Genomic DNA, 72,089 nt, shown 5'->3' on the forward strand with positions numbered 1-72,089 from the left:
TCTTCAACTTCTTGGCCGGCTCTCTCTCTAGGAAAAGAAAGAAAACTTCTCCAATTTTCAAGCTTCCATCTAGTGCAAATCATCCAAACCAATTGCTTAAATTTGTTTCTACTCCATAAAATTCCTCCATTTGGTGCTAGTAAGTGATTTTGTGGAAGTGTTCAAGGAAGCTAAGGTGTCCTACAACTCTCCCTCTCTTGTTTACTAGGTGAGTGGTGATTGAACTTCCTCCTACACTTAATGAAGCTTAAGTTGTGCTTAGGGGTAGCTAAAGTGCTGAAATTTGTGGTTTATTTCTTGGTTTGAGATGAATTGGTGAAGTTTTCAATTTATTGATGAATTTTCTGGTTTAATATGCATGTGATGTTGTGGCTATCTTTGATGATGGGAATTGATGTTTAAGGACTCTAGTCGGTGTCTATGATAGATAATTGTAATCAATTTTGGGTTTGGAAGGAATTTGAGAAAGTTAGGGTTTTATATCCCCAATTCTGTCCGGTTTTGTATCTCATGGTTAGGGGCCGAATTGGCCTTGGATCAAAACATGAAAGTTGTAGGTATTGATGTTTTAAGGGTGCCTATAAAATTTTAGGTCAATTGGAGTAGTGTAGAATGAGATAATCCGAAATTACTATTGCTGTTCTGGGTTCATCAGGATGTTAGAACTGTGTCTGAAATGGGTTGTTTTGACAGGAATTGTTTTGGATTTGGGTGTTGATGTCTTCCGATGAAATGTAGCTTGATGTCCTAGCTACCATATGCCTTTGGAATTTCTGCATTTGGACCTGTTTAGACTGAGTTGTACTGATTACAGCATAGTGTAATTTGTAAACCTGCAATTACGGTTCTGGTTTGGTATTTGGCATATATGACTTAGTTGTGCTGGGATTTGGACTGAGTGACCTTCTACATTGTTGTAGCCCTGGTTCTTAGCTTCGAAATGGTGGGTCTTGCACCTTCATCCGACTATCGTAGCGCCTTTGGTACCATTACCGCAAAATGACGTCAAAACTATTTTTCTGGTTTTGAGCTTAATTTTCATTTCCGGACTTTTCCCTAGCTTGACTTGTACTAGTACTACTTGGAGCTTGCTGAATGGTTATTGGATGAACTTGTTGTTGTGTGTGTACCTTTGGGTTGGAATGAGGAAATAATGAAGCCGTGATGGCCGGAAAAGTTAGCAAATTCCGGGGAAGTGCTGTCCGAACTTTTAAAGGACTTGTTTGCCTTGAGTTTGTGATCTAAGACTTGGATTTGAGCAAGGCAATGATATATGATGGATGGTTTCTGAGCCATGGAGGTGAGTGACCCTAAACTATTTCCAAAGTACTTGTGAAACGTTTCTTGCATTATTTACTTTTGAACTGTTTCAAAGTTACTTCTGAACTGTTTCCAAAGTTACTTTTGAACTGTTTTCTTGCATATCATGCGTGCTTATATGAGAGCGTTCCTTGTTTGATATATTTCCTTGACTAATTGGCTTGTTATTATGGATTGATAATGTATTAAGTGCTTTCAATGATTGTTAAAACGAGTTTTCTGGGCGAGTGTGTACTTTATCGCACTCAACCTAAATAAATGTGAAATTTTCATGATTAATGATTAAATGCTACTTGCGCATGAATGTAAGCCTTTTTGGGCTGAACTGGCCATTGCCCCTTGTTACCGGTCGTCTCGAGCCAGAAGCGGACTCGGTCGGGCGATTAGGGACCTGGGTGAACGTTTGGTATACTCGAGTATTACCTTTGTAGGTTGGTGGAGGTTGGTGGAAAATGATGCAATTTCAAATGAGAAAAAGAAAAGGAAATGACAGGAGAACGAACGTATCTTTTTCATGAATGTTACTATCGCTTTCCATTGTACATGTTTCTTGAATTATTGATACTCCATATTTAATGTTTTGTAAATGTCGTAATTGTTTCTGGACTTATCATTTGATTTATGACATCATTGAAATGAACTATTGTGAAACCGATTTGACTACTATTTTTTTCTGGTTACTCGCTGAGCTTCTAGCTCACCCCAAAAATATTTTATTCCCCTCCACAGGGCTCAAGGCGAAGGAAGGGCTTGTAGTACTTGTGCACGTGATTGGATGGCCTATGTTTTGTACAATTTGGATTTGGAATCATTTTATGTATAGTTGGGAATTGTTTCCGCTTCGCTTATGACATGTAATTTTTGGAGAATTTGATGTATATTGGAGATTTATATTGTAATACTTGAGGTTTATTCTTGTAATTCATTTGAGGATTGTAGTGAACGACTGAGTCCCGGCGAGAGTTGGGCAGGCGGTCCGCCGAACCCTCTGGTTCGCCTTAGGGGGAGGTGGGGCTGTCACACTATCTATTACACTTGGAGAGGTCCTACTACAATCTAAGGGGGAAAAGAAATAAATAAATAAAATAATAACCTAACTATTACAACCTTGGCATTAAATTGCCTTTCAAATAATCAAATTGAACTAAAATAAATATACAAAGCCAAGAAAGCAATTAAATAAATAAATGAAATGAATAAAAAACATTCAAGAGGCATACAATCAAACATGTAAAGTCACATAGGGCACGTAGAGTCAAATAAAGTAAGAATTAAGAGATCAGGGTGTACCTCCCTTGAATTGGGGCCCTAATGAAATGAAATCACTTATTTGCCCTCCAAAAAAACAAAGAAAGGGTCAAGGCATCACTTTAGTCAACAAATAATCACAAAAGATAAAAATAAACATGAAATTGAATTAGTTAAATCATGTAGACAACCCACATTTAAGAAGTTAAAAGAAGAAGGGACTTAATTGCAAAGATTAACAAACTTTTGGGGTCAAAATTAAAGAAAAATAAAGTTTAGGGACCTATTTGCAATTAATTAAGGACCCAATTGAAAGAAATTGAAAGTTTTGTAAGGCCATAGTAAAATTAAAGAAAAGTATAAGGGCCATTTCCCAAATTCGCTTCTGGTCTTGACAACCCAACAGGCCACTTGGACCATTTTGCATCTTATTTGGGCCAGAAGCCCCCTAAGCCCAACTGAAAACCCTAAGAAAGCAAGCAGGCCAGCCTATCACTTTCCAACAAAACAAACCCAACCAAAAGAGTTGACTTTTACCTTCTAAACCCAAACCAGAAACCAGAATAATAAACTCAAACCCACTCCCCTAAAACCCAAGTAAAATAACCTCCCAACCCAAATTACCTTTTTCATAAGAACCCAACATGATAAATGTGAGAACCCTCATTTTTAAAATACAATTTCCCCAAACTACATGCCTTGCACCGAGATTTAAACCACCTCTTATATTTCACAATGTGTTACAACAAATCCCTTGTATTGACCCTCACTTTAAAACACAATTTTCTTACTTACATGCTTTATTATAAAATCTAGACCATTTAATATATGCCCTTACAAATTATTTTCTATGTGTTATAATAATTTCCATGCATTTCATTTCAATTCATTTTACTTGAAGTAAAATATTTCCTTGAGCTAGGTTGTAAATAATTCACCACTTGTAATTGTCCAAGTGTTCTTTTATTAGTGGTAGAGACTTTATGTGAGAGATTAGAGGTGTTGAATAATTATTGGTGCATTTGGAAAGGTAAGAATGGCATTAGTCAAAGGTTAAGAAAGGTTAGGACAATAATGGAGCCATGTGGCAAAACCCTAGCCATGTATCTTGTTTGACCAAAGGATTAGAGGAATTTTAAACCAACTTTGCTTCATTTTCCTCCAAAATTTCGTCCACCTTAAGGGCTTCCAAGGGAAGGAAGAAAACTCCATCTTCTTGCTATGACAACCTTAGTTTGATCTTGAACAAAAACCAAAAGAGAAAGATCTAGAATTTGTGAGAAAATTTCCTTCAATCTTTGAGGTTGTTTCAAGCCTAAAGCTTCTATTGTGGTGGTTTGTTTGGTGACCAAAGCAACTTGTAAGTAAGGTATGTAATCTTTAAAATTTGGGTTTATGATGTTATATCATCTACTTGAGGTTGAAATGGTGAAAACAACTTGTTATGGTTGAATTTGGGGTTAGTTTCTTGAGTTAATCAAGTAATGGTTAGGTTTACTAATATGCATACCAAGTGTTTGATGAAATGTCTAACCCTTATTCATGTGTGTTTATGAAGTATTGATATGTTTTAAACCCCTATTTAGTTGGATCTAATACTTGTTATGTGCAAGGAATGAAAATAACAAGAAGAGTAGAAGTTAGAAATTTTTAAAGTGTGCTGACCGAAACTTTTTAAGCTTGCTGCCCGGTTTTTCCTTGATATTTTCATGCACATTTTGGCTACAAATGTGAGTATTATATGTTGGGTTATGTGTGTGGAGGTTGTCTACAAAAAAATTAGCCAATTTGGTTGAATAAATTTTGAGTTATAAACAAAGGAGGAAAACTGGACTAGGTCCAGAAATTTTCTGTCCAGCAATCTTGTTAAGGTCATAACGTGTTACTCACTGATCGGAATTGAGTGCCGTTTGTGGCAATTGAAAGTAGACTCTTAGAGCTTTAAAACGGTACAAAGCTCATTTTCTGGTTCATCCCGAGCGATCCGTGGCGAGTCTGGAAAGTTGGCTGTCCGGGAAGTACTGTTCATCCGAGACAGTCCAGAAAGTTCATTTGGTTTCTTAATTTTGAGCCACTTATGTTGGGATTTTGGAAATGGTTTCTTCTAGACAAATTTATCCTTATGAACCTAGTTTCCAATGCAACTGACGGAACCTAATTCTGACTTTCCCACAATGAGCAATGACCGTTTTCCCGAGGCTGGCCGGGCGAGACAGTTTAACCCGTAATGAAGCCTTTGAGCTGTAGTGAAACTTTTCTTTTGCCAAACTTTCATGTACATACTAGACTTGTTTTCCATGAACTTTCACCGTGGTTTAGACCCTATTTGCATGCCGGATTAAGTAGCTTAAGCTACTCACTTGGCCTCTTAATGAACCTATACTTTAGTAGGGAACGAATCCAATTATTAATGTTTTCACTCGTTGACCCAGGTTTGGGCAACGACGGTGATCGTAACCGAGACGTTTGACGTTGATTATTAGTTTTGCTTGACAGGTGAGTGTTCCACTACCTGCTACTTGTTATGTGAAATATTTGTGTACTTGAAAGTATTGAATTGTTATTGTTTGAGCCAAACACTGTTTTAATTAAAATTGAGGCGAGTGTGTACTTTATCGCACTCGACCTTCCTTGTTTTTTTTTTCTTTTCACTGAGGCTCTACTTACTGAATGAATTAACATGAAATGAGATATTGCTATATGTGAGAACCCGTAATTTTTCCATTTTTAGGTTTTATTCTGGTTAATGGCTTGTTTTCTGCACTTTCTGTATCCGGAAAATTTTCTAGATAATTTTTATGAGCAGATATAGTTTTTAGATGATTTTTCTAGTATCAAATAGTTTTTGAGAAATTAAGAGCGTATACCGGATGTGGGACCCACTAGTGCGAAAAGTTCGGAAAAATTCGGCCAACTAGGTTAAGTTTTGGATACTGGAATTAATTTACCGGGTGTTAAGAGATAAGTAGAGGTTGCAATTTGGATTGGTGTGAGAGGAAACAAAGTGATAGACTTGCATTAATGGAGGTGACAAGTGTCACCATTGGATTGGTCCTTAAGTAAGACTACTATTCCTTTTCTTACCATTGACCAAATAAATCAAAAAAATAACCAAAAATTCACCATTTTCTCTTCATCTTGGCCGAGCTCCTTGAGCAACAAAAGAAAGAAAACTCTTCAAGATTTTGGCTTCAATCTTGCTTCAATCAACTTACTCAACCATCCAACCTTGATTTTGCTCCATAAAACCACTTAAGGGAGTGATAGTGAAGTGTTGTGTGGAGTTATTTGGGAAGCTAAGAGGACTTGTTGCTCTCCCTCTCTTGTTTCTAAGTGAGTTGTGAAGAACCACTCTCCTCCCTTTATTGATGCTTAAATCATGCTTAGTGGTAGTATGCGATGCAGTATTATGGATTATTTCTTGATTTGTGGTTGAATTGTTGAAGTTTTATAATTTTTGGGGATTTTTCTGTTTTAATATGAACATGATTGTGTGGCTATATATGATGATTGGAAATGATGTTTAAGGACTCTATGAGGTGAAAAAAGTGGTTAATTGCAAACAATTTCTGTTTTGGAAGAAATCTTGGAAAGTTAGGGTTTATGATGATATCATTCTGCCTGATTTTGTATATCCTAGTTAGAAGCCGAATTGGCCTTGTCTTAAAACATGAAAGTTGTAGGGAATGATATTTTAGAGGTACCTACAAAATTTCAGGTCAATCGGAGTAGCGTAGCTTGAGAAAAGTCGAAATTACCCTTGCTGTTCTGGTTTTACCAGAATTGGAGAATTGCTTCTGTAATTGGTTATTTTGGTTAGGAATGCTTCCGAATTGGTTGTTGAGGTCTTCTGATGAAATGTAGCCCTGTTTCTTAGTTTTCAGCTGGTTTTGGAATTTCTGGATTTGGACTTGGATAGCCTGATTTATGATGTTTCCGCTAGAATGCGTTCTGTGAATCTCTTTTTGTGATTCTGGTGTAGTATCTTGCATTTTTTACCTAGTTACACTCGAAACTGGGCTGAGTGACCTTCTACAATATTGTAGCCCTATCTCTTAGCTTCGAAACGGTGGGTCTTGGACCTTCATCCGATAATCGTAGTGCCTTTCGTTCCATTACCGTAAAATGACGTCAAAAACTATTTTTTCAGGGTTACAACTAGTTGCATTTCCGGATTTTCTGGTTTTCCCTAATGCTTGTATATGTTTATGGAACCCTCTTGGAGTTGTATTTGGCATTGGTTTATGACTCGTAATCGAGTCTCATTGTACTTGTTTGCATGTTTTAGGGCATGGCGGTGGTTCACGACGTTCTTTTGACGGTAGTGCATGAAACACCATTTGCAAGCTTGGTGAGTGTACTACTCACTTGTGTGTTACTATATGGCTTTGATACTTGAACTTGATGAGTTAAATGTTATTGTACCATCGATATTAATTGAAGTAAGGGTGTACTTTATCACTCTCACTTATTTCTCATGTTAGTGGAATGTCACATGAAATGTTACATGAAATGAAAAGTACTTGACTTGGCGTCGTTTGGAAGCTTGTATCCAACGACCTTTCTGTGACCTCTGAGCTCAACACCTGTGGCCAGTTACTCGAGTCGGGCCGGCAAGGGCCTGGTCGATTAGATAACGAACCACGGTAGTCTGTTTTGGGATCTTTGGGTATTGAGACCCTCGATTCCGGTATACTCGAGTAAATACCACAATGCAAGTGTTTGGAGTTCGAGTCCGGTAGGGGGATGTTAGGTGGAAGGAAAGTGAAGTCTACGGTTGGTTACTTGTAAACATTGACGGAGAGTCAATGAGATCCGATCAAGAATGCAAACGAGGAAAAAGGGCTCTTGAGAGCCGCCCGTATCCTTTTATCACCACCATTAATGTGTGCCTTTGTTTACTTTTGATGTATTGAAATGAAAAGCTTGATACTTATATGAACTTGGTTGCTTGAGTAGTATTATCTCACTGGGCAATTAGCTCACTCTATTCCTTTTGTTTTCCTTACAGGAAAATAAATACTTTTGGACTGCAATTGATAATTGGTTGCCGAAATGAGCTAGTTGGACATATCTTTTGTATAGCTCATTTATTGAAACCCTAAATGTACTCTTGGGACCGTTTCTCTTTTGATTTGGCAAACCAGACATGTATCCACTTTTGAATACTTTTGTATGCCACTTTGGCTTGTAAATGCTAAGTTTCAAGATGTGAATGTTTGCTTGATATTTGGTTGGGTTCTGACGGGTCGGTTACTATTCATAGCCGACTTCAGTTTCATTTTTTTTTATTTTGCCATTTTGACTTGTTTACGCGCGTTCGTAAGTTCCGGAACGCAATAGATCGCTCTATACCGAACCGTTAGTCCTGGCGAGAGTTGGGCAGGCAGTCCGCTAACCCCTTTGGTTCGCCTTAGGGGAAGGTGGGGCTGTCACAGGTGGTATCAGAGCCTGCTTCGCTTGTTCTCTGCGCGAAGTGAGCTTGGGCTGAGTGGTGAATGGGTATGAAGGATTAAGTGCTCGTTCGAGCATAAGCTATGAACCCTGAAGTGTTATAAGTCTTCAATCTTTCTCATGGTATTTAAGGACCATAGATAGGTATGTCTGGTAGGAAGTTCGATTTGTAGATGGTTTACTCTTGGGACTGGCCAGCTCGTGATGTGAACTATCTTATTTCGGATTCTTGTGCCCGAGTACTCCAGAATTGAGGCGATGCAAGCTACTAGGTACTTGAGACTTGTATTTTGGAAACAGGAACAGGCTTTGTCTGATTAGAATGAGCACAAGAGGTCAATGGACATCTAGTTTGGATAGTAAGTGATGTGAGAGACCAGACGGGCTGATACTGGGACGACTTCACCTTTTCCTTTTGGTTCGCCCGTATATTACTACCACCTGACGTTAGTATATGTGTTTGTGTACATGGTTATCTGTCCAACTTGATATGTATTTGTGTACTTGCTTATCCGTCTTTTGATATGGAGTGTTATGTGCGATATGTTATTTATGTAATTGGTATGATGGATTTTATTATTTTAGTCAATTTACTGCATTCATTCATTCAAGTACCCATTTGGAAAGAAAAGAGAGAGGGAGGAAAAAAAAACTATATATATATGGAGGGAAGACGTAGTCGCAGACATGGTCATAGCTATGGAACGAAACGAGACCAAGAGTCAAGAGAAGAAAAGGGAACAACCGCTGAACAAAGACAAGGACCGAGAGTGTCACATGTACTTAAGAATTTATTATGACCCATTGATTCACCTGGTAGGCTGTCATTTGAGTTTCAGCGACTCCGTGAGATGGCACATTGGGTTGATATATATAAAGAAATCGCGGTTCTTCGAGACGAAATAGAGGTCCAAAGGAGACTAGCCGAATACTGGGAAAGGTGATGGAAGCACGAGTATTCAGAAAAGATTGAGCTTTTGCACCAGAACTTAGAGCTAAAAAGGAAATACGAAGGGATTTCTGAGGAGGCCTTATCAATGGCACAAAGTACTCCTGCTATGGGGATTCCAGGGGAAGCTCAAAGGACAGGAATTGTAAGGCCACAAATGAAGATCTTCTATGCGCAGAAAAAGGGTAAAGCTCTTGAAAATCAAAGGCCAGAACGGGGTGAGCGAGGTAGGCCATTTGCTAAGAGGGGTCGTGGAGTGGGTGGTGTGAGAATTTTGGAGGCACTTAGGGAAGATACTCTGGAAGGACCATTGAGAGGTACCTCACAAGGAGACCAAACCTCTACCCCTCTCCCATTTTGTGGCTATTGTAGAAAATCCAATCATTTTGAAGAGAATTGTTGGAAAAGGGGGGGGAGATGTCTGTGCTGTGGGAGCGCCGAGCATAGAATTGCTCATTGCCCGATTAAAGCGCGTGAAAAGAAAGGAACCCAGCAACCAACCAAGACCGACCCTGGACTGTCAAGTGGAAAAGGGACTGGAATGAAGAACCTCGTTTCTTCTGACTCTGAAGACGGAGAAGGTACAGGCCATTGGTTACTTGAAATTTTGAAGGTAAAATTTCGAGGGCGAAATTCTTTTAAGGGGGAGAGAGTGTGAGAACCCGTAATTTTTTCATTTTTAGGTTTTATTCGGGTTAATAGCTTGTTTTCTGCACTTTCTGTATCCGAAAAATTTTCTAGATAATTTTTATGAGCAGATATAGTTTTTAGATGATTTTTCTAGTATCAAATAGTTTTTGAGAAATTATGAGCGTATACCGGATGTAGGACCCACTAGTGCGAAAAGTTCGGAAAAATTCGGCCAACTAGGTTAAGTTTTGGATACTGGAATTAATTTACCGGGTGTTAAGAGATAAGTAGAGGTTGCAATTTGGATTGGTGTGAGAGGAAACAAAGTGATAGATTTGCATTAATGGAGGTGACAAGTGTCACCATTGGATTGGTCATTAAGTAAGACTACTATTCCTTTTCCTACCATTGACCAAATAAATCAAAAAAATAACCAAAAATCACCATTTTCTCTTCATCTTGGCCGAGCTCCTTGAGCAACAAAAGAAAGAAAACTCTTCAAGATTTTGGCTTCAATCTTGCTTCAATCAACTTACTCAACCATCCAACCTTGATTTTGCTCCATAAAACCACTTAAGGGAGTGATAGTGAAGTGTTGTGTGGAGTTATTTGGGAAGCTAAGAGGACTTGTTGCTCTCTATCTCTCTCGTTTCTAAGGTGAGTTGTGAAGAACCACTCTCCTCCCTTTATTTATGCTTAAATCATGCTTAGTGGTAGTATGAGATGCAATATTATTGATTATTTCTTGATTTGTGGTTGAATTGATGAAGTTTTATAATTTTTGGGGATTTTTCTGTTTTAATATGAACATGATTGTGTGGCTATATATGATGATTGGAAATGATGTTTAAGGACTCTATGAGGTGGAAAAAGTGGTTAATTGCAAACAATTTCTGTTTTGGAAGAAATCTTGGAAAGTTAGGGTTTATGATGATAACATTCTGCCCGGTTTTTTAGCTCCTAGTTATAGGCCGAATTGTCCTTGGATTAAAACATGAAAGTTGTAGGGAATTGTATTTTAGAGGTACCTACAAAATTTCAGGTCAATCGGAGTAGCGTAGCTTGAGAAAAGTCGAAATTACCCTTGCTGTTCTGGTTTTACCCGAATTGGAGAATTGCTTCTGTAATTGGTTATTTTGGTTAGGAATGCTTCCGAATTGGTTGTTGAGGTCTTCTGATGAAATGTAGCCCTGTTTCTTAGTTTTCAGCTGGTTTTGGAATTTCTGGATTTGGACTTGGATAGCCTGATTTATGATGTTTCCGCTAGAATGCGTTCTGTGAATCTCTTTTTGTGATTCTGGTGTAGTATCTTGCATTTTTTACCTAGTTACACTCGAAACTGGGCTGAGTGACCTTCTACAATATTGTAGCCCTATCTCTTAGCTTCGAAACGGTGGGTCTTGGACCTTCATCCGATAATCGTAGTGCCTTTCGTTCCATTACCGTAAAATGACGTCAAAAACTATTTTTTCAGGGTTACAACTAGTTGCATTTCCGGATTTTCTGGTTTTCCCTAATGCTTGTATATGTTTATGGAACCCTCTTGGAGTTGTATTTGGCATTGGTTTATGACTCGTAATCGAGTCTCATTGTACTTGTTTGCATGTTTTAGGGCATGGCGGTGGTTCACGACGTTCTTTTGACGGTAGTGCATGAAACACCATTTGCAAGCTTGGTGAGTGTACTACTCACTTGTGTGTTACTATATGGCTTTGATACTTGAACTTGATGAGTTAAATGTTATTGTACCATCGATATTAATTGAAGTAAGGGTGTACTTTATCACTCTCACTTATTTCTCATGTTATTGGAATGTCACATGAAATGTTACATGAAATGAAAAGTACTTGACTTGGCGTCGTTTGGAAGCTTGTATCCAACGACCTTTCTGTGACCTCTGAGCTCAACACCTGTGGCCAGTTACTCGAGTCGGGCCGGCAAGGGCCTGGTCGATTAGATAACGAACCACGGTAGTCTGTTTTGGGATCTTTGGGTATTGAGATCCTCGATTCCGGTATACTCGAGTAATACCACAATGCAAGTGTTTGGAGTTCGGGTCCGGTAGGGGGATGTTAGGTGGAAGGAAAGTGAAGTCTACGGTTGGTTACTTGTAAACATTGACGGAGAGTCAATGAGATCCGATCAAGAATGCAAACGAGGAAAAAGGGCTCTTGAGAGCCGCCCGTATCCTTTTATCACTACCATTAATGTGTGCCTTTGTTTACTTTTGATGCATTGAAATGAAAAGCTTGATGCTTATATGAACTTGGTTGCTTGAGTAGTATTATCTCACTGGGCAATTAGTTCACTCTATTCCTTTTGTTTTCCTTACAGGAAAATAAATACTTTTGGACTGCAATTGATAATTGGTTGCCGAAATGAGCTAGTTGGACATATCTTTTGTATAGCTCATTTATTGAAACCCTAAATGTACTCTTGGGACCGTTTCTCTTTTGATTTGGCAAACCAGACATGTATCCACTTTTGAATACTTTTGTATGCCACTTTGGCTTGTAAATGCTAAGTTTCAAGATGTGAATGTTTGCTTGATATTTGGTTGGGTTCTGAATGGTCGGTTACTATTCATAGCCGACTTCGGTTTCGTTTTTTTTTATTTTGCCATTTTGACTTGTTTACGCGCGTTCGTAAGTTCCGGAACGCAATAGATCGCTCTATACCAAACCGTTAGTCCTGGCGAGAGTTGGGCAGGTAGTCCGCTAACCCCTTCGGTTCGCCTTAGGGGAAGGTGGGGCTGTCACACTATACATGACTGTGCTTAAGTTGCGTGGATGACATTCCACCAACTACTGTTACTGTTTGGGTACCCAACCTCATAGGTGAGTCGGTTGTATCGAGTTAGCAAGGGCTTGGTCAAGAAGGCCGATAAACCTTGAGGACTGTTTACTGTTCACTAGAAATCGAATCTTGCTTGGAGGTCCCTGGTGAAGCATAGCCGTTGTGCTTGCTTGTTGTGTTGTCCAGCACCACCAGTCATAAAATCCTCGGCTTGATACTGTTTCATTGGAATCCTTGAGCATTGGAAACTCGGATTCCTGGTATACTCGAATATTACCAAACTACTGTTTATGGAGTGCGGGTCCGGTGGGGGGTTGTTTGGTGGACGGAGACTGGTGAAAGTGGTGTTCTACGGACCTATATACTGTTACAAGTGTTGACGGAGTGTCAACAGGAGGCAATTATGATCAAGCTCAAGTGGACCTTTGGCTTTTGAAAGCCACCCGTATCCTTGAATTGAACTGTGATTAAACTGTTATTTTACTGTACGGTGTTTAGTTGGCTATTTTGTGATTTTATGTGGCTATGTGTTTACTTGTTTACCTGGAACCTCACTGGGCTTTAGCTCACCCCATTCCCTTTGTTTTCCTTAACAGATCGGGAAGGGATTTGATCGAGGGCTTTCTTAGCTTTATTTTGCCGTTCTTGCGTTTGGAGGTTGTAACTTTCGTTTAAGCAGACTTGTAAGCTTAAATTCTTAAGGGTGATTTATATTATGTAATTTTGAGTGAAGCGTGGTAAGTTGGCATGCGATGATATATGTACTAAGCTGAATTGTTGAACTAGTGATTATGTTTGAGTTAGTGTTTCAATCCCCTGCATTGTCAAATGTTACATTCGTTTCATTGATGATATTAGTACTTTGAACGATTGAGTCCTGGCGAGAGCTGGGCAGGCAGTCCGCTGATACCCTAGGGTTTGCCCTAGGGAGAGGTGGGGCTGTCACAGTTGGTATCAGAGTTTAGGTTTCCGATCTCTGTAGTGTATCCTAGGCTTCAAGTTTAGGATGCTGGACTGTGGGATTGGTTTGAAAGTTGAGTGACCGCTGGTAGGGATAAAAATTAGAGCCTTGGTTTGAATTGGCTTGAGTGAATTAGAAATTTTTGACTTGAGGATTATATTTGACTATTTTCCTTTAAGAGTGCTTAAGTTACCTCTACGTCTTGTGTATGATGGACGGATCTAGTGGCCCTAGCAATAGACCAGTTGGTGAGTTGTTCCATGGGGATTTACAGATGATTAAGTATCAAATCAGGCTCGAAAACGATAGAGGCTATTAAAGCCGATCTAACCGCTACAGGCATTTCGAGTGCCATTATACTTATACCTACCCTAATGAAGTAGTTCTGGCCATAGTGAAGGAGTGGAAGGTCCTAGCGAGGGATAATACTAGGCTTGGATTTGAAATGAGTTACCTGAAGAAAACTATTGAAATGCAAGCGGAGCGGATTAAGGAACTTGAGTATGATGTGGTTAAGAGCCAGGAAAGTGAGGATTAGAGCAGAGTCCATTCGGAATATTTGTGATGATCTGCTGGGAGAAGTGAGTGACGAGGTTTCTTACATAGGAGGCGAGATTAGAGACGAACCCGCCCAGTTTGGGAGAGGGTCAACTAGTCCTACAACGGATTAAGCCTCTACTCCTAGGCTACTACCTTGGATGATTTTGACTATTGCACATAGAAAGGATAGGAGAGGTTGTGGCTCGGTGGTTGTACAGTTTTCTTTTGACACTTGTGCTAGGTTTTGTTTGATATGACTGTACGACTATATCTGTACTCTTGAGGCTCGTACTTGCTACTTTTGGTCATGTTATTTTATAAATGACTGTTAGGAGCCTTTATGTACAGTGTTTTGACTGTTAACTTGGATCTTTGACTTTTGACTTTGACCTTATTTCGGCATTGGCCTTTAACTGCTTTTCAATTTCACTCGTTTATCGTGACTCCGATTCCATTTCTTATATGACCTTTAAATATGAATAAGCATATTGTATACCCCTATTTGCTTACCTTGTCAGTTATAATACTTGGGCCTCAGACTAGTGAGTAATCATGGAGACTAGACGATAATATGGTTGGGGCCATGGGTGTGGATCTAGGTAGGTCCAAGACTAAGAGGAGGAATAAAGGTCTGTAGTCAATTAGAACCAAGGACCCGAATGTGGAGAAGGAGACCAGGTAGCTACAGCTATCAATCGTATGACTGATCTATTGTTTACTGGCCTGTTTGGTTGACCATCGAGGTCAAGTACCGGGTAACAAGTAAAGGAACCTTGAAATAAGTGAAGATAGGGCCCTAAAATGGTTCCAAAGTTCACTCCCCCTAAATTTCTTAGAGGACCAGATCCCAAAGCCGCCGAGAACTGGTTTGAAAGAATGGAAGATATTTTTGCTGCTTCGCGTGGTCCCTACGCGGAGTGAGTTTGGGGTCAAGTGGTGTTATTGTCCGATTATGTGGGTAAGTGGTAAGGACTAGGTGCTCTTCTGGGGTGTAAGTAATGAATCATGACTGTTATAAGCATAAACCCTTTATCAGGATACTTGGGAGGAATAGATATGTACGTCGGGTAGGAATCTGTAATATGGGTGATTTACTCTTAGGACCGGCCAGCTCGAGTTGTGAATTACCTTATTGTGGATTCTTGTACTTGAGTACCAAAAAGAGGAGAGCACTAGAATAAGGGTCTGTATCTTGATGGTACTTGAGATAAGTTTTAATGGCAAAAGTCAAGGCGCGGAAGATTCTAACACTTGACCTAGTTGTTGGACTGATTGAGGGGATATATCTCGGAAGTTATCATGGATTAATCTTGAAATAGTTTGTTAGCGTTTCTGTAGACGGTGGCTAGACTGTAGTGTACGTTGAGAAATTTGCACTGAAGACCTATTTCCTTCTCCTACGACTGTGAAGATTTGATAAGTGTTTATTTCGAATGTGAGGCGGTTTGATTACAACTACATTGATAATTCTACTCCCCTTGTGACATTCTTTCCTATACTCCCTTGACACCTATCCACTAATATCAAAGTATGGGTTTGTTTTGATTATTATAGTGTTGAGATCAAGAGTTTTGGAATTTTGTATGGGGATTGGAGAAAAGAATTGGGTTCTATACCTGTACGCAAAAGCTTGAGATAAGGTGTGGAACTTTAGATATATAAAATACGCTTTAGCGTTTCACTATGTACATAAGTGGCAATGGTGCTTCTTGTGTTAAGACACCATACTAGAAATAAGTGTCATAGTATCTTGAAGTATTGCCCCACTTGTGTCCTGCTTTCTCGTCTATCTCAATTGAGAATAGCTAAGTTTAATTTCTCGTGGTCGGATTGGAAATGAATGAACTTAAAAGTTATATGACTAGACCTTCTACGAAGCCAATCATAATTAGAGTTGCCTGGCAAGCTACTATCGATAAGTGAATCGGTGAGATGACAAAGGTGATTGATCTGCATGAGAAAATAGAGACTGTTCAAAAAGAAATAGAGTTTCAAAAGAGATGAACTGAGTACTGGGAAAGATGATGGGAACCAAAATACCTAGAGAACATTGAATTATCGTATCAGGACATACAATTGAAAGGAAATATGAAGGGGATTCCAGAAGAGGTACAGAATAAGTTTGCATCAGTACATTTGCCTAGTTGAATAGCCATTAATGAGGTTTTGCCCGGATAAGTTATAATCATTGGACTATGTATAGTGACATTTTTTTTTATATAGCAAGATGTATTCCCTTAGGAACAGTGGACTTGGTACCTACTGTTTTAATAAGTACTATGAAATATTGGTGGTTGTGCAGTATTGGATCCTTAACCCCGAGTTTATTGCCTTACTTTGGTCTTTGAGTTAAAAATTTATTGTTTGTCGCTCGAAGGGAAGAAATGATTTAATATACAGTGCATGGATTAAAGAGCCAGTAAGAATAGTAACCATGTTGTAACTCTTCTTTTATCGAGATTAAGGTTTGCGTCACATTTTTCACCTTGACTAAATCAACAATTTGACTGAATTGTCTTCATCTTCCCTCTTACTTGGCCGAACCAAAAGAGAAGAGAAACCAAAGAGAGACCTCCAACTCCAACCTCAATTTTGTACTTAAATCTGAAGTTACTCCATGGAAATATTAACTAAGAAAGATTTCAAGGTATTGGTGGAGCGATTTTTGAGGAAGAAGCCCTGGATTTCCATCTTTCTTGAGGTTACAAGGTAACTTTAGCTAGCAATTTTCCTCTACTACCAATATAGGTAAACTAGTGGATTAAGGTAGTACTTTTGGCAGCTTTATGAAAAATTTCATGGGTTGAACTAGTTTTGTGGTAATTTATAGTTTTATGGTGAATTTTCTACCACACGTCATGCTTAAGTAATGACCATGGTCTTATAGTTTTGTTATGACTTGTCTAAAGAAAATTCTAGCTTGTGATTAAGAATTTCAGCTTCGAGTTTCATTTTGCTAAACTTGAGTAGAGACGGTTATATGCTTGATGTAGTGATTTGTGGGCTTGATATTTATATGCTTGAGTTGAAGCTATTTCATGGGAAGAATGAAGCCTTGAATGGGCTAGGAAAAGTTAGTAAACACAAGGATGTGCCGCTGAAAATTTTTTCGCAGGGAACCTTGGAAGGTTTTACAGAATTTGTTATATCTTGATGTAGAAAAGTCAAAATTGAGTTTCATTTATTATGTTTGAAACTAGGTTCAGAGTATCAGTATTGTTCTCAATTCCCATGAATATTTATGATTTTTCAATGTTGACTGAAACTGTATACCTGTTCTGTCTGTTACTGGGTGAAGCAGCAACTTTAGGTTGGAATTTTGACCGACTCGTGGATTGGATCTTACAATGGTACCTTCTAGAAAGTTGTAACAATTTGAATCCATATTCCGACGGTATAAAGTTTTTAAGTTTTGGACATAAGAAGCTCGAGATAAGATTTTCAAATGAGATCATGCAAAACTAAAAAAAATTTCTATTTTTCCTAGGATTATTCCTACTTACATTCCCAACTTTAGGATTGGAGTTGGTAAACTATTTTGAGGTTGGTTTATGAGTGGAAATGAGACTCAAATGAAAGGAAAATGAGTTCTTCAAACCACCTTAGGTCGGACAGTTTACAACTTTGCATTTTGAACGTCTTTTCTACTTTCTCTAAACATTTGGCTATAAGTGATACTTTTCTGCTCTAAATGACTTTTGCAACATTGATTAGTAAGGACATAAGGATTATTTTTCGATGGGAACAAGCTAGTATTATATTTCGATAGGTTATACAACTATGAAACTTGTAAATTGATACACGTTCTAAAGAAAGATTTGTAGCTTCAATTCCAACATAATATGGCTTTGCATTGCTGGTCTTACTAAAGCATGCGCTCACAGGACTTGAGAGAGTTAAAAAGGATATTCATCGAAAATATTTTGAACTACTCAGTAATCAAGCTGAGAATTTCGAGGGCGAAATTCTTTAAGGGGGAGAGAGTGTGAGAACCCTCATTTTTAAAATACAATTTCCCCAAACTACATGCCTTGCACCGAGATTTAAATCACCTCTTATATGCCCTAGCATTATATTTCACAATGTGTTACAACAAATCCCTTGTATTGACTCTCACTTTAAAACACAATTTTCTTACTTACATGCCTTATTATAAAATCTAGACCATTTAATATATGCCCTTACAAATTATTTTCTATGTGTTATAATAATTTCCATGCATTTCATTTCAATTCATTTTACTTGAAGTAAAATATTTCCTTGAGCTAGGTTGTAAATAATTCACCACTTGTAATTGTCCAAGTGTTCTTTTATTAGTGGTAGAGACTTTATGTGAGAGATTAGAGGTGTTGAATAATTATTGGTGCATTTGGAAAGGTAAGAATGGCATTAGTCAAAGGTTAAGAAAGGTTAGGACAATAATGGAGCCATGTGGCAAAACCCTAGCCATGTATCTTGTTTGACCAAAGGATTAGAGGAATTTTAAACCAACTTTGCTTCATTTTCCTCCAAAATTTCGTCCACCTTAAGGGCTTCCAAGGGAAGGAAGAAAACTCCATCTTCTTGCTATGACAACCTTAGTTTGATCTTGAACAAAAACCAAAAGAGAAAGATCTAGAGTTTGTGAGAAAATTTCCTTCAATCTTTGAGGTTGTTTCAAGCCTAAAGCTTCTATTGTGGTGGTTTGTTTGGTGACCAAAGCAACTTGTAAGTAAGGTATGTAATCTTTAAAATTTGGGTTTATGATGTTATATCATCTACTTGAGGTTGAAATGGTGAAAACAACTTGTTATGGTTGAATTTGGGGTTAGTTTCTTGAGTTAATCAAGTAATGGTTAGGTTTACTAATATGCATACCAAGTGTTTGATGAAATGTCTAACCCTTATTCATGTGTGTTTATGAAGTATTGATATGTTTTAAACCCCTATTTAGTTGGATCTAATACTTGTTATGTGCAAGGAATGAAAATAACAAGAAGAGTAGAAGTTAGAAATTTTTAAAGTGTGCTGACCGAAACTTTTTAAGCTTGCTGCCCGGTTTTTCCTTGATATTTTCATGCACATTTTGGCTACAAATGTGAGTATTATATGTTGGGTTATGTGTGTGGAGGTTGTCTACATAAAATTAGCCAATTTGGTTGAATAAATTTTGAGTTATAAACAAAGGAGGAAAACTGGACTAGGTCCAGAAATTTTCTGTCCAGCAATCTTGTTAAGGTCATAACGTGTTACTCACCGATTGGAATTGAGTGCCGTTTGTGGCAATTGAAATTAGACTCTTAGAGCTTTAAAACGGTACAAAGCTCATTTTCTGGTTCATCCCGAGCGATCCGTGGCGAGTCTGGAAAGTTGGCCGTCCAGGAAGTACTGTTCATCCGAGACATTCCAGAAAATTCATTTGGTTTCTTAATTTTGAGCCACTTATGTTGGGATTTTGGAAATGGTTTCTTCTAGATAAATTTATCCTTATGAACCTAGTTTCCAATGCAACTGACGGAAGCTAATTCTGACTTTCCCACAATGAGCAATGACCGTTTTCCCGAGGCTGGCTGGGCGAGACAGTTTAACCCGTAATGAAGCCTTTGAGCTTTAGTGAAACTTTTCTTTTGCCAAACTTTCATGTACATACTAGACTTGTTTTCCTTGAACTTTCACCATGGTTTAGACCCTATTTTCATGCCGGATTAAGTAGCTTAAGCTACTCACTTGGCCTCTTAATGAACCTATACTTTAGTAGGGAACGAATCCAATTATTAATGTTTTCACTCGTTGACCCAGGTTTGGGCAACGACGGTGATCATAACCGAGACGTTTGACGTCGATTATTACTTTTGCTTGACAGGTGAGTGTTCCACTACCTGCTACTTGTTATGTGAAATATTTGTGTACTTGAAAATATTGAATTGTTATTGTTTGAGCCAAACACTGTTTTAATTAAAATTGAGGCGAGTGTGCACTTTATCGCACTCGACCTTCCTTGTTTTTTTTTCTTTTCACTGAGGCTCTACTTACTGAATGAATTAACATGAAATGAGATATTGCTATACATGACTGTGCTTAAGTTGCGTGGATGACATTCCACCAACTACTGTTACTAGTTGGGTACCCAACCTTATAGGTGAGTCGGTTGTATCGAGCCAGCAAGGGCTTGGTCGAGAAGGCCGATAAACCTTGAGGACTGTTTACTGTTCACTGGAAATCGAATCTTACTTGGAGGTCCCTGGTGAAGCATAGCCGTTGTGCTTGCTTGTTGTGTTGTCCAGCACCACCAGTGATAAAATCCTCGGCTTGATACTGTTTCATTGGAATCCTTGAGCATTGGAAACTCGGATTCCTGGTATACTCGAGTATTACCAAACTACTGTTTATGGAGTGCGGGTCCGGTGGGGGGTTGTTTGGTGGACGGAGACTTGTGAAAGTGGTGTTCTACGGACCTATATACTGTTACAAGTGTTGACGGAGTGTCAATAGGAGGCAATTATGATCAAGCTCAAGTGGACATTTGGCTTTTGAAAGCCACCCGTATCCTTGAATTGAACTGTGATTAAACTATTATTTTACTGTACGGTGTTTAGTTGGCTATTTTGTGATTTTATGTGGCTATGTGTTTACTTGTTTACCTGGAACCTCACTGGGCTTTAGCTCACCCCATTCCCTTTGTTTTCCTTAACAGATCGGGAAGGGATTTGATCGAGGGCTTTCTTAGCTTTATTTTGCCGTTCTTGCGTTTGGAGGTTGTAACTTTCGTTTAAGCAGACTTGTAAGCTTAAATTCTTAAGGGTGATTTATATTATGTAATTTTGAGTGAAGCGTGGTAAGTTGGCATGCGATGATATATGTACTAAGCTGAATTGTTGAACTAGTGATTATGTTTGAGTTAGTGTTTCAATCCCCTGCATTGTCAAATGTTACATTCGTTTCATTGATGATATTAGTACTTTGAATGACTGAGTCCTGGCGAGAGCTGGGCAGGCAGTCCGCTGATTCCCTAGGTTTGCACTAGGGAGAGGTGGGGCTGTCACAATAAAATCAACTAAAACTATTAAGCCACAATTATGACCTAAAAACAAGAATTAATCTAGCTAAAAGACTACTTATGCATATTAAAAGATGATTAAAATTTAAAAGGGAGAAGTAAGTTCACTTTTCCAATTTTTCGGGTCATATCAGAATAAAGGGGGAACTTGGGGTGTTCAGATATAACAAAATAGGGACATAATTGAACAAGATTTGGAAGTTACGCAGGCTTTAATGTGATTTCACTAAAGGTCTGGGGTCAATTGCAAAATTTTTAGAAATTTATTCATTCAGGCTTCACAGAAGCTTTCTTCCTCTTATGCAAATGAACGTGAAACGTTTCTGCAACTTCTGATGCTTCAAAATTCCATTAGCTTCGCATGGCAAAATGTGAGAACCCGTAATTTTCTCATTTTCTAGGTTTTATTCTCTTTAATGGCATGTTTTCTGCATTTTCTTTATTAGGAAAATTTTCCCGATAATTTTTATGAGTAAATATAGTTGTTAGATGATTTTTCTAGTATCGATTAGATTTTTAGAAAATAAGAAGGTATACCGGACGTGGGACCCGCTAGTGTGGAAAGTTCGGAAAAATTCGGCCAACTGGGTTAAGTTTTGGATACTGGGTTTAAATTATCGGGTGCTAAGAGATAATTAGAGGTTACCCAAGTGGATTGGTGTGAGAGGAAACAAAGTGATAGCTATGCATTTAATGAAGTGACAAGTGTCACTTAGAGATTGGTTGTACTTTATGACAACTATTCACCTTTTACCATTTGACCAAATAAATCAAAAAAATTATCAAAAATTTCCCATTTTCTTCTTCTTCTTGGCCGGCCACTTCAAGCAAAAAGAAAGGGAAAAGCTCTTCAAATACTTGCTTCCATCTTGCTCAAATTCAACAAATCAACCATTTGATCTTGCATTTGTTCCATAAAACCCCTTCACTTAGTGATTGTGAGGTGTTTAGTGTAGTTGTTTGGAAGGCTAAGGTGATTAGTTTCTCTCTCTCTTGTATTACTAAGGTGAGTAGTGAAGGACCCCTCTCCTCCATCTAATGATGTTTAATTCATGATTTGTGGTAGCCTAAGAGGGAATTTGTGGATTATATATTGATTTTGGTTGAATTTGGTGAAGTTTTATAAGTATTGATGATTTTTCTGTTTTAATATGATTGTTATGGTGTGGCTATGTATGATGATTGGAAATGATCTAGAATGAAGCTAGAAGGTGTATATGGTGGTTAATTGCAAGAAATTTCTGCTTTGGAAAGAAATTTGGAAAGTTAGGGTTTCATTATTTTACATTCTGCCTGGCACAGTACCTCATAGGTAGAGGCATAATTGGCCTTGGGTTAAAACATGAAAGTTGTATGGAATGATATTTTAGAGATGCCTACAAAATTTCAGGTCAATCGGAGTAACGTAGCTTGTGAAAATACTGAAATACCCCTGCTGCCCTGTTTCTCCCCGAACTTGGTAATCAGTTCTGGTAATTGGTACATTTGATAGGGAATGCTTCTGATTTGGTTGTTGATGTCTTCTGATGAATTTTAGCCTTGTATCTTAGCTTTTGTATGGCTTTGGAATCACTTTATTTGGACTTAGGTAGCCTGACTTATGATGTTTGAACCAGAATACGGTTTGTGAACCTGTTTTTCCGGTTCTGGTGTAGTATATTGAAATTTTGACCTGGTTACACTCAGAACTGGACAGAGTAGCCTTCTTAAACATTGTATCCCTATTTCTTAGCTTTGAAACGGTGTATATTGCACCTCAATCTGATAATCGTAGTGCCAATGGTGCCAAAACCGCAAAATGATGTCAAAAACTGTTTTTTTTGGATTTGAGCTTAATTCCATTTCCGGATTTTCCTGGTTTACTCTAGTGCTGATACATTCTAGTGGAACCTTATTTTGGTGGTATGTGGATTTGGTTATGACTTGTAATTGAGTCTTATTCCACTTATTTGACTGTTCTAGGACGTGACGGTGGTCCAAGACGCTCTTTGAGCGGAAGTTGATGAAATTTCACTTGCTTGCTTGGTGAGTGTACCACTCACTTGTTGTTTACAATGTGGCTTTGGTATTTGTGAACTTGATGCCTTGAAGGCTTATTTGCTCCGTTGAACTTAATTGAGTGAGGGTGTACTTGATCGCCCTCACCCATTTGGTATCTCATATGACTGTCTACTGTTTTACTGTAATGATTGAATGATACATGAAATACTGAATTGGTTCATGAATTTGGTGTCGCTTGGACGAGTATCCAACGACCATTACTGATACGACTGAGCTCAACCCCATTGGTAGTCGATTGGATCGAGCCGGCGAGGGCTTGGTCGTGAAAATTGACGAGCCATGGGGACTGTTATATGGAATCTTGTAGTAGTGAGACTCTTGATTCCAGTATACTCGAGTATTACCAAATTTCTACTGTTTGGAGTTCGGGCCCGGTAGGGGTATGTTGGGTGGAAGGAATGGAAGTAAAGTGGAGCCTACGGTTGGTTACTCTTAAACATTGACGGAGGGTCAATGAGATTCGATCAAGAATGCAAACGCGGAAAAGGGCTCTTGAGAGCCGCCCGTATCCTTTTATCACCATTATTGATGTGTGCCTTGGCTTACTTTTGATGAATTGGAATGAAAAGCTTTATGCTTATGTGAACTTTGCTGCTTGAGTGGTATTATCTCACTGGGCGTAAGCTCACTCTATTCCCTTTTGTTTTCCTTACAGGAAAATAAATACTTTTGGACTGGATTTGATAGTTGGTTGCCGAATTGAGCTAGATGGACATATCTTTTGTATAGCTCCTTGATTGAAACCCTAAATGTACTTTTGGGTCCGTTTCTCTTTTGATTTGGCAAACCGTACATGTATCCACTTTTGAATAACTTTTGTATGCCACTTTGGATTGTATATGCTTAATTTCAACATGTAAATATTTGCTTGATGTTTGGTTGGGTTTTGACGTGTCGGTTACTATTCATGGCCGACTCCGATTTTATTTTTTTATTTTGACATTTTGACTTGTTTACGCGCGGTTGTATGTTCCGGAACGTATTAGATCGCTCTAAACTGAACCGTTAGTCCTGGCGAGAGTTGGGCAGGCAGTCCGCTAACCCCTTTGGTTCGCCTTAGGGGAAGGTGGGGCTGTCACAGGTGGTATCAGAGCCACTTCGCGTGGTCTCTGCGCGGAGTGAGCTTGGGCCAAGTGGTGTTATGGTCCTGCTTTCGTGAATGCGTCAAAAGGTATAAGTGCTCTTTTGAGCGTAAGCTATGAACTGTGCATGTCATAAGTGTAAGGATCATTATCATGGGACTTGAGGAAGTTAGGTATGTATGTCGGGTAGGAATCTTTAATATGGATGATTTACGCTTGGGACCGGCCGGCTCGAGTTGTGAATCATCTTAGATGGGATTCTTGCGCCCGGATACGAAAGAGATGAGAGCCTAGGTTAGAAAGGATTGGGCGAACTAGAAATGCGATTCTATGGAATTTCGTGTGGTTTGTTCGGGTATGGTTAAGCGTGATCAACCTTGATTAAGATATAAATGGTGTTGTTCTCGTAGATTATGGACGGAGCCCTAGGGGGGGAAAGCCTTTCGTGAGTTCTTTTGTACTCGTGACCTAGTCTGTCTATAGTACTTTTGGAGGACCCCTTTTGTTTCATGGGATGAACTTTGTATGTACTTGACTGACTGTTCTGTATAATTGCTTGATCCGGTTATGTGTTCTATGTATATGTGTTATGTGTTTAAATGCTCTACGAGGTAGTTGTTTTAGTTAATTGTCCTTGTTTAATTGTTCCTGTTTAGTGCTACGAAAAGGAGGGTTAGGTGCCCTTTAACAGTATATTTATTTTGTGACCTAGATCGACTTAGATTGATGGAAGGCACTCGTAGTGGTCGAGGCCGTGGACGCGGGGGTAGGCAACCCACGCCTGAAAGGGGCACTGGGGAAATCTCATCTGGACCTAAACCCTGAACCTAGGGTTGATCCTAACATCCAAATAGCGGCTGCTATGCAGCAAATGACTAATTTACTAGCCCAAGTGGTGCACCAACAGGGTCAAAACCCTAACCCCAATCCTGGGAACCCCGGTAATCACGTGGAGAGCGACGACAGGGCACTTGAAAGATTCCAGAAGTTTGCCCCACCGAACTTCATTGGGGGGCCCGATCCGGATGTCGCCGAAAGGTGGCTCGAGAAAATGGTAGACATTTTCGCTGCCCTGCACTACACCGAAGAACGGCAGGTGACTTTTTCCGTTTTCCAGCTGGAAGGGGCGGCCCGTTCCTGGTGGAACGTTATTCGGCAAAAATGGGAACGAGAACAAACGCCCAGGACCTGGGTGAATTTTATGCGGGAATTCAATGCTAAATTCTTCCCTCCTCTAGTTCAGGAGCGGAAGGAAGATGAATTTATTCGGCTTCGTCAGGGGGCCCAATCTGTAGCGGAGTACGAGAGCCAATTCACCCGCCTATCCAAATTTGCGCCCGAACTCATCATGACCGAGCAACGAAGAATACGGCGATTTGTCCAGGGCCTGAACGTAGAAATCCAGAAGGACCTCGCGGTAGCCCAAATTAACGCCTTCAGCGATGCAGTGGAGAAGGCGCAACGAGTAGAGAATGCTAGGCTACAGGTGAGGAACTTCCAGGCGAAAAAGCGAGGATTTCCTGGAAGTAGTTCGGGACAGGGGGATGAGAGTACCCCTTCCAAGTTTGGGCGGGGAACAGGAGAAGAAAGGATGCCGGGAGTGTCACGAGAGGGCCCGTCACGAGGCGGCCAAGTGGGGAGAGGCCAGAGAGGAGGTTCGGCTTCTGCGGCACGCGGACCTTGCGGGTATTGCGGAAAGTCAAACCACTCGGAGGACAGTTGCTGGAAGAAGGAGGGAAAATGTTTGCGCTGTGGAAGTGTGAACCATCAGCTCGCTACTTGTCCAGTCCTGTCACGAGATGGAAAGGGGAGTCCGCAATCGACGAGGACTAATTCCGAACCCGCCAAGGTAGAGGGGACCAAACCTAAGGTAGCTGCTCGAGTGTATTCACTGGAGTCACAACAGGTCCCCGATTTTTCTGAAATTGAGGAAGGTACGATTCCGATAGTTCACCAATTTGTGAAAATTTTAGTAGATTCCGGTGTTACTCATTCATTTGTCAACCCCAATTTTATGTACGAAATAGATACAAAACTTGCTCGTCTACCCTACGACCTGAAAGTAGTACTCCTATGGAAAAACATCGTTTGAGCACTGGTATGGTTTGTAAGGATTGCCGCGTTTGGGTAGGAGAGAAGGTTTGGGGTGTGTGTTGACGCAAAACCAGAATGTGATATATTTTGCCTCTAAGAAATTGAAACCCCACGAACAAAACTATCCAACCCACGATCTGGAGTTAGTCGCAGTTGTTTTCGCTCAGGAAAAGTAGAGAAAACATGAGATAGAAGAAGCTATCTGGGAAGTGAAAGAAGAGATGCAAACGAAATATCTAGAACTTTTCGTGAGTTAAGGTGAGAAATTTCGAGGGCGAAATTCTTTCAAGGGGGAGAGAGTGTGAGAACCCGTAATTTTCTCATTTTTTAGGTTTTATTCTCTTTAATGGCATGTTTTCTGCATTTTCTTCATTAGAAAAATTTTTCCGATAATTTTTATGAGTAAATATAGATTTTAGATGATTTTTCTAGTATCGGTTAGATTTTTAGAAAATAAGAAGGTATACCGGACGTGGAACCCGCTAGTATGGAAAGTTCGGAAAAATTCGGCCAATTGGGTTAAGTTTTGGATACTGGGTTTAAATTATCGGGTGCTAAGAGATAATTAGAGGTTACCCAAGTGGATTGGTGTGAGAGGAAACAAAGTGATAGTTATGCATTTAATGAAGTGACAAGTGTCACTTAGAGATTGGTTGTACTTTATGACAACTATTCACCTTTTACCATTTGACCAAATAAATCAAAAAAATTACCAAAAATTTCCCATTTTCTTCTTCTTCTTGGCCGGCCACTTCAAGCAAAAAGAAAGGGAAAAGCTCTTCAAATACTTGCTTCCATCTTGCTCAAATTCAACAAATCAACCATTTGATCTTGCATTTGTTCCATAAAATCCCTTCACTTAGTGATTGTGAGGTGTTTAGTGGAGTTGTTTGGAAGGTTAAGGTGATTAGTTGCTCTGTCTCTTGTATTACTAAGGTGAGTAGTGAAGGACCCCTCTCCTCCATCTAATGATGTTTAATTCATGATTTGTGGTAGGTTAAGAGGGAATTTTGTGGATTATATATTGATTTTGGTTGAATTTAGTGAAGTTGTATAAGTATTGATGATTTTTCTGTTTTAATATGATTGTTATGGTGTGGCTATGTATGATGATTGGAAATGATCTAGAATGAATCTAGAAGGTGTATATGGTGGTTAATTGCAAGAAATTTCTGCTTTGGAAAGAAATTTGGAAAGTTAGGGTTTCATTATTTTACATTCTGCCCGGCACAGTACCTCATAGTTAGAGACCGAATTGGCCTTGGGTTAAAACATGAAAGTTGTAGATAATGATATTTTAGAGATTCCTTCAAAATTTCAGGTCAATCGGAGCAATGTAACTAATGGAATGGAAGTAAAGTGGAGCCTACGGTTGGTTACTCTTAAACATTGACGGAGGGTCAATGAGGTTCGATCAAGAATGCAAACGCGGAAAAGGGCTCTTGAGAGCCGCCCGTATCCTTTTATCACCACTATTGATGTGTGCCTTGGCTTACTTTTGATGAATTGGAATGAAAAGCTTTATGCTTATGTGAACTTTGCTGCTTGAGTGGTATTATCTCACTGGGCGTAAGCTCACTCTATTCCCTTTTGTTTTTCTTACAGGAAAATAAATACTTTTGGACTGGATTTGATAGTTGGTTGCCGAATTGAGGTAGATGGACATATCTTTTGTATAGCTCCTTGATTGAAACCCTAAATGTATTTTTTGGTCCGTTTCTCTTTTGATTTGGCAAACCGTACATGTATCCACTTTTGAATAACTTTTGTATGCCACTTTGGATTGTACATGCTTAATTTCAACATGTAAAGATTTGCTTGATGTTTGGTTGGGTTTTGACGTGTCGGTTACTATTCATGGCCGACTCCGGTTTCATTTTTTTTTATTTTGACATTTTGACTTGTTTACGCGCGATTGTACGTTCCGAAACGTATTAGATCGCTCTAAACTGAACCGTTAGTCCTGGCGAGAGTTGGGCAGGCAGTCCGCTAACCCCTTTGGTTCGCCTTAGGGGAAGGTGGGGCTGTCACACAAAACGTGCTAAAACTTTGTAAGATGCGAAAATGACAAAACGGGAAAAACTTAAATAAAATCATTCCGCTTCTTCCCCCTTCCCAACTGGTGGAACGCACAGGTTCTGGCCAGCTTTGGACTGGCCAGATTTCTTCTTGAACATAAACAGAAAACGCACAAGCTTGATTCTTTTGGTTTGAAATTTCGTTTGGGCATTTCATCAAACAGTAAATGGGCATTAAAAATTTCAGCAAACCTGTTCTCAATCGAGACTACAAACGGCCCCAAAATTGTTTAGAAACAAAGAAATTCAATTCCAGTCATCATTTGCAGCACGTATATTCAAAAATTGGGGCCAATTAGCAAGAAAAATGCACTAGATGAAGCCACGACAGTCATGCTTAGAGGGCTTGGGAAGGAACTGAAATTCAAAGGAAAAGGGTCAACTTACAGTGCTCTTACTTGAGCGGCAGCGACGGCGACTAGGACGAAGATGAAGACGATGAATTGGGATTGGAAGATGACGACGTCTGACTTCGTCTGAGAGCTTTCATCTGGAGTTGCAGAGGACGGCAGAGGCCAAGGATGTTGTGTGCGGTGGTGACGATGGCAGACAGCAGCAATAGCAGACGCGGACTGGTGGTGGCTTGGGCGGGCGGCGGTTCTGGCAGCTCTTCAGATGAGCAATCCTTGCTCTGTTTTTTCGCAACCCTCCTTCTTCCTCCTGTCTGGTTTCCTGTTTTCTCTTACCTTTTTCCTCTCCAACTTCCAGCTTTATTTTTCTGATTTTTCATAGTTGTTTCCTTCCTCTCCGTTTCAGTCCGAATCTTCCCTTTCTCTTTTCTGTTTTGCCTTCGGAAAACCTCCCCAATTTTTCCAGGTTTTTCTCTTGCTCTTTTTTTTTTTTTTTTTTTTTTTTGTTTTGGCCGAAGCCCCTTCCCCTGTTTTCTGGTTCTCTGTTTTCTTTTCTCTAGCCCCCCGAACGAAACTCTCTGTTTTTCCTTCTTCTTTTTTTTTTTTTATTTTTTCTACTGCCTAAGCTTCTCTCCATTTCCCTTTGCTCTCTGTTCACTCCCTCGCTCAGCAATCTCTCTCCCTCGTCTTTTCTCGGCTGTCACCTTCCTCTCCTCTTTCCTTTGCCCCCTTTCTGTTTTTCTTTTCTTCTCCCCGTTGTCTCCCACGGCTATTCTCTCGATTTTCTTTTATCCGTCCCCTTTTAGCCGCTGTTTTTCTTTACTCTCTTCTTTTCTTTTCCTTTTGCTGTGTTTTTCTAAATCTCCTCCAAATTCAGCCGCCACTCTCATCCTCTTTTTGTCTCTCTCTCCTTTTGCCCGCCCCAAATTCCCCAGCTTTTCTTTGGTTCTCCGCTGCCCTCTTTTTCCCCAGCCGGCCATTCGTTTTCCTTTTTGTCATTTCTTTTTTTCCCTTTAAATCTTGGGCCTCCAAGTGTCTCTAGTGTGAGAGCCCGTAATTTGTTATTTTCTAGGTTTTAGGATTTTTCATGGCTTGTTTTCTACATTTTCGTGATTAGAAACATTTCTAGATAATTTTAAGGAGCATATATAATTTTTAGATGATTTTTCTAGTATCAAATAGATTTTTAGAAATTAAGAGCGTATACCGGACGTGGGACCCACTAGTGCGAAAAGTTCGGAAAAATTCGGTCAATTAGGTTAAGTTTTGGATACTGGAATTAATTTACCGGGTGTTAAGAGATAAGTAGAGGGTGCTAAGTGAATTGGTATAAGAGAGACAAGTTAGGTAAGTATTTAATAAAAGGTGACAAGTGTCACCATTTGAGTGGGTTTACCTTTAAGACCACTATTCATGGTCTTACCAATTGACTAAATAAATCAAAAAACAACCAAAATTTCTCATTTTGCTCTTCATTGTGGCCGGCTCTTTCTCTCAAAAAGAAAGGAAGAAACTCTTCAAGTTTTGCTTCCATTTAGCTCAAATCCATACAACCAACCATTGAAACTTGTAATTTCTCCATAAAACCTCTTCAATTAGTGTTAGTGAGTTGATTTGGAAAGTTATTTGGAAAGCTAAGAGGACCTATTGCTCCCTCTCTCTTGTTTCTAAGGTGAGTTGTGAAGAACCACTTTCCTTCCTCTAATGATGCCTAATTTATGATTAGTGGTGGTATGTGATGAAACTTTATGGATTACATCTTGATTTGTGGTTGAATTAGTGAAGTTTTTTATTTATTGGTGATTTTCTGTTTTAATATGAACATGATTGTGTGGCTATCTATGATGATTGGAAATGATGTATAATGACTCTAGAAGGTGGAAAAAGTGGATAATTGCAACCAATTTCTGGTTTGGAAGAAATTGTAGAAAGTTAGGGTTTTCTTGGGAACATTCTGCCCGGTTTTGTAGCTCCTAGTTAGAGACCGAATTGGCCTTGGCTTAAAACATGAAAGTTGTAGAGAATGATATTTTAGAGGTTTCTACAAAATTTCAGGTCAATCACAGTAACGTAGAATGAGAAAAGTCGAAATTACCCTTGGTGTCCTGGTTTTACCCGAATGTAAGAATTGCGCCTGTAATTGGTTGTTTTGGCTGGAATTACTTCAGAATTTGACATGAGACGGATCTAGACGAACACCAAGTTGGGATGATTGGCGGAACTTTGACCCTTCTAGAATCACGAGCCACGAACTAAGGAGATTCCTTAACCCACGACTAGCAAATTTAGTGAACCAAAAGTATGGATAGACGAACGCCACAATCAAGGAGACTACTTGATTGATAAGTTCAATGAACAGCTTGAGATTAATTCTCAAGTATTCAAAGGAAATTCTCTTGAGGCAAGAGAGAGTGAAATAACTCACATATATTTTATAAAATCTGAATTCTGTCCCTAATGAATGAAAACCTAGGCTATATATAGCCTTACATGACTCAAACCCTAGAAGGTCCAATGGACGACCTCGCCCTTCATTAAGGGTAAAATATCTAACAACTAATTGGCTAAAATAACATTCTAAAATTCGGCCAAAGTGAAGTGGAAATTGACCGAAATTATTAATGCTAACAAAAACTAATAATGGTAACGAAAACCCTAATTAGCAAGCTAGAACTTTGTGGACTAGTCTTCACTTGGGTCTTCCGTTTGAAGGAAAGTGTATAGAGTAGCTTCTCCATTATGTAACCCTTCAATGGACCTCAAGTCATCACCAACTCGTTCTTGAATCGTGCAAACAAGAGCTTGAAGTGATTCTTGAATTCTCCTAGCACGCGCTCTTGTAATTGGACCACTGGGTATTTGCATGACTTGAGCACTAGAAGTTTGAGCAGCCTTGAGCCCCTCCGCATTAGTCCCCTCCTCTTGAAGGCGATTTGTCCTCAAATCAAACTCATCGTCTGCATGAAAAGGACTCAAGTCAGATACATTAAAAGTAGCATGTACCCCATACTCACCTGGAAGTTCAAGTTTGTAAGCATTGTCATTTATACGCTCCAGGACTTGGAAGGGACCATCTCCCCGTGGAAGTAGCTTACTACGCCTTTTGACTGGGAACCTCTCTTTGCGCATGTGTATCCATACCCAATCGCCAGGCTCAAAGACCATCTGGCGGCGCCCCTTATTGGCACTTTGGATGTACTGAAGTGTACGCTTCTCGATGTTGGCTCGCACCTTAGTGTGTAGCTCACGTACATATGCAGCTTTATTCTTACCATCCAAGTTAACTCTCTCATGAACAGGTAAAGGAGTTAAATCCAAAGGTGTGAGAGGGATAAAGCCATACACAATTTCAAACGGCGAATAATGTGTAGCAGAATGAACAGTGCGATTGTAAGCAAATTCCACATGTGGTAAGCAGTCTTCCCAAGATTTAATGTTCTTTTTAATAATGGCACGCAATAGGGTGGATAAAGTCCTATTAACCACTTCGGTTTGACCATCAGTTTGTGGGTGGCTAGAAGTAGAAAATAGCAATTTAGTACCTAGTTTACACCACAAAGTTTTCCAAAAATAGCTAAGGAATTTGGCGTCCCTATCAGAAACAATAGTGCGAGGCATGCCATGTAATCTAACTATCTCACGAAAGAATAAATCTGCAACATGCTTAGCGTCATCTGTTTTGAGACAAGGAATAAAATGAGCCATTTTGGAGAAACGGTCAACTACCACATAGATTGAATCATGTCCTTTTCTAGTCCTAGGTAGACCAAGCACAAAATCCATCGACAGATCAACCCATGGTGCATGTGGAATAGGCAAAGGTGTATAGAGACCATAAGGGTGTACCTTTGATTTTACCTGGTGACAAGTCACACACCTTTCAATGTGCCTTTCCACGTCACTCCTCATGCGGGGCCAGAAGAAATGCTCTTGGAGAATCATCAAGGTCTTGGCAATGCCAAAATGCCCCATTAAACCACCTCCATGAGCTTCCCTGACTAGAAGCGTGCGCATGGAGCTCCTGGGAATGCAAAGCTTGTCTTTGTAGTATAAGAACCCCTGAAAGATGAAATAATGCTCACGAGAGTGTCGTGGCAAAGAGTTAAAAATCTCACCAAAATCCGAGTCAGTTGCATAAAATTCTTTAAGGAATTCAAACCCAAGCAACTTAGCATCTAATGTAATGATAAGGGTATGCCTTCTCGAGAGTGCATCAGCCACTACATTCGTCTTACCTGCCTTGTATTTGATCACAAAGGTAAAACTGTCAATGAATGTAATCCATCGTGCATGTCGCTTACTCAACTTGTCTTGGGATTTGATATGCTTGAGCGACTCATGGTCGGTGTGCAAGACAAACTCACGAGGGCGTAGGTAATGTTGCCATGTTTGGAGAGCCCGTACCAAGGCCATTAGCTCCTTATCATAGGTGGAGTAGTTGAGAGCAGCTCCATTCAATTTTTCGCTAAAGTAGGCAACCGGGCGACCCTCTTGGAGTAGAACAGCTCCAATACCTATACCAGAAGCATCACACTCTACTTCAAAAGCTTTGTCAAAATTAGGTAAACTAAGAACAGGTGCATGTGTGAGCTTGTGTTTAAGTAATTGGAAAGACTTAGCTTGTTCCTCTCCCCAATGAAATTGCACATCTTTCTTGATAATTGATGTAAGTGGTGCAGCAATTGTGCTAAAATCCTTGACAAAACGCCTATAGAAGCTTGCCAAGCCATGAAAACTTCTCACCTCACTTACATTGGTAGGGGTTGGCCATTCATTAATAGCCTTCACCTTTTCTTGATCAACATGAATTCCCTGCTCACTAACAACATAGCCTAGAAAAACCAATTGGTTTGTGCAAAATGTACACTTCTTAAGGTTAGCGTAGAGGCTTGCCTTGCGAAGTGCATCGAGGACCATTTGCAAATGCACAACATGCTCATCTAGAGTCTTACTATAGATCAAAATGTCATCAAAGTAAACAACCACAAATTTACCAATGAAAGATCGTAAAACATGATTCATGAGTCTCATAAAAGTACTTGGTGCATTGGTTAGCCCAAAAGGCATGACCAACCACTCAAAAAGTCCATGTTTTGTTTTAAATGCAGTTTTCCATTCATCTCCTTCTTTCATGCGAATTTGATGGTAACCACTTTTCAAATCAATCTTAGTAAAAATGATAGCCCCATGTAATTCATCAAGCATGTCATCCAAACGAGGTATGGGATGGCGGTACTTTACCGTGATGGCATTAATTGCCCTACAATCAGTGCACATTCTCCATCCTCCATCTTTCTTTGGAACAAGTAGAACTGGTACAGCACAAGGGCTTAGACTCTCTTGAATCCAACCCTTACTAAGCAATTCCTCCACTTTTCGTTGTTGCTCCTTGGTTTCCTCAGGATTGGTTCTATATGGTGCCTTGTTTGGAAGGGAAGATCCAGGAATGAAATCAATTTGATGTTCAATTCCCCTTAATGGAGGCAAACCAGTAGGTATATCCTCAGGAAAGACGTCTTGATACTCCTGTAAAAGGTTAGTAATACTACTAGGCAAAGAAGCATCAGGAGCATTAGTGAATAAAGACCCCTTACAAAATAAAATAAATAAAACCTGGTTAGAGTGCAAGGCCTTTCTCACATCTTTTACCTTGGCAAGCATGCTGGATTTTCTCTCCCGTGTGGGCTCAAAGGCCGAATGAGAGGGATCCAATTTGCTTGAAGAAGGGTCGGCCAATGCCAATTTCTTGGCTTTGGTGTTGTCCTTCTTGGCGGTAGTATGTAAGTCATACTCTTTTTGGAGACTAACTTGATCCTCATGCACTTGTTGAGGTGTAAGAGGTGCAAGTGTAATCTTTTTACAATTATGCATGAAAGAGTACTTGTTCAAGAAACCATCAAAAGTGACTCTTTTGTCAAATTGCCAAGGACGCCCTAAGAGTATATGTGCAGCTTGCATTGGTACTACATCACACATAACATCATCTGCATACCTACCAATGCGAAAAGTAACCAGAACTTGTTTAAGAACACGTACCTCTCCACTGTTGTTTAACCACTGAAGCTTGTAGGGACGGGGGTGCTCACTAGTTGGCAAGCTTAGTTTCTCCACCATCAATGCACTAGCAACATTAGTGCAACTTCCGGGGTCAATCACCAAGCTGCATACCTTGTTGGTCACATGGCACCTAGTGTAAAAGATGTTGTCACGTTGAAGCTCATCCTTACTAGCTTGCGTAGCTAGGGCCCTTCTTGCTACCAATCCAACTTTGTCTTGAGTTGGAACTTCCTCTATCTCATCTTCCTCTTCAACCAAGGGAGGCATGTCCTTGTAATCCTCCTCTTCATCATCAGTGACAATGTCTCCATTTGGTAGGACAAGCATGGTCCTTGGGTTTGGACATTGACTTGCAATATGCCCAACTCCTTGACACCTCCAACATTTGGTGTCACGATTCCTAGGTTTTGAAGTTTCAATTGTTGGTTTTGAAACAACCTTGGAGTCGGTTTTAGTAAAAGGTGGCCGCGAGCTTGACCCTTGATCTTGCTTCGGCTTTGGAGTGGTCCAAGTATTCGAACCTCTCTCTTCCCTTCTAGGCTGGAATGGTCGAGTAAATGGTTGAGGATGAGAGTTATAATTTCTGGTTGTACCCCTCCTCTTGAGCCTTTGCTTAATCTTGATAGCCTTCTCCACCATATCTTCAATCTCCACATAGTATTGAAGCTCCAGTTGATCGGCTATTTCAACCCTCAGACCATTGAGAAATCTTGCCATTGTAGCCTCTCTATCTTCTTGAATATCAGCTCTTAACATGGAGATTTCCATGTCCTTGTAGTAGTCCTCAACTGAGCGTTGACCTTGTGTCAAGGTTTGAAGTTTTTGGTACAAGTCTCTATGGTAGTGACTTGGTACAAATCGCTTCTTCATCAGTCTCTTGAGCTCAGTCCAAGTGGTTATAGGTGGGTCTCCACACCTTCTCCTGCTTGTAACCACTTGTTCCCACCAAACTATGGCATAGTCGGTGAATTCTACTACGGCAAGTCTCAACTTTTGTGCATCGGTGTAGTCATTACAACCGAATACTAGCTCCACTCGACTCTCCCATTCAAGGTACGTATCCGGATCAGATTTGCCTTGGAAAGGAGGAATGTGCATCTTAATCCCCTTGATGGCATCACCGTTTGCTCTTGGGTTTCGCTTTGGTCTTCTTTGCTCGTATGCCTCATGTTCCGAATCAGCATTGGAGTCACTAGATTCCCCCAGGGTGGATTTTCCCCTAGATTTCCTAGAAGAAGCCCTAGACGAACTTAGTTGATCAATTTGCTCATGGATTGTTTCCAACCTTTGGTCAAATCTCCTCTGCATTTTCTTCCACATATTATCCATTTTAAGTGATAACTGAGCAATGGTAATTTCATGTTCCTGAGACATGGTGAAACCTGCAAAACTTGACAAATTGTTAGTAGAAAATGCCTCACTTGCTCCCTGAAGTGTTTCACTCCTCTCGTGTTTTCACTCAAGTGTTTATGTCACTCTAATGATCTCACCAATTCACTTCTCAAACCACTTGTTTGTTTCCTTTGAAGAAATCAGAAATTTTCTCAAGGAAGTTCAATCACACTTTAATCAAAATAGCTCCCAATTGTATCAAAGGAACAAGAACAAAAGTAGAAACGGACTGAAATGAGGAATGACTTTGATAAGGAATGAAACGAGGAAAATACAATGATGGAGTTTCCCAAGTGTTTCCTTAATTTTCCTAATTGATTTTTCTGGAAACAAATTAGGTGTTGTACTTTTTGGAAAGTTCCTTAAGGTCGGCTAAAAAAAATGGAAACAGGATTGGTTCCCAAAATTCCAGATTTGTACCCCTTAACCTTCCTCAAAATCAGCTATACCAAAACAGAATTGTTTCCTAAAATTTTCCAGATTTCCTTCTCCTTGTTCCTTTCCTAAAGTCGGCTGGTCAACCAAGTGCAAAACAGAATTTGGTAGCTAAAAAATTTCCAGATTTCTGCTCCTTTGAAACCTTCCAAAGTCGGCTGCAAAACAGAATTTGGTAGCTTCCTATTCTTCCCGAAACTATCCTCTCAAAATTCCAGAATTTGCTTCTAAAAACTCTTCATAAAATTCGGCTATACTCCCCTCTCCTTGCTTCCAAATTTTCGTTCCTTATTCCCCCTCAAAGAACAAGCAATTCGGCCCCTCCCCTGTGCACCACACACGGACAGATTATACAGATTGGTCTTAGGCAATGGCGTCACAAGGTAATGCAAGTGATGTTACACAAGAATTTCCCAAGCGGTTTGCCCAAGAAACTCCCCAGAAATTTACTCCTAAACCAAGGAGGCCCTGTATGGATGCAAGAGCGTACAAGAAGCTGTTTGTGCGAAGAGAGGTGCAGGTCTTCAAGAGTCAAGATGATCAAAAAACTCAAAAGGTGACACAAATAATCAAGACTCAAGGCGCTGAAGATTTTCAAGAAGAAGTTGGTCAGAATTTTTAAACCCTTCCTTTGCCTTAGATTTCTGTTTTTTTGCGGCTTAAATTCAAGAAACAAAGTGTAGCAATTCAGGTCTTGGCAATAAAGAACACAATTTCCCTTTTCTTTTTTTTTGTCACCCGCGCAATTCCTCTTGCTTTGTTTTCCTTTTTTTTTTTTGACTCTAAGAACACACAATTACTCGGCTGTTCATGGGTTAAATTCCAGAATGTAATGCTGAACCAAAGTTCTCCTTCAATCCCCCAATAACTATCAAAAAAAATTTGAGACTTCAAGATTAGTTCACGAAACTCAAGAATCCCTAGATTATTGTAGTCCTTCCTCAAGATTCCAACCCCCAAACAAGTTTAACCACAAAAATCAGTTTAGGAGATTAATGAAAACAACTTGGGTAACAACTAAAAGCTGGAACAGATTTGACACGAAACTTGCGCCCAAGGAAAACCCTAGTTGCAAGTGAAACCCTAGCCGTCGCAGAAATTGTTTTGTTTTGTTTTTTTTTTTTTCAATATTCAAACACAGCTCGGTTACACTTGAAAGCAGGCTTCAAGACAGAATCACACAACCAGGTAATGCACGAAGTGTATGCGAAGCAAAAGAAATCAAAGAACGACGCAACAAGAACAAACAAAGGCGGACAGAATTTTTTTTTTTTTGTAATAACAATCGGACTTGACACAAAGAAAGACACGACCAGAATTGAAGACAAATACTAGAAAACTTACGAAGAAAAAGAAAAGGAGAAAAACAAAGAACCTCTACGGGATATACTTGATGTCGTCGACTAGCTCTGGATACCAACTGATGTGAGACGGATCTAGACGAACACCAAGTTGGGATGATTGGCGGAACTTTGACCCTTCTAGAATCACGAGCCACGAACTAAGGAGATTCCTTAACCCACGACTAGCAAATTTAGTGAACCAAAAGTATGGATAGACGAACGCCACAATCAAGGAGACTACTTGATTGATAAGTTCAATGAACAGCTTGAGATTAATTCTCAAGTATTCTACTAAAATTCTCTTGAGGCAAGAGAGAGTGAAATAACTCACATATATTTTATAAAAGCTGAATTCTGTCCCTAATGAATGAAAACCTAGGCTATATATAGCCTTACATGACTCAAACCCTAGAAGGTCCAATGGACGACCTCGCCCTTCATTAAGGGTAAAATATCTAACAACTAATTGGCTAAAATAACATTCTAAAATTCGGCCAAAGTGAAGTGGAAATTGACCGAAATTATTAATGCTAACAAAAACTAATAATGGTAACGAAAACCCTAATTAGCAAGCTAGAACTTTGTGGACTAGTCTTCACTTGGGTCTTCCGTTTGAAGGAAAGTGTATAGAGTAGCTTCTCCATTATGTAACCCTTCAATGGACCTCAAGTCATCACCAACTCGTTCTTGAATCGTGCAAACAAGAGCTTGAAGTGATTCTTGAATTCTCCTAGCACGCGCTCTTGTAATTGGACCACTGGGTATTTGCATGACTTGAGCACTAGAAGTTTGAGCAGCCTTGAGCCCCTCCGCATTAGAATTGGTTGTTGAGGCCTTCTTATGAAATGTAGCCCTGTTTCTTATATTTCAGATGGTTTTGGAATTTCTAGATTTGGACTTGGATAGCCTGATTTATGATGTTTCTGCTAGAATGCGTTTTGTGAATCTGTTTTATGGTTTTGGTGTAGTATCTTGCATTTTTGACATGGTTGCACTCAAAACTGGGTTGAGTGACCTTCTGTAATGTTGTAGCCCTATCTCTTAGCTTCGAAACTATGGATCTTGGACCTTCATCCGATAATCGTAGTGCCTTTGGTGCCATTACCGTAAAATGAGGTCAAAAACTGTTTTTTCAGGGTTAAAGCTAGTTTCATTTCCGGATTTTCTGGTTTCCCCTAATGCTTGTATATGCTTATGGAACCCTATTGGGGTCATGTTTGGCATTAGTTTATGACTCGTTATCGAGTCTCATTGTACTTGTTTGCATGTTTTAGGGCGTGACGGTGGTTCACGACGTTCTTCTGACGGAAGTGCATGAAACACCATTTGCAAGCTTGGTGAGTGTACTACTCACTTGTGTGTTACTATATAGCTTTGATACTTGAACTTGATGAGTCGAATGTTCATTGATTGAAGTGAGAGCATACTTTATCACTCTCACTTATTGTTTATCATGTTATTGGAATGTTACATGAAATGTTACATGAAATGAGAGCGTACTTTATCACTCTCACTTATTGTTTATCATGGTATTGGAATGTTACATGAAATGTTACATGAAATGTTACATGAAATGAAAGTACTTGACTTGGTGTCGATTGGACGAGTATCCAACGACTACAATTGTTATCATTGAGCTCAACCCCATTGGTAGTTGATTGAATCGAGCCGGCGAGGGCTTGGTCGTGCCAATTAATGATCCTTGGGGAAAAGTTATAAGGAATCTTGTAGTATGAGAGACTCTCGATTCCGGTATACTCGAGTAATACCACAGTACAAGTGTTTGGAGTTCGGGCCCGGTAGGGGGATGTTAGGTGGAAGGAGTGGGAGTGAAGTGAAGTCTACGGTTGGTTACTTTTAAACATTGATGGAGAGTCAATGAGAAGATGATCTGATCAAGAATGCAAACGAGGAAAAGGCCTCTTGAGAGCCGTCCGTATCCTTTTATCATCATTATTGATGTGTGTTTTATTTACCTTTGATGACTTGGAATGAAAAGCTTGATGCCAATATGAACTTGGTTGCTTGAGTAGTATTATCTCACTGGGCAACTAGCTCACCCCGTTCCTTTTGTTTTCCTTACAGGAAAATAACTACTTTTGGACTGCAATTGATAATTGGTTGCCGAAATGAGCTAGTTGGACATATCTTTTGTATAGCTCATTTATTGAAACCCTAAATGTACTTTTGGGTCTGTTTCTCTTTTGATTTGGCAAACCATACATGTATCCACTTTTGAATACTTTTGTATGCAACTTTGGATTGTAAATACTAAAGTTCAAGATGTGAACGTTTGCTTGGTATTTGGTTGGGTTCTGACGGGTCGGTTACTATTCGTGGCCGACTCCGGATTTCATTTTTTTTTAGTTTGGGTTATTTTGCCATTTTGACTTGTTTACGCGTGTTTGTAAGTTCTAACTGCACCGTTAGTTCTGGCGAGAGCTGGGCAGGCAGTCCGCTAACCCCTTTGATTCGCCTTAGGGGAAGGTGGGGCTGTCACATCTAACACCTAACCCCTAGGTGCTTTGTTGTCTAGTATCTAAAGGGACACTTGTCCCCATGCATGCCCCCTCCACTTGTCATTTTTTTTACTTTTTCTTTTTCCTTTTTCTTTTCCTTTTCCTGAAATTTAGTACATATATATAAAAAAATACTTTTAACCATAAATAAAATAAAATAAGAGACCCAAAAATAAAAATAAAAATAAAGAAATAAACTAAAAAACCTAAAATTGAACACATAAAGCTAAACTTAAATTAATTAAATAAACAGAGTTGAAAATGAAAAATTTGTTGTCTACAGTTTGCCCCTCTTTGTCTGAGTTTCGAAGAAACTTGAGACAAAGACGTAGACACCAAATACTTACCTGTGTGTTCGGTTGCAGCTACTCGAATTACTGTCACTATTGAAACGAGGACTGACCTCTTTAATGAAAACTTTAAAATGCGACTGACCCAGACGAGAAATTTAAAACGGGACTGACCCGAACCAGATATTCACAATGAGATTGACCAAAATAGGAAATTTAAAACGGGACTGACCCCAACAAGAAATTTAAAAGGGGACTGACCCCAACAAGAAATTTTAAAAAGGGACTCACTCATGTTTAGTGTCGATGTAAATGAAATGCTCACTAGTGGGACTGACCCATGTTTAGTGGCAATGAAAATGAAATGCACACTAGTGGGACTGACCCATGTTTAGTGGCAATGTAAATGAAATGCACACTGGTGGGACTAACCCATGTTCAGTGGCGGTGAAAAATAAAATGCACGCTAGTGGGACTGACCCATGTTTAGCGGCAATAAAACATGAAATGCAATGTAAATGAAAGGCTCACTAGTGGGACTGACCCAACAGTTAGTGGCAATGTAAATGAAAGGCGCACTAGTGGGACTGACCCAACGGCTAGTGGCGGTGCAAAATGAAATGCTCACTAGTGTGGACTGACCCAACGGCTAGTGGCAATGTAAATGAAAGGCTCACTAGTGGGACTGACCCAACGGCTAGTGGCGGTGCAAAATGAAATGCTCACTAGTGGGACTGACCCAACGACTAGTGGCAATGTAAATGAAAGGCTCACTAGTGGGACTGACCCAATGGCTAGTGGCGGTGCAAAATGAAATGCTCACTAGTGGGACTGACCCAACGGCTAGTGGCAATGTAAATGAAAGGTTCACTAGTGGGACTGACCCAACGGCTACTGGTAGTGCAAATGAAAGGCTCACTAGTGGGACTGACCCAACGGCTAGTGGCAATGTAAATGAAAGGCTCATTAGTGGGACTGACCCAACGGCTAGTGGCAGTGCAAATGAAATGCTGGTATGTATGAAGAAACTGTATAAGACTTACTTGGAAATTATCCAAAAATTTGCCCCAGTGTGACGAATTGTTCAGTGGGATTAAACCCGAGCCTGCCTTGATGATCGGTCAGTGGGGATTGAACCCGAGCCTGCCGTGAGAATTTTTCAAAAAGAAATTAAATTTGATTTGCCAAGAAACAAGAAATTAAATTTGATTTTCCAAGAAACAAGAATTTAAACTTGATTTTTGATTTTTGATTTTTGTTTTTTTTTGCTTTTTGTTCGAGAGAATCTTTTCAAAAATAATTTGCCCCAATGTAGGGCCCTTTTTCCTTCTTCTTTCTTCTCTTATTTTGGTATCGGCCTTCCACATCACTAGCTGCTTCTCCATCGATTTCAGTCATGATTTCCTGCACAGGGGGTTTACCAAAGCACAACATGCACTTAAAATTTCTTATTTTATTGATGCACCTACTACTCATGTGAAGAGCAGCATGATTGATTCAAAAATATCTTGCTTGACTCTTGGACGAAATCCTCAAATGTGTTACAAAATCTGCCCCAGTGTGGGCTTGTTTCGCGAAATCTCACAAATAAAAATTTGCCCCAGTGTGGGCTCTTTTGATTGTAAAAATTTGTTCAGATGATTCCCCATTTATTTGAACAAAGAGAAACTGCACTTTCTAAATTTAGAAAATAATCATATATACAATGTGAAGAAATTTAAGCGTCGAGTTTGAACTCATGCAGAAATTTCATGATGAATCCCTTAGAGCCACCAAATTCAAGAAGATTTCTTCCTCACTTTTAGCATTGGTGCTTAGGGTAACGGGTCACCACTTCTTGTTGGCTTATCTCTCAGGACCAATCAAGTGGGCGTTATTTCTGATTTGGAAGTGGCTAAAGGAAATGGGAGGTCAAGATTTGTCTTATTTTTGTGCCCATTCGATATCACATCTTAGTGAAAGCAAATAGTTTGTCACTCTTATTTCTTAAGAAAACTTAGTCAACATATAAGCTTTGTAAACTTATAACAGAGGGGTAGAAACGACACCAAAACATGCGGAAACAGGTTATAATCTTATGATCATGAGTGACAGGTAGATTTCTTAGGAGCGTAACCCTTGCTTTGAGTTGTCATGAGGGATAAGTCAGCGATGGACTTTATGAGCTTGTAATGCGGCTGGAAAACGATAGTTAAAGAAAAAATTTTCTAGGGTATTGCACCGAAGATCGCATTTTTCTCAAAATTGCTCTCATTTCGTACTCAAAGATCTCGGACTTTGTTTGCATTTTTCTCATCATTCACCAGGGACTTCAGCGTCAAATTTTTTTCTTTTTTTTTTTGCATTTACTTTTCTTGCTTTGCTTCTCGCTTCTTTTTCCTTTTTCTCGACCTGGTGGGTTTTCACATGGTGAGTAGTGTCAACCCCATACCCAAGCAATTCAGAAATATAGCTAAAATTTTTTGGCATCAGAAATTTTCTTAACAGGGCCATTGCAAAGAACAGAAGTCAGGACTTTCGGCTTTGGTAATGAGGTCTGGTGGGGTGTTTAGAAAGTCAAGGTTTGAAGGCAGATTTCAAAAGTGGTTAAAGTAGTCTGAGATCGCATTGTTGCGCCAACCCTATTTTAGGGTTAAATCAAAGCTTGTCCCAGTTCATTCTTCATTGAGGCTTTTTCTTTCATTTTCCTCCTTTTCTTTTCTTTTCTTTCTTCTCTTTCTGGCCTTCGGTCGTTTCATTCACCGAGGTTTTCTTTTCTTTCAGCCTTCTTTCAAAAATTAAATTTGCCCCAATTTGGGTTTTCCTTTTCCTTCTTTTTCAAAACTCAATTTACCCCAATGTGGGGTTTCCGATTCTCAGGGGTTGCCAAACGCAATAGTTTATTCTGAAGGTTCAAAAGGGATAACTAGGGATAAAATATTTGATTGGAAAGGAAGACGACCTGACTTTCGTTCCATTCCTCACATTGACCCTGAAAGGAAACTTTCATTAATGCGAAATTTCTTGCATGTATCTGAATTAATTGACTGAGGAAGACTCTTGTTCATCCATATCTGTGAAACATAAGTGACCCATCGGACAAAACTCTTCATTTTTCTTTTTCTTTTCTTTTCTTTTCAAAATTGGAACCCAGGTAGAATCAAATTTTCCAAAATTAATTTTAGCATTTATGCATTTTCTTTCCCTTTTCCAAATTCTCCAATCTCCTTCCCCAATGTGGGGTGCGATCATAAGTGCATTCAAAAAGAACCACCCATTTTAGCTCAAATAAGGATGCAAGGGATAAATAGTGTTTAGGTTGTAGAAACGATGGCCAACGCATCATTCTTACGCCTCATGACAACAAAGTAACGAAATGCTCACTGAGAATCCATTCCTTTTTTTTTTTGATATTTGAAAATTTTCCAATGTAGGGTAGTGATCATTAAGGGGCTTATTTGAAACGAAATTATTCTTTTAAGGCTCAAATGGGAGAACAAATGCTAACATCTGTATAGATAGAGAAATGAACGCTTGAAGTATTATTCCAAATTTTCCAAACAAATAAGAATAATGCACATTTGCTTTCACTTAGATGTGGATTGAATCGGTTAGATACAGTGGACATTTTCAAGCAAAGATTGCCCCAATTTACAATTTATCAATCAATGTAACTGATTTTATTTTGGGGTTAATAAAAGTGGGCAAAATATGAATTGTTCAGTGAAGGAGGAAAAGACATCTTATTGGGTCTTTTGAGTGACCTCTTTTAATTCTGAGCACTCTTATTGTATAGCTCAGATCACCAATCTAGTGTATGTAAAGATTTTAGAAAGCATACACTTGTGAATTTTCAAGCTAGAGGTTGAAAAAATCTCAATTTAGTCTTATTTCTTAAAATTCATTATGAAATCCCCAATGAGCAAAATAAAGAATGAAATGTACATAAATATATACAAAACAATAATTGTCTAAATGAAAAACTTTATTGCTGACAAATCTCTAAAGAGCTCCATATATACACTTTTGTCTCCTTTTCTTTTGGAACAACAGTGTATTAACAAATCAAATAAACAGAATTTTCCTTTGACAAACACTTATGAAGTCTCTTAGATGCTTTAGTCTAGCTCTTCCAGATAGATCCTTCATGTTTTCGTTGTAAGGTCCGCCCAAAAATCAAGTAATACTCAAAATCATCCTCAGATGTCGAAAAAATAATTTTACCTTATTGAAACCTCCTTTAAAAATGCAGGGGAGGGGGAAATAAAAGAAAAAAAAAACCCAGAGTTAGTAAGAAAAATTATAAAATCGGTATGCGTATCCTATGGGGGAGCCCTTTTGTGCCAAGGGTTGGCCTATCATGAAAATGCAATCCTCTAGGATGGGCACTATACAATACCTGATGGATCCGATCAACTTACCGAGTGAAAAATAAATTGGTCAATTGGAGTGACGAGAGATATTTGCCAAAATGAGGACAACATCCGAATGGATTGATCACTTTGATCGATACAAGAATTTGCAAAAACGCACCGGTTTGACCTTAACGAACTTCCTATCAGGAAGATTGCAATTTGTTGACAAATTTTCTCAGTGAAGCATGGGTCAAAACCCCAACCGACCAAATGGCTGGATGCAATGGATGATTTTCTCAAAATCGACTAGGTTTCCCAATTTAAAATTCAACATTGAAACCCTAATTGGACAAATGGGTTGAATGACGTTGACAATTTATTTCAAATCGACTGGATTACCCTAAAAAGGGTAAACCAGTCAAACAAACTGGATGAAATTGATAACCTATTCAAAATTGACCGGATTGCCCTAAAAATGGTAAGCTGGTCAAAAGAATGAAATGGATGATTTATTCAAAATTGACTATATTATCCTAAAATGAATGAATTGACCAAATAAGTTGGATGAATTTGATGGATAATTTGATCAAATGAATTGAATGAAAATGATGGTTTATTGAATTGTCTACCTATTGGTAGTTTCAAAAAATCATTGCGACGCATTAGTCTATGAGTCTTCTAAAATCAAGATTTGGCCTCAATATGCTTATCGTCTCAACAAAGAAGGACCATTTGTAAATTTCCTCAAATTAATGTCCTCTACGCAAGGGATTTTTACCAGTTTTTTATAAATGGCCAAAAAATGATTGTTAGATGTTCATATTCTAATGTGCAAAATTGGTTATACAATTATGGAAGAAGATCGGATCCTACCTTACCTTGTGCACTACCCCTTTGGAAGGTACAAGAAACCTAAACATGCAAGTCTCATTGGACTACTTGTCCGAGACATAAGGTGGTTTATTCCTATCGTGAGATCCCCTAAATGGCATTCCCCTTCTAGAGTTTATGCATGATGCCATTTTATCAAAGCGCGTAAATATGCAGTACACAAATGAAACGTGACCTAAAGGGAACCCCTTTCTGTATGCCGAGGTGAGTCTAAAATGAAATGTATTCATGCTGCAAATGCGAAGCATTGAATTTAAACGTGTCATATCAAATAGGGTAGGCTCCTAAAGAGTACCATGCCAGGACTCTTATTTCCTTGGGCTTATGAATGCAATGGAGACAAAACCAAAAAAAGTTAGTTTAATCAGACAAATACACATAACACATTTGTAGCAAGGCAATACAAAGAGATAAAGCAATAAAGGAATAGAGGGGTTGGATCCCTCCCCTCGTGAATAGTGTTCCTAATAGGGTAAGGCAGACTCTACCCTAGGTAAACTATCATGGATGCATGAGGTATTGGCTCACTAATGCATCTAGACTCGATAGGTTTCAGGTCCCCGAGCCTTCAGACTTGGAAACCAAAGGTCATCAATCCCAAGGTCCTTTGTCGGTGGCTCGAGCGATTCCCCAAACACTGCTACGCACACATCGTGTCACGGTTACATGTCATGAGTGAATCTATCAAAAATTCTCAACTTTCAACTAAAAGCTAAAGGCTATGAACCCAAAGCTTAAAATGGAAGATTGAGTGACCCCTCGGATCACGCTACGCACACATCGTGTCGCGATCACAAGTCCAAGTGAGTCGCCTAAAATCCTAATAGGGTGGAGTGGCGTGACAAGCCACTAAAAGAAAAATAAATGAGGGGTAAAAAGTTAAAGCGTATGCACGTATGCTAGTGCTCGATTTGGAGGGAAGAGATCGAGAACCAACGCGAGGCTCTAGGGTAATATTCCTCCATCCCAATGCAATGCAAAGCGCGGGATAAAATAAACTATCCATCCATCAAATCAAACGTAGGCGAATGGGTGAGGAAGTGAATTGATACGCGTGAAATGTAAAAACCCTAAAAAAGAAAACAAATGCAACCCTAAACATCCAAATGCGATATATGGAAGGGTTCAAAGAAGAAAAAGATTGACTAAATCAAATTTGCTCGGACTCTCTAAGTCCCCACTGGAGTCGCCAGTTGTCGCGCCCCATTTTTGAAAAGGAAAATAATCTAGTTTAAAAAATGGATTTTGATTTATTTTTTGATTGAAAAATGAAATTTTGGTTTAAAAAGAAAATGAAAAACATGGGTCTAAATGGGACTTGAAAATGCGACGATTTGACCCAAAATATAATTTAAAAAGGGTTTCTTTTGAATGGAAAATGGAGTCGCCACTTGGTATAGAGTTAAGGTGTACCAAGTCACCTAAAAATGAATTTTTAAAGAAAAAGAAAGTAGAAAACCCCTTTTAAACGACTCCAAGTCTGCGAAAATCAGAGAAAAAAGATTCAGGAGTCACATTTGAAAAAAGGGAAGGCAAGGATAAGAATCCAAGGCACCCTTTAAACCTAGCCAAGGCTAGTTGCGCGATTTAGTCAAAGATTTTCTTATTTTAACCTAAAGATTTATCACATTTGGATGTACTATATGAATGCAAACCCTAGACCTAAGAGGGTATCGGGGGGTCGAAATTTCTCTTCAAAGCTCAATTGGTGCCAATCACATTAATTATGATGCCCAATGTGAACTCTTTGGGGAGGTCACGAATAATGCAAAAAATATGAGACTCTAAGAAAAGAAAAGGAAAAAAGTAAAGAAATATACATGACCTAAAGGAATGCATCATGTTGGGTACGGGGGACCCTAAATCGTGACTTTTGTTTTTACTTTTGGTTAGAAAAAGAATGAGAGTGCTAAGGCAATATGTAGCCATACTCGTCCATCCCCCTTACCAAAAGGATGACTCCCTAACCTAATCAGGCAAATGACCTTAATGACTAGAGTGAAATGCAAAAATCCTAAAGATCATACTTTGAATGTGGGAAAGGGGAAAGGATCATGCAAAAATGTTAAAAAAATACTAAGAAAAATGCATGAAAATGTAGTGAGGGCATGCGAGTATGTACTAACGAGGGGCGGCCCTATTAGGTCTAGCGTTGGACTAGCCCTCCACTAAGGCTCTCTCGCAAGCATTGGACTTGTGAGGGCGAGGGAAAGACCATGACTAGCATTGGACTAGTCACGGTGACGTGCATTCATCCACATAATCAGATGTAATACTAAAGCAAAATAGACATACAAAAGCACATAGCACATAGCACGTATCACATAAGCATGCTCATCTAGATGCAAAAACCTAAGGAAAGCAATTAAACACATAGGCATATAGGCGCACACAAACACATAGCACACAAGCCCTATCTATTACACTTGGGGAGGTCCTACTACAATCTAAGGGGGAAAAGAAAGAAATAAATAAAATAATAACCTAACTATTACAACCTTGGCATTAAATTGCCTTTCAAATAATCAAATTGAACTAAAATAAATATACAAAGCCAATAAAGCAATAAATAAATAAATGAAATGAATAAAAAACATTCAAGAGGCATACAATCAAACATGTAAAGTCACATAGGGCACGTAGAGTCAAATAAAGTAAGAAATAAGAGATCAGGGTGTACCTCCCTTGAATTAGGGCCCTAATGAAATGAAATCACTTATTTGCCCTCCAAAAAAACAAAGAAAGGGTTATGGCATCACTTTAGTTAACAAATAATCACAAAAGATAAAAATAAACATGAAATTGAATCAGTTAAATCATGTAGACAACCCACATTTAAGAAGTTAAAAGAAGAAGGGACTTAATTGCAAATATTAATAATTTTTTGGTGCCAAAATTAAAGAAAAATAAAGTTTAGGGACCTATTTGCAATTAAGTTAAGGACCCAATTGAAAGAAATTGAAAGTTTTGTAGGGCCATAGTAAAATTAAAGAAAAGTATAAGGGCCATTTTCCAAATTCGCTTCTGGTCTTGACAACCCAATAGGCCACTTGGACCATTTTGCATCTTATTTGGGCCAGAAGCCCCCTAAGCCCAACCGAAAACCCTAAGAAAGCAAGCAGGCCAGCCTATCACTTTCCAACAAAACAAACCCAACCAAAAGAGTGGGCTTTTACCTTCTAAACCGAAACCAGAAACCAGAAGAATAAACTCAAACCCACTCCCCTAAAACCCAAGTAAAATAACCTCCCAACCCAAATTACCTTTTTCATAAGAACCCAACATGATAAAATCAACTAAAATTATTAAGCCACAATTATGACCTAAAAACAAGAATTAATCTAGCTAAAAGACTACTTATGCATATTAAAAGATGATTAAAATTTAAAAGGGAGAAGTAAGTTCACTTTTCCAATTTTTCGGGTCATATCAGAATAAAGGGGGAACTTGGGGTGTTCAGATATAACAAAATAGGGACATAATTGAACAAGATTTGGAAGTTATGCAGGCTTTAATGTGATTTCACCAAAGGTCTGGGGTCAATTGCAAAATTTTCAGAAATTTATTCATTCAGCTTCACAAAAGCTTTCTTCCTCTTATGCAAATGAACATGAAACGTTTCTGCAACTTCTGATGCTTCAAAATTCCATTAGCTTCGCATGGCAAAACGTACTAAAACTTTGTAAGATGTGAAAATGACAAAACGGGAAAAACTTAAAAAATATCATTCGGCTTCTTCCCCCTTCCCAACTGGTGGAACGCACAGGTTCTGGCCAGCTTTGGACTGGCCAGATTTCCTCTTGAACATAAACAGAAAACGCACAAGCTTGATTCTTTTGGTTTGAAATTTCGTTTGGGCATTTCATCAAACAGTAAATGGGCATTAAAAATTTCAGCAAACCTGTTCTCAATCGAGACTACAATCGGCCCCAAAATTGTTTAGAAACAAAGAAATTCAATTCCAGTCATCATTTGCAGCACGTATATTCAAAAATTGGGGCCAATTAGCAAGAAAAATGCACTAGATGAAGCCACGACAGTCATGCTTAGAGGGCTTGGGAAGGAATTGAAATTCAAAGGAAAAGGGTCAACTTACAGTGCTCTTACTTGAGCGGCAGCGACGGCGACTAGGACGAAGATGAAGACGATGAATTGGGATTGGAAGATGACGACGTCTGACTTCGTCTGAGAGCTTTCATCTAGAGTTGCAGAGGACGGCAGAGGCCAAGGAGGTTGTGCGCGGTGGTGACGATGGCAGACAGCAGCAGCAGCGGACGCGGACTGGTGGTGGCTTGGGCGGGCGGCGGTTCCGGCAGCTCTTCAGATGAGCAATCCTTGCTCTATTTCTTCGCAACCCTCCTTCTTCCTCCTGTCTGGTTTCCCTTTTTCTCTTACCTTTTCCTCTCCAACTTCCAGCTTTATTTTTCTGATTTTTCATAGCTGTTTCCTTCCTCTCCGTTTCAGTCCGAATCTTTCCTTTCCCTTTTCTGTTTTGCCTTCGGAAAACCTCCCCAATTTTTCCAGGTTTTTCTCTTGCTCTCTTTTCTTTTCTTTTTTTTTGTTTTGGCAGAAGCCCCTTCCCCTGTTTTCTGGTTCTCTGTTTTCTTTTCTCTAGCCCCCCAAACGAAGCTCTCTGTTTTTCCTTCTTCTTTTCTTTATTTTTTTTATTTTTTCTACTGCCCCAAGCTTCTCTCCCTTTCCCTTTGCTCTCTGTTCACTCCCTCACTCAGCAATCTCTCTCTCTCGTCTTTTCTCGGCTGTCACCTTCCTCTCCTCTTTCCTTTGCTCCCTTTCTGTTTTTCTTTTCTTCTCCCCATTGTCTCCCTCGGCTATCCTCTCGATTTTCTTTTATCCGTCCCCTTTTAGCCGCTGTTTTTCTTTACTCTCTTCTTTTCTTTTCCTTTTGCTATGTTTTTCTCAATCTCCTCCAAATTCAGCCGCCACTCTCATCTCTCTTTTTGTCTCTTTCTCCTTTTGCCCCTCCCAAATTCCCCAGCTTTTCTTTGGTTCTCCGCTGCCCTCTTTTTCCCCAGCCGGCCATTCATTTTCCTTTTTGTCATTTCTTTTTTTCCCTTTAAATCTTGGGCCTCCAAGTGTCTCTAACACCTAACCCCTAGGTGCTTTGTTGTCTAGTATCCAAAGGGACACTTGTCCCCATGCATGCCCCCTCCACTTGTCATTTTTTTTACTTTTTCTTCTTTTTCTTTTTCCTTTTCCTTTTCCTTTTTCTGAAATTTAGTGTATATATATAAAAAAATACTTTTAACCATAAATAAAATAAAATAAGAGACCCAAAAACAAAAATAAAAATAAATAAATAAACTAAAAAACCTAAAATTGAACACATAAAGCTAAACTTAAATTAATTAAATAAACAGAGTTGAAAATAAAAAATTTGGTGTCTACAATTCTTTTAAGGGGGAGAGAGTATGAGAACCCGAAATTTTTATTATTTTCTAGGTTTTATTCTATTTAATTGCACACTAATTCTATATTTTCTTTGTTAGGAAAATTTTCTAAATAATTTTTATGAGTAAATGTGGTTTTTAAATTATTTTTCTAGTATCAGTTAGTTTTCGAGAAATTACGAGCGTATACCGGATGTGGGACTCGTAATTGCGGAAAGTGCGGTAAAATTCGGCCAATTAGGTTAAGTTTAGTATACTGGGATTAATTTTCTAGGTGTTAAGAAATAATTAGAGGTTACCTAGATGGATTAGTATTAGAGAGACAAAGGGATAGCTATAAACCAAAAAGGTGACAAGTGTCACTTTGTGATTTAATCTTGGACTTTGACTACTATTCATTAACTTTACCAATTAATCAAAATTGACCCAAAAATCATCTTCATTTCAAGCTTCTTTGGCCAGCTCTCTCTAGAAAGAAAAGAAAAGAAACCTTCAACTCTTTTGCTCTCCATCTTGCTCAATCTTGCAATCCAACCGATTAAACTTGAGATTTCTCCATAAAAACCCTTAGTTTAGTTGTAGTGAGGTTGTTGGTGAAGTGGTTTGGAAGAAAGTGGTGTTAAGTTGGTTCTTTTCTTGAGGTTGCAAGGTGAGTAATTAAGGAATTCCTTCTTTGGTTTTGATAATGTGAAATTAATGACTTGTGTTAGTCATAGAGTTGGTTTTGTGAAAGATTTTGTGACTTTTGGTAGAGATTGGTGAATTTTCATAATTATTTATGATTTTTCTATTTTTAAATGTTTAATATTGGTTGGCCATGGATGATAGCTTTGATGCGTAAGTTGTGGTTATTTGCGGAAAATTTCAGCTTTGTACGGAAAATTTCAGTTTTAGGGTTGTGATTGGGGCTTTTATTGGGTTGTTATAGGACCATTGAATTGGCTTTGTTTAAAGGGTATTGTGACCCTAATAAGTTGTATTGAGTAGCCTATGACTTACAATGATAATTGTGGTTGTGTTTGAGAAATATAAGTGATTGATGGCAGGATGGAAATCTGAAATTTTAAGGGGAAATGCTGTCCAAATTGTGGGTTCTTATGTTTTATTGGATTTGGGTTTCTTTAGGGGTAATTAGAGACCTTAGGGTGGTCTAAACCCTTAGCACCGAGTGTTCCTTATTTTGTTTGCATGTTCTTTTGGTTTTACATTAGTGTCTTGTGGCTTGGATTTACAACTCGTAATCGAGTCTCATTGCGTTTTATTGAATGTTTTAGGGCGTGCCGGTGACGCTAGACGCTCGTTGGACCGTAATCTGTGAAATCTTCCTTTGTTTGATTGGTGAGTGTATTACTCACATATTTGTTACTCCATGGCTTCATTATACGTGAAATCTATGATTTGACTGCTTGTGTGTACTGTTGAGATTGATTGAGTCAAGGGTGTACTTTATCACTCTTATACTCAATGGCTTATGCGACTGTTACTGTATCAATTGAATGTCTTTGAATATACTTGAATTGGTGTCGTTTGGACGTGTATCCAACGACTCTTACTGTTTACTCTGAGCTCAACCCCATTGGCGGTCGATTGACTCGAGCTAGCAAGGGCATGGTCGAGGAGATTGATAAGCCGTGGGGACTGTTTCTATGGAATCATAGGGTATGAGACTCTTGATTCCGGTATACTCGAGTATGACCACTGCGAACTGATTGGAGTTCGGGCCCGGTAGGGGTATGTGAGGTGGATGGAAATTGGAGAAAGTAGGGTCTACAGTATTGGTTCCTCTTTAAGCGTTGACGGAGAGTCAGCGGGGTAAGATCAAGAATGGCAAGTGTGGAAAAGGGCTCTTGAGAGCCGTCCGTATCCTTTTATTGTTATTAAAATGTGATGTTAGTTCGGCTTACTTGTTGACGTATTTGGTTTGAGCAACTTTGTGCCTATGTGAACTTTACTGATCTGCATGAGAGTACCTCATTGGGCGAAAGCTCACTATGTTGCCTTTGTTTTCCTTATAGGGATATGAATACCTTTTGGTAACTGTGATTTTGAAGCCGAGTTGAACTAGTTTCATATTCTTTTGTATAGCTCCTCGAGGGGTTGTAAACCTTAAATGTATTTTGATTTAACACTATCTTTTGAGTTGTAAGTTTGGAACCTTACATGTATAAATATGAATGGCAATGTTCATGTGTTTATTTTGGGTTATAAAGGTTCAACTTCAAGGTTTATATGCTTTGTTGGTAATTGATTGGGTTTCAGACAGGTTCGAATTTCAAACGGCAAAAGAAAATTTTTGGCGGGAAAGGGCAGAGGCGAATCCGGCCGATTATCCGGCCAGAACTTGGCCGGATTGCTGGCTAGATTGCCTTGGAAAATTTTGAATCCGAGCAGTTGGCTACTGCCTCCAATCCGACCGGATTGTGACGTGGCCGGCACTGTTCATGTGCGGCTCCGATTTTCCAATTTTCGTTTCGTGGTTTTTGATTCGTTTGAACGCGCTAATACCTTCCGGAACGTTTTAGTCTGTACATAACTGCGCTAGTAGTCCTGGCGAGAGTTGGGCAGGCAGTCCGCTAACCCCTTCGGTACGCCTTAGGGGAAGGTGGGGCTGTCACATTTCTCAAGTGATATTGCTCCTTTATTGATTGATTCATTTTGTGATACTTAGAAAAGAGGGTAAATTTAGTATTGAGCAAAAAAGTGCCCATAACTTGATTAGTTTTTTTAATTAACCTAATTCACCCCTATCTTAAGTTATTTTCGAGCCTAACAATTGGTATCAGAGTTTGGTCCTAGAGATTAAGTTCAATCGGCTTAGGAGCAAAGATGACAACCAACAATGCCATGTTTTTTGAAGGACAATCTGTAACTAGACCTCCAATACTTAATGGGTCAAATTATGTGAGTTGGAAAGAGAGAATGATTATCTTCTTGCAATCGATTGACATTGAATTGTGATTTATTGTTAATGAAGGTCCATATGATGTCTCAATAGAAAATGAAAATACTGTAGACACCAAATTTTTAAATAATTTTTTTATCCTAATTTTATTTTTGTCTTAGTAATAATCCTTATCTATTTTTATTTGTTAAATTCCATGATTTTAGTTTTTAGATTTTTAGCATTGGTATAGCATTTTAGATTATTATTATTGTCTGTTGTTTTATTTTAGTTTAGTTTTTATTTTTTGCATTAGTTTAGCCCTTTTAGCTCTTTATTTTTATTGTAAGGCTTTTAGCACAAAAATTTGTCAAAAGAGAAAATTATGCATAAAAAATATGTTTTTTTTCCTTTTATTGTTAATTAATTAAAAAAAAGAAAAAAAAAGGGAAAAGTCCACGTTTTGGTTTCGGCTGCAGCAGAAAGGATTGGCAGCTGCATTTCTCGGCTATATATATATTTTTTTGCCCGGGATTGGCTCCGTTCGATGGGCATAGTACAAACAATCTGGCTCCATCCAAACCATCGTTGATAGGGTTCAGTTTTTGGGTTCCCATATAAAAGCAAAGGGATACGGCAAGAAATGGGGAGGGCTGATGACGGCTGAGTGAGAGTAAGGGAGAATGAAAAGTGACGGCTGAGGGTTGAGGGAAAGGCAGAGAGCGACCGAGAGAGAGCTAAGCAGGGGCGACGGCGGAGAGGACAGAAATAGAGAAAAGCTTTCGACCAAGAGGAAAAACAAAGAGAGAGTGAGGAGAGTTTGAGGGAGGAAAAATCTGAAGTCAAGAGAGTTTCGGGTTGAGGAAGAAGGTGAGAAGCCGAGAACTCCATCAGAGTAGGCAATTCGCTTCTGGGTGGTCCCGCGGCGTTGCTCATCCAAGGGTGCTCATGGTGATTCGACTGCCAAGGCATCAACAGAGGTAACACTGAGTTCTCCTCTTGTACATTTCTCTCCCTGAGGTTTTTGTTTATCTGTCGGGTTTGTAATCGAGATTACGCAGGCTGCGTTCTTTTTTAGCTTGATCAGGGTTGCACTCTAATAAGTCTAGATCTGGTCCGTTTTTTGTTGTTATAAAGTAAGGAGAGACAAAACACGCAAATAATCTGATTAGGGCTGCATTTCCTTGAGCTTTACATGATGGCTGTCTCTATTTTTCTATCCTTCCCCTTCGCCTGTTGCATTCTGTCCAAAGGTTTGTTTTTTTTTTATTATCCGTGAGTGGAGCGCCCAGATGATGCTTGGCAATCTTGTTAGCAGACTGTATAGCTTTTAGGTTCAGTGCGTTTGTAGGAGCTTTAACCAGAAACTAAGAAGGAACTTGAGATTTTGATGTCTTCCTTGTGTTTCTGAGCTTATATTCTGCTATACTTTCGGGTTGGGATTCATCTTGATTCAAGTTGAAGATGCATGCCTTTGGTTTGTGTTTAGATTCGGTCTTCAACCTCATTAGAATGATTGGATTAGGCGCTTAAATTACTTGGCTTCTAACAAAATGGATAACGCTGATTTTTCTGTGCTTGATCAAGAAACCGAGAATTGCAGAAATTTTATTTCCAGTTTTGCACGCTTTCTCTTCCTGAATTCTGTGTTTCAAATCCAAAAGTTTTATGTTGAAAAATAGGAGAAATGTTTGATAATCCTGTTGCCTGGATTCAGTTTGCATTGCGCTTAAATTTGCGCATACAAACCTGCTGCAACAAGCCACGCTTGAAGCTCTTGGTCCTGTTGCAGCAGCGTGCGCAACCCCTTTTCCTTTTCCTTAGAGTGCCGCAAGTTTCACCTTCTCTTTTGCTGCATTTCATGCCCTGCTGTTTCAATCAGTTTATGGGGGTTAGATGATTATGTTTGGGGATGTTACATGACAATAAGTTGAAGCTGCAAAAATTTGCAGCAGAACAGAAAAAAAAAAAAAAAAGCTCTCGCATTCTCTTTGTTGTTTTCTTACCTGCACTTGCTCACCAAAGTTTCGGCCATCCAGTTTGCTGGTTGACCTTATGTTGGAAAGAGGAATTAGATAAGGGGTGTTGGGTTTGCATTTTTGGGGGCTGGAATGCTTGAATCATGTTCGAATGCTTACCAAAAGAGTGAATTTCAGGTTGCCAAACCATTTTACATGAATGTTTTGTCCAGAATTTTTTTTTGCATCAGTTCCTTTACTGTTTCTTGCTTGTTTGGAGTTTAAAGTTATGTTGGTGTTGTTTAGTTTGAAGTTGTGATGTTGGTTGAAAGAATTTGGATCAAATGCTTGCATGTTGGGTCGGAAATATGCATCCGAAAAGTGAAAGCATAGCAATTTGTTGCAGAAGGTGTCTTCATAGTGGTTTGCATGGCATTTGCATGAAAATCTTTCAATAATTTCACTTTGACCCCTTGGCTTCTAACTAATGCTGCTATGACCCAATCAACTGAATAATCTCCTCAATTTGGTCCTTGGTAGTTTTAATTTTACAACTTCATTGCTTGTTTGCTTCAATTAACTACTATGCTTTGTTTCAATTGCACTTAAGTCATGACTTTAGGGGCTTCATGATCAAGTGAGCTTTGTATTTGCACATTTCTTTTAATCTTTCTTAATTAAAGTGGTACCTTGACCCTTTTATTGTTTTGAAGCCATTTTTTCCTTCCTTTGGTTACCATTGCGAGGGAGGTACACTCTATCCTTCATTTCTTGACTTTATTTGACCCTACGTGCATATATGTGTCTTATGTGTACAATTGCATGACTTTAAGTGTTTATTTCATTTTTACCTTATTTATTTCTTTAGTTGCTTAGTTTTGCTTTAATTTTAGTTCAATTTCGTCATTTGGGAGGCACTCGAATGCCAAAATTGTAATAGTTAGGGATTTAATTGTTTTATTCCTTCTATTTCCCCTTTTAGATTGTAGTAGGCCTTCCCCCCAAAAATGTAATAGTTAGGGCCTTAATTGCCTTGTGTGTTTTGCATGTCTACGTGCTATGTGTTTAATCGCTTTCTTAGGTTTTGGCATCTAGATATGCATGCTTATGTGTTATGTGAATTACGTGCTCACATGTCTACTTGCTTTAATTATGCACATTACTTATATATGTGTATGATGGATGCAAATGCACGTAATCGTGGCTAGTCCAATGCTAGTCATGATTGTCCCCTCGAGCTCTTGCAAGTCCAATGCTTGTGAGAGAGCGTTAGTGAAGGACTAGTCCAACGCTAGACCATTAGGAGCCCTTCGCGCGTTAGATCATGATTGCATGATAAAAACACTTCATTTCACGCATATTTGCACTTTTTAGGGCTTTTATCATTTTGTATGATATTCCCCTTATACGTATAACCCTTATCCCTAATTTCCCTATATATATACCCCTATGTATGATACATGACATTAGAATTGCATTTCATTCTAGAAATAGGATTAGGGTAGTGCATTTGCTTGATTAGATTAGGGAATAATCCCTTGAGTATGGGATATGGACGAGTTTGGCTTTTCTAGCCTTAGCACGCTCGTATTCCCTCTATTAAAAGGGAAAATTGAGTCACGAACATTAGTCCCCCGTACCCGACATGATGCATTCCTTTAAGACATGTATATTTGTATAATTATTTTATTTCTTTTCTTTTCTTAGAGTCTCATATTTTTTGCATTATTCGTGACTTCTCCAAAGGGTCATTATTGGGCATCACAATTAATGTGATTGGCACCATTCAAACTTTGAAGAGAAATTTTGCCCCCCAATGCCCCCCTAGGTCTAGGGTTTGCATTCATATAGTACATCCAAACGTGATAAATTCTTTGGTTAAAACAAGAAAATCTTTGACTAAATCACGCAACTAGCCTTGGTTAGGTCGAAGGGGTGCCTTGGATTTTTATCCTTGCCTTCCCCTTCGTCAAATGTGACTCCCGAATCTTTTTCGTTGGTTTACGTAGACTAGGAGTCGTTTAAAAGGGGTTTCTTTCTACCTTTTCCTCTGAAAAATCATTTTAGGTGACTTGGTACACCTTAACTCAATACCAAGTGGCGACTCCGATTTTTATTTCAAAACCCTTTTTAAACTATATTTTGGGTCAAATCGTCGCATTTTCATGTCCCATTTAGACCCATGTTTTTTTATTTTCTTTTTTAAATCAAAAATTTATTTTTCAACCAAAAATTGAATCAAAAGCCACTTTTCTAAATTCATTTATTTTTCTTATAAAAAATGGGGCGCGACAGCTGGCGACTCCTGTAACAGCCCCACCTTCCCCTAAGGCGAACCAAAGAGGTTAGCGGACTGCCTGCCCAGCTCTCGCCAGGACTAACGGTGCAAAATAGAGCAATCTTTCACGTTCCGGAACTTATAACGCGCGCAAATAAGGCAAAAGGGCAAAATAACCCAAAATAAAAGAAACAAAATCCGGAGTCGGCCATGAATAGTAACCGACTCGTCAGAACCCAACCAAACATCGAATTACATAAACCACATAACATTTAGCCTTTACAAACCAAAAATGACATTTAAAAGTGATACAGAAGTCGCTACATATATGGTTTGCCAAAACAAAAGTGAAAACGGCCCTAATGATACATTTAGGGTCCCATTTTATATACAATACAAAAGAGTCATTCATCTAGTTCATTCGGCAACCATTTATCAAAATTCATTCCAAAAGAGTCATATTCCTTTTATACATCAAGTTTATAAAAGGCCGGATTCAGTCCAGTGACTTTTCGTTCAAAATTTAACTTTTGCCGTTTGAAATCCAAATCGATTCAAAGTTCATCCAAACATCAACCAAGCATATATACATTGAAATTCAACTTTTACAACCATAGTGTCATGCCAAAAACCATCTATCATGAATATACATACTCGGTTTGCCAATCAAAGAAAATGAACCCAATAGGGTTTCATTCGACCAGCTAAACAAATGCCATTTACACTAGCTCAACTTGGCAATTGACTATCCAAATCAGTCCCAAAAGTAATTATATCCCTGTAAGGAAAACAAATGGAACGGGATGAGCTAAAGCCCAGTGAGTTACTACCACATAAGCAACTAAGAGCATATAGCATAACCTTTCATTTCAAGTACACAATTAAGGAATGAAACACATCGATAAAAGGATACGGACGGCTCTCAAGAGCCCATTTCCACGCTTCCATTCTTGATCCAACCTCATTGACCCTCCGTCAATGTTGAAGAGTAACCAACCGTAGACTCCTCTTCTCTCCCATTCCTTCCACCAAACATCCCCCTACCGGGCCCGCACTCCAAACACTTGCACTGTGGTATTACTCGAGTATACCGGAATCAAGAGTCTCTCATACTACAAGATTCCTTATAACTTTACCCAAGGCTCATTAATTGTCACGACCAAACCCTTGTCGGCTCGATTCAATCAACTACCAATGGGGTTGAGCTCAATGATAACATTTGTAGTCGTTGGATACTTGTCCAATCGATATCAAGTCATGTATTTCATTTCATATATCAGTTCATATAACTTTCCAATAACTTTCCAATAACTTTTCAATAACATGTGAAACAATAAGTGAGAGTGATAAAGTACACTCTCACATCAATCCATTAACATACAACATCTCAAGTTCCAATATCAAAGCCATATAATAGCACACAAGTGAGTAGTACACTCACCAATCAATTAAGTGCTATTTCATGCACTTCCGTCAGGAGAATGTCGTGAGCTATCGTCACGCCCTAGAACATGTAAACAAATACCATAAGACTCGATAACGAGTCATAAAGTCAAACCAATTATCGCCCAATAGGGTTTCATGCATGGAAATTCAAGGGTTAAATACTTAACCTTTACTCAAGTCGAGAATATAGTTTTCTAAATCTCGAGTAAAAATTCGGGCAGCATGCCCTTTGTGTTTACCAAATTTTCCAGCCATAAGGCTTCATTATTTTTCTTCAATCACAACCCAACAACACACATATAAGCATTTCATGTCAAGAGCCGTTCCATAGCTCACAATATCATAAAACAAGAAACCATACCGAGCCATAAACAACACCAATTCACAACCCCAATAGGGTTTTATAAACATATACAAGCATGAAAGCAAACCAGAAATTAAGAAAGGCTTTAATGTTGGCCTTGATAAGAAAACCGGTTTTGACGTCATAATGCGGTAATGGCACAACTCTCACTACAATTATCGGTTAGGGGTGTAAGACCCACCGTTTCGAAGCTATGGGACAGGGCTACAACAATGTAGAAGGTCACTCAATCCAGTTCCTGACCCAACTAGGTCAAAAATGCCAAACACTAAACCAGAATCACCAAAACAGGTTTGCAAAACACAGAAAACTGTAATCGGTATATCTCAGTCCATACAAGTCCAAATGCCGAAATTCCAAAGGCATAAGTTATTTAAGACATCCAGCTACATTTCATCAGAAGACACCAACTCCAAAATCCAAACCAATTCCAGTCAAAACAGGCAATTACTATCGCAGTTCGGACCTTCTGTGCACCAAAAACAGCAACAGTAAAAACGGCATAACTCACTCTACACTTGGCCAATTGCCCTGAAATTTTGCAGGCACACTAAACTCATCAATACCTACAACTTTCATGTTTTGAGGAAAGTCCAATTCGGCCTCTAGCTATGACCTAAAATTTCGGACAGAATAGGGGTTCAAGAACCCTAACTTTTCACATTTCATTCCAAATCCAAAATTGATTGCATTTAACAACAATTCACACCTACTAGAGCCAAAGCCCCTTATTACCAACCATCATACTAGTCCAAAACATCAAAATCATATGAAACCAGAAAATTCATCATAAAATGGAAAACTTCACCAAATCAAGCCAAACCAAGAAATAAATCATATAATCCAACACTCAAGCCACTTCTAAGCATAATATAACCATCATTAGGTGTAGTAGGGTGTTCAAGCATCACTTACCAAGAAATTAAGAGAGATAGAGAGGTTGGCCACCTTAGAGCTTCAAAACAACTTCACCAAGCAACTTACTATCACTAGAAGATAAGGTTTTATGGAGTAGAATCTAGTCTAAGCCTTTGTTCATGGAAGATTGAAGCTTATGGAAGCTTGAAAGTTAGGAAATTGTCTTCTTCTTTGAGAGAGAGAGAGCCGGCCATCAAGGGTGCAAAAATGGTGAATTTTGTGCAATTTTTTGAGATATTTAACCTTTGGTCAAAAAAGTCAAAATTGTGAATAGTAATTCTTAAAAGGCATCAAATGAGAAGGTGACACTTGTTACCTCCTTAAATGCATTCCTATCTTTCTTTTCTCTCTCACATCAATCACTTCACACTCTCTACTAATCTCTTAACACCCGATAAATTTTACACAGTATCCGAAACTTAACCTTATTGGCCGAATTTTTCCGAACTTTTCGCACTAGCGGGTCCCACGTCCAATATATATTCTTAATTTTCTAAAAACTCTCCAATATAGAAAAATCATCTAAAAACTATAATTACTCATAAAATCCACTAAGAAAATATTTCTAAGCCAGAAAATGCAGAAAACAACAAGCAATTAAGGGGAAATAAACCCTAGGAAAATAATTAGGGTTTTACGGGTTCTCACAACTCCACTGGGGACTTAGAGAGTCCGAAATTTGATTTAGTCAATCTTTTTCTTCTTTTAACCTTCTCATATATCGCATTTGGATGTTTAGGGTTGCATTCTTCGTTCCCTTTTGCCCTTTTTCTCTTTTTAGGGATTTTGCATCTATCACGCGCATAATCGCTCTTCGCACACTATGTATGTGATGAATGGATGGTTCATTTATTTGTTTACTTTTACTTGTTTCGCGATTGCATTTTGGGATGGGGGGTAGTTACCCTAGAACCTTCGACCGCATCTAATGGTACAATCCCTCCCCTCAATAAGAAAGCACCTCATACGTGCATGCATAGTCTTATTTACCCTATTTTTTTCTTTTTCGTGGGCGTTTCCCACACCTCCTTGTAGGATTAGGATCGATTGCCTTGGGTAGGCGGATGGTGTGCTCTGCGCCCATAGCGCTACCTAAGGGATCACTCGAGCCACCGATCAAAGGCCCTGGGAGTGATGACCCTTCGCCTTTAGGTCTGAAGGCTTGGGAGCCGAAACCTTATCGAGTCTAGATGCATTAGTGAGCCAAACCTCATGCATCCATATTAGAATTGCCTAGGGTAGAGTCGACCTTATCCTGAATTAGGAACACTCGGCACGAGGGAAGGGATTCCATCCTTCTTTCCTTATTTTTCTTTACCAAAATGCAACTCAAACTTAAAGAAATCAAACGGCCTAGAAAATTGGACAGCATTTCCCTTTAAATTCCTTACTTTTCCATCCTAAACTTAACCACCAACATTCATTCAAAACAGCCGCAATCACACACACAAATCATAGGCTATTAAACACACTTTCTTAGGGTCACAACCCCCTTCACATATAACCATTAGATAGCTCCATAATCAATCACAACAAAGCTCCAAATTAGAAACCCTAATCTGAAATTTAACCCCACAAGCGGAAAGTTTCCGTAAGCAACCACAACTAGTACATATAAGCTTCATCTTACACCTAACCAAGCTATCATTCCATGGCCAAACATTACTCATCATATAAGAACAGAAAAATCACCAATAAATCTGAAATTTATCAAAACTCTACTTTAAACCATGAAATCTTCCACAAAACAACATACTTAGTGTGACGACCCGTAAATTTTCCTTATTTTATATTATATTATTTTATTTTCTCTCATGCATTTTCTTCACTACACCCTATTATATTTTTTCAGATATTTTATAAGTGAGTAGAGTTTTAAATCCTTTTTCCTAGTTTAAGTTAGTTCATATTAAGTTTGAAGCGTATTATGGACGTGGGACTCGCTAGTGCGCTAAGTGTGAAAATTTTTTGATGATTTGTTGAAGTTTTGTATAAAGGGATATTACTGTACAAGGTGCTAGGAGATAATTGGAGATTAGCTAGAGAGATTATCCATTAGTAGACAAAAGGATGAGATTGAAACCCTAAGGTGCCAAGTGTCACCACCCCATTGAAAGTTAGACTTTGACCAAGGTATTTTACTTTCTTAAAACTCTAATTTTGACCAAATTACCTTCATTTCTTTGTCTTCCTTGGCTGGCCATTTGAGAGAAAGAAACCAAGAGAGAAACTTCATTTGTTCTTCAATTTCTTGCCCAGTCTTGAATTCCAACCATCACTTTTGCAAAACCCTCCATTAAAGTTGTTTACTAAGGAGGATTAAACGATTGAGTGGAGTGATTTTGGAGGGACAAGCTCTAAGTTACCATCTTTATTGAGGATACAAGGTACTTTGGACAAAAAACTTCCTTTTCCTTCATATATGTGTAAAGTAGTGGATTATAGATGTTACATAGGTAACTTTGTAAGAATATTTTATGGCTTGAAGTAGTTTTATGGTAAATTTCAGTTTTATGGTGAAAATTCTGATCTCATGTGATGCTTGAGGGTTGTTTATGTTTTGATATGAATTATTGAGGTTTTGTGGGTTAGAATACTTTGCCTAAAGAAAATTTTCAGCTTATGTGCACAAATTCCAGCTTAGGGTTTCTATTTGGTACTAATCTGCCCTGTTTTTGCACTGTATGTTCGTCCTTGAGAGAGACCGAATCTGTGACAACTCACAAATTTTCTGATTTCAAATTCCTATTATGAGCTCATTTAATTATTTAATTGGCCGTTTACTTCGAATATTTTATTTCAACCTCTTTATACTAAATTACATAGAACTATAACCTACAAGTATTTTAAAAATGTCTTGATTCGAAAATTTAATTTTGAAATCTCGTTTAGAGTGAATAGTGGATGCGGGTTTGGAGAGAATAATCGAATCGAGGATACAATAAACTTGGAAAATTGGAGACTTGTACATTAGTCTTGAAATAGGTATTTTTAAGATTAAGTGCTTAAGTATTAATTAGTGATACTATCGTTATAAGAATTTCTTGGAATTTCCACTTTATCGCGCACAAATCGAAAGTATGCGTTTTCGCGTGTGCGATTAATTAAGGGACCTTAAACCCTTATTTTTAGACCATTAAGAGTGAATAATAATTGTATGAATAGAAGTGCATTAGAGGTTTAGTGCACAAGTGAAACAAACTCGAGAGGAATCGAGCACGAAACGCGCGCGTGTGCGCGCGAGGAGAGAGTTGACTTTTGAGGCAATTTGAACCACACACTTAAGCTTCTCAAGGAAGCTTCATTTTAGCAAAACACATTCTCTCTTTCTCACCATAGCAGCTGGCCACAAGGAGGAAGAAAGCTACCAAAATTCTTCTTCATTTCATCACTCAAATCTCACCCAAATCACTCTAAAATTTACACACAACTTGCAAACCACTTGGAGATCAACCTAAACTAGGAAAAGGGCTTGCTTCTCACAGTTTTCTTTAGCTTCCAAGCACCGAAATCTTCTGTTTTAGTCATCTACTAAGGTAAACAACGATCAACCTCTTAAATCTTAGTTTATGGAAGTTATCTTGCACTTATGAGTTCATAGATTCATGGGTAGCTTTATATTGTTGGAAATCTAATGAGTGGGCTCTATTAAATTCCACAATAGTTTGATGAACTGATTTTATGAGATTTGATGTTAATTATGTTGGATTAGTGCTTAATCTAGTGAAAATAAGTTGTATTGTGGAAGAAAGTGAAAAGGAAATTTTACCATTTCTGCCCCTGCTATTGCCGTGCACTTTGGTGCACTTTTTTTGTGGTCCAATTGACTTGTTTTTGATGTAGATGTGTAATATAGGTTGTGTGGAAAGTTTCCACCAAAAATTACGTGATTTGGATGAGCAAATGTTGAGATTTCGAAATTTTACCAAAACTGGAATTGTGTCCCGTATTGCTCTGGCAGTGATATTCAAACAGCTATAACTCTTTGTTCTGACGTCAAAATCAAGTGCCGTTTGCGGCACTAGAAACTAGGCCCTGATTCCACCTGAGTGAGCCGTACCAATCTTGTAAAGTTCCCTGTTTTGTTTCTCGTCTGTACTGGAAGCCCTATTTTAAGCTGCGACTTGATGCTCAAATATGAGCTAGTTGTGGACAGAATTTTAAAATGATTCCTTCTAAGAAATTGTAGCCTTATGAATTTAGTCTTCAGCGGCACTGACCACGCTTAATTCTGAGTTGAATTGAGTGAGTTGTGGCCAGATTACAGAGCTGTCTTCGTGAAAGAAAACCCTAATTCTGGACTGATTTATAGCTAATCTTGATTTGGGACTTGTTATTCGAAATTCTTGGTGTTAATCACCTACCAAATGTATCTTGGATGTTTATTAGACATTGTCTACAAAAATGAATCATATTTGAGATGTTTTTGTTGGCCAAACGTTTGGGGAAAAGGAAAACGAAACTACAAGGCAGTTTTGCCTTGGAAATTTTTGTTGTTTTAATGACTTGGTTAACTGACTTTCCATGCGAATTTTTACATGAAAATTTACAGAGGAATAGACCTTATCTGGTAGAGTAATACTACCAAATTTGGTGCCATTCTGAGTCCATTTCGATGCCAATTAAACTACCAAAGCTCAAGCTTTAAACCTGGAAAATCTTTGTTCATTGAGGAAATTCAGCATCTTTGAGTCGTTATATCTTGGTGCTCAAAACTCCAATTCTTGTTCCGCTTGTTGTGTTGAAAACTTTGATTTTAACTCTAATTGAGTTCCAAATTTCAGAGGCTAGTTCGCATTGTGTGAATTTTACCGAATTTCCAAACTTTGCTGAAAATCAACCCAAATCTGTCTTGGCATTCCAAAACAGTAACTTTGAGCCGAATTTTGAATATCTCCCATTTAGAATCATGGAAAAGTGTCTTTTAGGAACTTTTAGTACTTTGAAATTAGTTTTCAACGGTACCAAGTTTTCAAATTTTGGACTTGTAGAGAGTGAGATACGATTTTTCAAAGTACGTGTAACAAATCTGAAAATTCCTAACTTAAAGGAAATGGAGTTTTTCAAACTCATCTTTTTCCTTCGATATCACTTGATCGTTTAACACTGGATTTCAAAGATGAAAATCAGATTTCTCTTGTGTTATAAAACCCCACTTTTGAGCCTCGATTTACGAATAATTAAGGCTCATTTTCGTGAAATTTTCTTAGATTGTACAAGTGTGCAATCTTCCTTGATAATTGGGGTTTATAAGTGATAGTTTATTAGTAATTGCTCAAGCACTCAAGAGGACCTTCAAGAGGATCTCACGGGAGACGCCTAAAACAAACACTTGTACTTGCTTCTTGATTACTTGGTGAGTGTCAAGTGTATGAGTACTTGATACATGCTTACCTGTTATAAATGATCAGAGATTTTGAAAATGGAGTCGAGTGTGTACTTTACCACACTCGTTCTCATTTGAAATGAATGATCCATGATTGAATTGTTTGAAATGAAATGAATGACTCATGAATGACTTGATTGAATGAAACGAATGATAAAGGCTTGAATGAAATGAAATGGTATGCTATGGCTGCATACGTCGCTGGAGTGAATCTCCTAGACTCACAAATGTTACATGGGGGATGCCCAAACTCATAGGCTGATCTTAGGACTCGAATCGGCATGGGATTGGTCGGGAACCTCGGTGAGCCATGAGAATTACCTGATAACTTGATCTGTTGGAGAGATCTTGCTTGGCATACTCGTTGAGTATCACCTTATAAATGTCGTGCGGGCCCGATATGGTGTACGGTGGACGGACATGAAAAGTAAGTGTAGATCTATGGATTGGAAATGTGAGACCCCGTAATTTTTTCATTTTCTGGGTTTTATTCTATTTAATGGCATATTTTCTGCATTTTCTTTATTAGAAAATTTCTAGATGATTTTTATGAGTAAATATTCTTTTTTAGATGATTTTCTAGTATCGGTTAGTTTTTGAGAAATTAAGAACGCATACCGGACGTGGGACCCGCTAGTACGGAAAGTTCGGAAAAATTCGGCCAGCTAGGTTAAGTTTTGGATATATGGATTGGTGTGAGAGGGACAAAAGGATAGCCATGCATTAATGAAAGTGACAAGTGTCACTTAGTGGTTAACCTTTGGACTTTGACCAATTTTCTACTTTACCAATTTAACCAAAAAATTGACCAAAAACAACTTCATTCCTCTAGCTTGTTGGCCGGCTCTTGTAAGGAGAAAAACCAAGAGAGAACCTTCAAATTTTCTTTCCATTTCTTGCTAAAATTTGGAGTTTCAACCGATAGAATCGCAAACCCTTCCATAAGAGTGTTATCTAAGGGAGAACAAAGGTCTTGGTGGAGTGATTCTTGTAAAAGAAACCCTAGGCTATCATCTTTCCTCAAGTTTCAAGGTAAATTCTCTAGAACATTTCCTTTTGCTCTTAATAACAGTCGATTAGTGGCTTGTGGGAGTTAAGGAGGTGATCTTATGGGTGTTTTCATGACTTTTGGTGGTGTTTGATGAATTTTTGATTTTATGCATAATTTTTCTGTTTTTATATGTTTAATGTTGATTAGCCATGTATGATGGGCTAGTAGGGGTTAGAATGAAGCTTTGGTATGATAATTGTAATGATTAGTGGAAAATTTCTGGTTTGAAGCAAAAATTTCCAGATTAGGGTTTCATTTTCCCAAATTCTGCCTGGTACTGTTCATCATAGTTAAAGGCCGAATTAACCTTGGATTAAAACATGAAAGTTGTAGGGAATGATATTTTAGAGATACCTACAAAATTTCAGGTCAATCAGAGCAACGTATCTTGTGAAAAGACTGAAATACCCCTGCTGCCCTGTTTCTACCCGAACTTGAGAATTGCTTCTGTGATTGGCTAATTTGATTGCGAATGCTTCTGATTTGGCTATTGATGTCTTCTTAAGAATTGTAGCCTTATATATTAGCTTTCGGATGGCTTTGGAATCACTTGATTTGGACTTAGGTAGCCTGACTTATGATGTTTGAACCAGAATGCGGTTGGTGAACCTGTTTTTGCGGTTCTGGTTTAGTATATTGAATTTTTGACCTGATTGCACTAGAAACTGGACTGAGTAGCCTTATTCAACATTGTATTACTATCTCTTAGCTTTGAAATGGTGTATCTTTCACCTCCATCCGATAATCGTAGTGCCAATGGTGCCAAAACCGCAAAATGATGTCAAAAACTATTTTTATGGTTTAGAGCTTAACTTTCCTTTCCGGACTTTTCCCTAGCTTGAATTGTACTTGTACTACTTGGAGCTTACTGAACGGCTATTGAAATTAACTTGTTGGGTGTGTACCTTTGGGTTTGAATGAGAAAAATAATGAAGCCATAAATGGCTGAAAATAAGAAAATACAAAAGGCGTGCTGCCCAAATTTTCGCTCAAGGGCTAAGTTTCTATTTGAACTTGTATATTTTCGTTTGGCAAATACTATGACCGTTTTCCATCTTAAAACATGATACCTTTTCCATTTGAACCTTCAAATGTTTATTTACTACTTCATACCAAAATATAGAGGTATGACCTAAGGTTTTCTCAGTCAAGACATGTAGGCCATAATACCTACTTGAATGTATATTGATTTTGAACCACATAAACGATTCCGAAAAATAATATTTCTGAGCCTATCTGGTTGGATTCCGACTTGACTTTGATTCAAGTGTTTTTCATTGGAACTGTTATAACCCTTTGAGTTTGGTTTATGACACCCTAGTTGTTTCCGTCCACAGATCCAAATGGCTTTATTTTCACTTTAAAGTCACCTTTATCCGTTTTACTCGTAACTAGTTGAGTTCCTTGATTCCACTTACTTGTTTTGCTAGATGAATTGTAATATTCTTTCTCGTCGAATCATAGGTTTTCTCGGTGACCGAGGGTAAGATCCGATAGGACATTTTGGACGTTATTTTGCATAATTCGGGGAATATTCTTTCTTGTTTGCTATATTTTCTTGACTTCATGACTCGTATTATTGTTTGATAACGTGTTAAGTGCTTTCAATGATTTCCAAAATGAGTTTTCAAGGCAGGTGTGTACTTTATCGCACCCGACCTAAATAAAGGTGAAATTTTCAAAGATTGAATGATTGGAACGTTACTTGTGCATGAATGTAAGCCTTTTGGCCGAACTGGGCCCTGCCCCTTGTTACCGATCGACTCGAGCCAGAAGCGGACTCGGTCGGGCGATTTGGTGACCTGGGCGAACGTTTGGTATACTCGAGTATTACCTTGTGGATTGGTGGAGGTTGGTGGAGCCTGGCCAATGTCCAGGAAGGGTTGAATGAAATGAACGAACGAATGAACGAGGGTTTTATTGATAAATGAAAAATGCATTTGCAAACGAATGAAGGAATAAGGGGAATGACAGGAGAACGAACGAATGAACTAACGTATCCTTTTCATGTATGACTTATTGTAAATGTTGTAAATATTTCTTGACTTATTGTTTGATTTATGGCTTGATTCCATGTTCGGAACCTCACTGAGCTTTTAGCTCATCCCTTTAGTTTTGTTTTCCTTAACAGGGGAAGGCGAGCAGGGGCGAGAGCTCTGTACCGACTGGCTAGGTCTAGTTTTGGTTTTGGTTTTGGTTCTCGCCCTAGTGCTTGGCACGGGCTGGTTGTATGGTGACTTGAGAACTTTTGTATTCTCGACGGTTGTACTTCTTTCTGAGATAGCAATGTATATAAGTTTTGTTTTAAGTTTTGGATCCTCGTTTTGCTCTTTTTTGTGGTTCTATTTCTGATTTGTGTGAGTGAACGACTGAGTCCCGGCGAGAGCTGGGCAGGCGGTCCGCTGAACCCTCTGGTTCGCCTAAGGGGAAAGTGGGGCTGTCACAGGAAACATCAACCCGGTTGGCGGAGAGTCATCGCGGGAAAATATACGAATGAGATTGGCAAAACAAGTGAAAATTAGCTCCTGAGAGCTATCATATTCTTGAACTGTTTCTCTTTACATTTCACTGGAATTGTTTATTACTCATATATTATCGTTTTCCTGTTGATTGGGATTGTTATATGGACAATGTGCTTGCATGTGTGTTTCTTGACCTCACAAGCGATCGCTCACCCCGTAGTTTTGTTTTCCTTAACAGGCATGGACTGGGTGTGAGAACCCGTAACTTTTCTATTTTCTAGGTTTTATTATCTTTAATGGCAAGTTTTCTGCATTTTCTTTATTAGGAAAATTTTCTAGATAATTTTTATGAGTAGATATAGTTTTTGGATAAGTTTTCTAGTATCGAATAGGTTTCGAGAAATTAAGAGCGTATACCGGACGTGGGACCCACTAGGGCGAAAAGTTCGGAAAAATTCGGCCAACTAGGTTAAGTTTTGGATACTGGAATTAATTTATCGGGTGTTAAGAGATAAGTAGAGGGTGCTATTTGGATTGGTGTGAGAGGAAACAAAAAGATAGGGATGCATTAAATAAAGTGACAAGTGTCACTTAGTGATTGGTTGGACTTGAAGACCACTATTCACCTTTTTCCATTTGACCAAATAAATCACAAAAATTACCAAAATTTCACCATTTTCTTCTTCTCTTTGGCCGGCCACTTCAAGAAAAAAAGAAAGGGAAAAGCTCTCCAAGTTTTGCTTCAATCTTGCTCCAATCTACCAAATCAACCATTGAATCTTGTTTTTGCTCCATAGAAAACCTTAAATGAGTGATAGTGAGGTGTTTAGTGGAGTTGTTTGGAAGGCTAAGGTGATTAGTTGCTCCCTCTCTTGTGTTGCTAAGGTGAGTAGTGAAGGAACCTCTCTCCTCCATCTAATGATGTTTAATTCATGACTTGTGGTAGTTTAAGATGTAATTTTATGGATTATATCTTGATTTTGGTTGAATTGGTGAAGTTTTATAATTATTGGTGATTTTTCTGTTTTCCTATGATTATTATAGTGTGGCTATGTATGATGATTGGAAATGATCTAGAATGAAGCTAGAAGGTGTATATGGTGGTTAATTGCAAGAAATTTCTGCTTTGGAAAGAAATTTGGAAAGTTAGGGTTTCATTATTTTACATTCTGCCCGGCACAGTACTGCATAGTTAGAGGCCGAATTGGCCTTGGATTAAAACATGAAAGTTGTAGGGAATAATATTTCAGATATTCCTAAAAAATTTCAGGTCAATCGGAGCAACGTAGCTGGTGAAAATACTGAATTACCCCTGCTGCCCTGTTTCTACCCGAATTTGATAATTGCGTCTGTGATTGGTTATTTTGGTTGGGAATACTTCAGAATTGGTTGTTGAGGTCTTCTGATGAATTGTATCCGTGTATCTTAGCTTTCAGATGGCTTTGGAATCACTTGATTTGGACTTAGGTAGCCTGACTTATGATGTTTGAACCAGAATGCGGTTTGTGAACCTGTTTTTACGGTTCTGGTTTCGTATCTTGCATTTTTGACCTGGTTACACTCGAAACTGGGCTAAGTAGTCTTCTTCAACATTGTATCCCTCTCTCTTAGCTTCGAAAAGGTGTATCTTACACCTCCATCCGATAAGTGTAGTGTCAATGGTGCCAAAACAGCAAAATGATATCAAAAACTATTTTTTTTGGGTTAGACCTTATTCCATTTCCGGATTTTCCTGGTTTACTCTAGTGTTTATACATTCTAGTGGAACCTTATTTTAGTGGTATTTGGCATTGGTTTATGACTTGTAATCGAGTCTTATTGTGCTTATTTGAATATTTTAGGGCTTGACTTTCATTTCCGGACTTTTCCCTAGCTTGAATTGTACTTGTACTACTTGGAGCTTACTGAACGGCTATTGAATGAACTTATTTTGTGTGTGACTTTGGGACTGGCTGAGGAAAATAATGAAGCCATGACGGCTGGAAAAGTAAGCAAATTTAGGGGAAATGCTGTCCAATTTTCTAGGCCGTTTAGTCTCTTTAGGTTTGAGTTGCCTTTTGAAAGTCATATTTTATTC

The sequence above is a fragment of the Coffea eugenioides genome, chromosome 11 (genome assembly GCF_003713205.1).
Source record: "Coffea eugenioides isolate CCC68of chromosome 11, Ceug_1.0, whole genome shotgun sequence".
Taxonomy (NCBI): Eukaryota; Viridiplantae; Streptophyta; class Magnoliopsida; order Gentianales; family Rubiaceae; genus Coffea; species Coffea eugenioides.